This window comes from Polyodon spathula, chromosome 9, assembly GCF_017654505.1.
Source record: "Polyodon spathula isolate WHYD16114869_AA chromosome 9, ASM1765450v1, whole genome shotgun sequence".
NCBI lineage: Eukaryota > Metazoa > Chordata > Actinopteri > Acipenseriformes > Polyodontidae > Polyodon > Polyodon spathula.
In genome coordinates this window covers 36,864,487-36,936,575 of record NC_054542.1, presented here as the reverse complement: position 1 = coordinate 36,936,575, position 72,089 = coordinate 36,864,487, and the positions used below count along the sequence as shown (strand labels likewise).

General features: G+C 37.2%; 2 protein-coding genes across 10 annotated transcripts in view; both read left to right on the top strand.

Annotated features, from left to right (window-relative positions):
* Positions 1 to 16, top strand: part of LOC121320772 (cell surface glycoprotein CD200 receptor 2-like) — an 18,958-nt gene extending 18,942 nt beyond the window's left edge. For 7 of the 8 annotated variants that reach the window (XM_041259398.1, XM_041259394.1, XM_041259392.1 and 4 more), the window contains one exon: positions 1 to 16. This exon is cut by the window's left edge. The gene's annotated coding sequence lies outside the window, so the exon portion shown is untranslated. The other variant, XM_041259396.1, reaches the window with a different exon arrangement.
* Positions 17 to 31,446: 31,430 nt separating this feature from the next.
* On the top strand, positions 31,447 to 49,319 carry LOC121320771 (neural cell adhesion molecule 2-like). Of its 2 annotated transcripts, XM_041259390.1 has the most exons (12): positions 31,447 to 31,570; positions 32,093 to 32,170; positions 32,625 to 32,640; positions 32,800 to 33,111; positions 33,445 to 33,720; positions 38,957 to 39,034; positions 39,664 to 39,975; positions 40,309 to 40,584; positions 45,830 to 45,907; positions 46,784 to 47,095; positions 47,429 to 47,704; positions 48,283 to 49,319. In XM_041259390.1, exons 4-12 carry the CDS (start codon positions 32,874 to 32,876, stop codon positions 48,393 to 48,395), a joined length of 1,959 nt encoding a protein of 652 aa, XP_041115324.1. In that variant the 5' UTR covers positions 31,447 to 31,570; positions 32,093 to 32,170; positions 32,625 to 32,640; positions 32,800 to 32,873; the 3' UTR covers positions 48,396 to 49,319. The 2 variants fall into 2 exon arrangements, with proteins under 2 accessions (XP_041115324.1, XP_041115323.1); XM_041259389.1 differs by lacking the exon at positions 32,625 to 32,640.
* The last annotated feature ends 22,770 nt before the right edge of the window (positions 49,320 to 72,089 follow it).

The window sequence follows — 72,089 nt, the reverse complement described above, 5'->3', positions numbered from 1 at the left end:
AGCCCTTTAAAGCTCAATTTCCTGTAATTCAGTGTAGCCTGTGTTAGGCCTACTGTTGGAAATATATTAGAATAAATAACTATTGAAATCTGATGCACTTGTATGCTAAATGTAAATGTAAATGTTGCATGTATGTAAATACTCTATGTAAGTATAAAAAGATACAGCTTATTTTTTAAATCTCTGTTATGACAGGATCGTGGTTAAAGCCAGTTAAAGAAAGTTGAAATAGGATTGAAGGGAGTGAAACAACTGAGACACGGTTGTGGATTTGGGAGTTAAGGCAACCCCACTCACATTTATGAAGAAAAACAAATCATACAGCAAATGTGCCTATAAATGGATGGATCAAGCGCACTGTTGGGACCATGTTGTACAGAATATACCAATGTATTTGTTTTCTTTACTCTTCAAACCCCCTAGCCACAACCTTGACAAGAGGTTACACATTTTCAGACACAGAAAGACAAGCTGCATTGTGATTCTCCACTCTTGAAAAAAAATTACCGTCTTTAACACAAACAGTTTCTGTCAATTAAAATTGTATATACCTATATGAATGCAAAAATGCCAGACAGGGTGTGCGTATATGTCCAATATATAGATGCCAAAGGGCTTTGTGTGGCACAAGACGAAGGCAAGAAGTCCAGCCCCAGAGAAGTCTGGACATAGACAGACACCCTGAAGGTCCCTATTGAATTTATAATCCAGGTCAAACAGTGGATTTAAAAAAAAAAAAAAATAGGGCAAAAAAATGTTTTTATTAAATATCCTTTACTAAATACTTTTATTAAGTTGTCCCATTTATAACTTTGTTAAACTGAGCAAACTAATTTAATTGAAACATGCAAAAGTAAATCTTTATTTTTGATGTGTTGATTTATATATTACCATTGAAAAGATCCACCAGGTGGCGGATTTGAGACGACATTGAATTAATTTTATTTCAAGCTGGGTGAATGTGTATATTGACAGATTCCCTAGTTTTGTTTTCATTTAGATAACGGTTTATTCCAGCACAGAGACTAATGTAGCTTGAAATATTATATTCTTCTCTATGGGCATTTCAATGTCACTTAGTATTTTCTAAAGATTTTCTTAAGATGTGCATTTTCCACAATTGAGACAATTTGTTTTTTTGTCCTGAAAGAGCGATTTGTTTTACTTTTTGTATTTTTCTCTGTTTTGCTATCTTCCAGTTAATTTATTTGTTCTTCATCCAAATCGGCATTTCTACTTACTACTTTTGGGATTTTTCTTTTTGCTGGTAATTGATCATTCGGTTTTATAGCTTTACTGTACCTCTGTAACTGTAAACAAGATGGCTACCGGTACTTTAAATTCTGTGAAGCAGCGCAGTGATTTCATATATGTGACAAAGCTCCAACTGTCCATATATTGGTTGGATACGGGCAGCTGGAACCTTGCTCAACCAATCACATTGCTTGTTTCACATTCAGACCTGGATTATAAAACTGCAAATAGTACAAGACACTGAAAACAATACAACACAAAACCCACACAAGGCTATACAGTACAACATTATAGATTTTACTAGCCTTGCTCTCTCACTATTAATACGCAAACAGTTTTGAAAGATAGTAACTTAACATGTTGTGGGGCAATAGCAAAATCTCGTTTTAAGTGCAGTTTATCTTACTTTCACCAGAGGGCAGTAGTGATCCCAGAACTGATGTTGGTGGAGGTGGAGAGGAGAGAGGAGGTGGCGCTCAGTTTCTCTGAATGTCAGGAAACGACAGTATCTCTGTCCGGATGGAGACCAGGGAGTCCTCAAAATCCTTGGCCAGCTTCACTTGCTTCCTCCAGGGTGTCAGAGTTGTGGCGCTGGATCCAGGCTTGGGTCTCGGCGCCAACCACATGGCAGAATTGCTCCATTACCATCACCTCCCCCATTTGCAGGGGGTTTTTTTTCGTGGGTTCGCCAGTGGACCGTGTGGTCACACAACCGTTCTGTGATCACCCTGGGCCGTGTCTCCGGGGATTTTCGGTACTCCCTGAACTGTACCCGGTGAGTCTCTGCCGTAATGTTGAGACGGCAGAGAATGGCCAGCTTCACCATGTCATAATTGGTAGTATTTGCGTCACTCATTGCCTGATACACTGTCTGAGCCTCCCCGATCAAGCAGAGCCCCAAATGGCTCGCCTAGAATTCTTGGGGCCATGCTGTGGTGGTGGCCAGGTGCTCAAATGTGACTAGGTATGCTTCTGCGTCATCTACCGCCATCAGTTTTAACTTCCAAGATGACCGACTTCCTTTTAACCCGTGGAATGAATTGTCAGGCCAAAAAGTCCAAGGTACTCAGTCCTTGCTACTTAGTGCCCTCTCAGGTCGGGAGGGAGATTTACCACCAAGAATCATTGTCTTTCTGTCACAGGGACCTTTGTGTTTAATTCAACGGTCATTACAATAATAGTTTCACATTTTGAAATAATGAAAGAAAAACTTTGTAGCAGCACACTGTTTAGAATATAATCAAGTATCATGCAAATGCAAATTTTGAATGATAAACAAGTTATCATAGTCAAAAAGATTTTTGATCACCAAGTAATTCTAGTCGAAAAGAATGGGAGTGAATACAGCTCTCTGTGCACTGGCACTGCTGTTGTGGACAACACAAGCTGAAGGTAAGATAATTACAGTTCAATAGCAATGCAATTTAAAAAAAAAAAAGTTTGCTACATAAACCTGTGTCAGAACACACCCTTCAAAGTGTTACATTATTTCTAAGGAAGATTCACATTATGTGTTGAACGCTATTGGAACATAACACATGCATGAACATGACAAACAAGCACAAACACAGAAATCAATATTGTCTTTCTTTAAGTAACAAACTCTGTGTGGATCCTAAGGTTGTCTTCAACAGAAAAATAAGTTATTGTTAAAAAGCTTGAAGTAAATAACTGTGTAGGTCAACTTTATCTGCACCTAGTTTCAGTTCAAATGGTGTAAACTTGGTCTAAACTCTGACGAGTTCTCTTTTCCATGATATTAGTTTGATATTATGATGCATGAAAAGATGGGAAACTTTAAAAAAATTTCAAGCCTGCTGAATGTATTTATTAATTTTTTTTAACGACAAAATCTGAAAATAAAAAAGTAGATGAGGACAGGAGGCTGGCAGCAAAACCCTTGAAACCACAAAGAGGAGTGTAGAGTACTACAGAGCCCTTAGTTATATAAAAAAAGACAATTCTGTTGTTTCCTCTTCCTAGCACACTGTACATGTATTTGAACCTGCACAGTAAAGCAGTTAGTCTGCACTGTGTGTGTAAAACTTGTTTTAGTAGCTGCAGGTCACATAGTGAAGATCTACACCCCACAATTCACAGAATATTATGCAACGGAAAAACAATGACATCTTAAATCAGTATTATTTGTGAAAATGTCAGTGAACAGCATATCGATATTAACTGTATGTCAGTGAACAGCATATCGATATTAACTGTATGTCAGTGAACAGCATATCGATATTAACTGTACTTTTGGTGGTGGTCATTTCTGCTGAAGGTAAGGAAAAACATCCTATTTATATGGTGTGTTTCTTGTTTCAACTTAAAGTGAATCTTAAATCTAAAACAGCAGGATTCTTTAACAAAAGCTTCAATTATATACAACACTTTATTTACACAACACTTATATAACACTACAAATAACTGGTAATGCTTTAAAGTATTTTATTGTGTCAAGCTAAAAAACACTTATTGCAAATTCTTGAACACCTGCATGTGATGAAACTGAATAGCAATTATAGTCTGATATGGGTTTTCCTTTCCTTTTCCTTTTTACACAGACATTCAACTGGTAACCGCTGAGGTGGGGAAGGATGTTTCTCTGCACTGCAATAATCAAACGTGGACTGAAATCATCTTTGAAACATGGAAGATAAGGAACACAAATGGAGCTGAGTGTCAGATTGCTCTTAGGTTTGATCAGATTGATACAAACAGCACTTGTGAAGACAGGATAACAATTAAAAATACAAGTGAAAACAGACCATTTCTTCATGTATCACATTTTAATAATGCTGATGAAGGGACTTATACATGTGAGTCGACACACTATGAACCAAGCAGGTAGCATTGGAAAATCCCCAATGTTACCTGAAAAGTGATGATATTACTAAAGCAATATCTGCTCATGTACTGCAATTCTGGGAAGGTAAGATCATGCTGTCTGCAGTATACTAGGAGAGGGGCACAGAACTAAGTAATAATATAATAGGGTGGTTCATTACAGCTACGAGTTTATAGAAGGAATATTTAGTTCAATATATTACCCATACTCACTATGGGTTCATCCTTATAAAAGTATTGATGAATTCATTAGCCAAAACATTTGCCTACTACAAACTATAATTTTTCCTGTATGTCTTTTGGTGGTGTACAATTATTTATGCATATTCTAAATATGGGACATACTGTAAAACAATGTATTTATGTTTTAGGAGTGTGAAGAATTTGAACTGTATGAAATCTATGTGGAAAAGGTGAATTACAGCCGATCAGAAGATGTGTGTGAAATGGAATAGCCTAACCTGCAGCACTTAAACAAAAACTTTACCTTGGATTTTTATTCACAAGTAACAAAATAAATTCTCCTTGAACAAAAAGTGGAATTTCCCAATTTGGAATGCCCAATCGCTTTTCCCCTCACCGCAGCAATTCCCCACATGGCTAAGGAAAACCAAAGGTTCAGTGGGTGTCCTCCAATCCGACGACCGAGCAAACTTCCTTTTTCACTCGAGAGTTGATGTCAGCGAGCTATGTACCTCTGGAGGACAAAGGCCAACCATGCAGGTGTCTGCCTTTGAGCTCACTGTGTGCCTGGCAAGCAGAGTTTGCTGTAGCACAATGAGGAGAAACAGTCCCTGCCGGTTTTGCCTGCCTAACCCATGGGAGCGCCAGAGCAAATGCAATGCTCCCTTCAGAGTCTCCACCGAAGACCAGCATACTTTGAACAGCCAGGATGCAAACCTGCTCTGTATGACTCACCCCACACACCATGTGGCTGCACTTCTACCAGGTGAGCCACTCAGGGACCCATAACAAAAAGACTTGATCTTACTGTATATATGTAAAAGAAAAATGAAAAAAAAATGTGGAATAATACCATCTCAACTATTCAAGCTCCTCAACTGCAAAAAGAATGGAGACCTGTTCAATGCAGCTCCTAGAAGTGTGTATATGTGTAAAGTTTATGGGTGCAGTTTCATTATTATTGTGAATGTGTATGTATCCAATGTTGTTTTTTAATGTAGTGTTTTGAATGATATATTGGCATGTAATACATCAATGTTGTTTACACAGCAAACAGGAACTACACACACCGCAAGTGAGCATGACACAAGAAAGTCAAGCTTGTTTGCATGAGCACCACCTCAAACTTAACCTCGCTAAATCTGACCTCTACTTTCCTTCTGCTTCCTCTCTCTCTTGACCTCTCCATCTCAGTATCCTTTGATTATGAGGATCTCCATCCCCTTCTGCTAAAAACCTAGATGCTATTCTTGACCCCTCCCTCTCCTTCTCTCAACACACCTCTTCCCTGACATGCACTAGTCACTTCTTATTTAGCAACATATACTAAATCTATCCTTTACTCACTACTTATTCCACCCAAATCCTGGTCCATACTTATACTCTCCAGATTGGACTACTGAAACTCCCTCCTTGCTGGTTTCCCTGCATTGGCTATGTGCCCCCTTCAGCTAGTTCATAATTCTGTTGCTCATCTTCTATTCTCTCAACATCGCCGCTCTCATGCTACACCTCTGCTTCAAACCCTCCACTGGATCATCTATCTCTGCTCTTATTCAATTCAAGACCCTTGTTCTTGTCTACCGCTCTCTTCACCTCACTGACCCCTCCTACCTCCAATCCCTTGTGTAACCCTACACCCCGTCTCGGCCCCTCTCCTCCTCTACTGGCTGACTGGTCATGTCTTCCCTCTCCTGCCCGCTCCTTCTCTTCCCTGGCCCCTCTGTGGTAGAATCATTTACCTGAGAACTTCAGGACTGCTCCGTCTCTCATTGTCTTCCGCCGCCTCCTGTTTAGACTGCACTTGTAGATCTCTTGATCTGCCTGTTCTACTATGCACTGGACTGGCCTGACCTCAGCACCACGTTAATGGATTTCAGCTAATGCTCTATCCTTGCACTATTGCATTATTAATATGTCATTGCAGATATAACTGGTTGTAATCATAATGTGTTGCATCATAGTTCCTATTTTATTTTAGTAGTATTATTGCACTTATTGCAAACTATACTGTATTAATTATTAATCCTGCCTTGTAACACCAGTAAGTCGCCTTGGATAAAGTAATCTCTCCAATTATTATTATTAATAATAATAATTATTCATAATAAGGTACTGCAGCATTACACATCAAAGTGTCTAGTGTGTAACAGAAGAGACCTGAACACACAGGTCACAGTTTACATTAGGAGTGGGTTTTGGTATGAGACTGTTGCTTTTTTAGTTTGGTTTCCTGTTAGCTCATGCATTGTGGCCTCCTGAAGAGATATTATTTTTAGAGACATGTGAGAGACTTGCCCAAGTCTCAAGAAACACTAGATCATTATTGTAGTAATGATGTGGTCATATCAAATAAAAATAAGCTCCCTATAAAATTTGTGAGTGGATTTGGAGTTACACTGAACACATAACTATATGGGTAAGTTGGAATTCTACTTTGTAGAAGAACTAGGACCCTAATATCGATATAAATGCTTTATAATCCTTACTATAACCCGGTTTCTCAAAAATATTTTGGTCACTCTGGAATCTGTTTTTATTGTCCAAACTACATATAAAATAATAATTGATCAGTTAATGCACTAATACTTACAGGTTTAAATGTTGGCTACAAGACTAATGATGACTGGGTTCCCCACCTACAAGACACATATATTGAAGGAAAGTTTTTTTAATGGTGATGATCTGCTCTATATCTATCATAACTCAATAATAAAATTTGAGAATTAATTTAAGTCTCAAGTACATTTCAAACTGTGAAAATGAAGAAAATATAAAAATAGAAAAAAATATTTTAAGGGATTTCATAGACAGGTGTTTTTTTCAAAGAGAGAGATCGTGGATGGTAAATTTGCAATTTGCAAGCTTTATATATTATATATATATATATATATATATATATATATATATATATATATATATATATATATATATATATATCACATGTTGCAGACTCAAACAACATATTTTAGAACATTCTAAATTAAATTAAATGTATATAATAAAGTATCATTAACTTCAAAAAGACATGGCTTAGAATGATGGCAGCATTAGAATGTTTGTCAACTTGACTAAGCTTGTCTTTAATGAATTTCCTGCCCTTAACTATATACGTCCTAGTACTGCAAATGTAAATGGTCCACGTTAGAATATTCTTAACAATTCAGGTAAAAATGTTCATAATCATTAGAAGCCTAGGTGTAAAATTAAATTTATCCCACCAGATTACCAAAAGTAAATATATACCAAAATCTTTTTACAAATTTGAACCATTTTAGGTGATAAAAGCATAAATATTTTGTGGAAAGACTTTTATTAAGAGGTACTGGAAAAAGGATGACTTTATGCGAGTCTGTGCCTGCATACTCACTTTAATTTCAAAGAGACTCCACACTTTGACTTCATGTCACTTCCACATTTCTTTTCTGCTTCCTGAATTTTATGAAACATATTTAGATTCTCAGTGAAATTACAATCGCACGTGGTGGGGGGGGGTGGACGCTGGTGTAGCAGTTGAGGGCACTGGTGCAGTATTTGTGGGTGAGGACGTTGGTGTAGCAGGTGAGGGCATTATTATACTGATAACTTTATTGAAAAACTGTTTAATGTGTTAAAAGATCAATCCTATAGGATACTACACCTTTAAGAAGCAATACAAATAGTGATTACAACTGCCGGATTCATAATGATTAAATTAGGAACCATGAATAAAAACGTTAAAACAACTAAGGAAACAAAATTGAAAACTAGGAATATATTTGAAGTGATTAGTAAACACCACATTTAATTTGTTACAGTAGTGCAAATGTCATTCCTGACATGTACTTTGTAAAGTTGCATCTCCCTTTTGCAAGTCATTGTATTTATGGTGGGTAAGACAGCAAATATATTTTTGATGGAAGCCTGATAGTGGGCTCATTGCTGGCGGGTCTTTTGTACTTTACATACAAGTTACAAAGTAGACAGATCAGAGTTTATAATGATGAAAGTTATACCAAAAGGTAGAGCCTTCATAGATGGGCCCCATCACTTAGACACTATTCTTTAGTTTCCTCTTCCTGCCACATTGCACTAGTGCTCGAACCTATAGTTTGGGTGAATTGCAAACAACAACTTGTGGTTGCAGCGTTTGCACAGTTTAATACAAAGCGAGAATAATTAGATACTTGTGTTAGAAAGATGACATACACCACAAATTAATAGGGTACTTAGCAGCAGAAACATAATGACATTTTAATTGTATATTATCTGTGAAAATGTCACTGAATAGAGTATTCATACTAACTGTACTGAGCCACCACTTCTGAGAATTTACTTCCAAGGTTCCTTTTATAATCCTATAGTGTGTATGTGTGTATATATATATATATATATATAATAGTATAATATACTCTATATAGTAATAATATATATATATTCATACATATATACCTATAAGTACCTGACATATACGTTTACACACAAAGGTGAAGGCTCTTAAAACTGTAAAGTCATGAACTCTACAAGTAAAGGCTCAATTGCACTCCAAGTTTAACATGAATTCCTGATACAGAAACATTGAACACGTTCTCACTCCTGACTGAGAAATAGGAAAAGTATATATTCCTGTCCATAGAGTCCTGGCGTATCGACGTTTCACAAGTAAAACAAAAAAGGAAGCCACTTCGGAACGGGCTGCTGCAGAACCAGGTTTATAGTGTAAAATGAATGCAAAATCTTGGTGCAAGTGAAGATTCAAATCAGTTCTGTGATTCGTTTTTCACAATCCATTTCCTCACTTTGACTTCCAGGCAAACTCTTTTCTTCTTACAGTACGTGGAGTTGGTTATTCAGCCACATGGTGTCAGTATGTCTACACGTTACACAGCTCTGCTGATGAGTTGTAGATGGAGTTCACCCTTTCTACATAGCTTGCATAGGGTTCAACTTCTTCCACATCCTGCTGTTAAAAAAAACAAGAAAAGATTTACATAGAATTTGTAGAAGAATTTACAGAATTACTTTCAAATGTGTTAACCTTTGTCAGTTTGAGATCCAGATACGGCACCTTAAATTCACAGCTGCAAATGTGACCAAGTTCTGGTTTCGAAACCAAAAATATCTCAATTGCAGGTGCCATACCTGTCTTAATTTTGGGCGAGTAAGGCACCCATAAATTGCCCCACTGCACATTTCAACACATGTGATTTCCTGGTCCCTACCATTTTCAGGAGGAGATGAAACATGTTAGTAGATAAACAGGATAAATAACATGAATTCTCGAAGGAGAAAGCTTAGAGATATTAACAGTTCTAAGTATTTTTCAATATTGTTTTTTTATGCACAATTTTGGGTAGAATCTCTGTGCCAGAACTGTCCCCTAGCTAGAATATGATGGGTGAGTTGTCTTTTGTTAACGTTAGTTTGTAGTTACTAATATAGTTGTGATACTTACTTTACAGTTAGTGATATAGTAGCGATGTTTACTTTGCTGTTATTGATAGAGTAGTGATGCACTGTAATAGTGATTTTACCTATCGCCCCTGTGCAGATGAGAACAGTAAAGCTGAAGGAACACAAAGCCACTTTTTCAGGAACAGTGGCTTGAAACCTGGTTCCAGGAGACGGGGAGACCTAGTCTGAGGCAACTTTACTGTATCAAACCCCAGGTCTCCCCTGGTGTGCCATGCAGTGACCAGAAACCTAGTCTCCTGAAACCAAGTTGCAAAGTGGCTTTGTGTTCTCTTAGCTTAACAATGAGCCAGTGAGGATAGTTACAATGAGCCAGTGAGGATAGTTACAGTGAGCCAGTGAGGATAGTTACAATGAGCCAGTGAGGATAGTTACAGTGAGCCAGTGAGGATAGTTACAGTGAGCCAGTGAGGATAGTTACAATGAGCCAGTGAGGCTAGTTATAATGAGCTAGAGTAATTGCAGTCCCCTTGTAAACTGCAGAAAGGTATACATATTATTACAGTATAATGGTATAATATAGTATATTTGGGCCGTAGCGTCATATAAATGTAGGGCAGTAGTGTATAGAATATTCACAGATGGCTTTGTGACGACTACACATTATAAGTAAACAGTAAATAATTAAAGACGGACAATGTTTGACCACCCGCACATAAACACAATAATAATGATTAGGACGGACGGCCTTATAAATAAATAATAAAATATACACAAGGGGTGAGCACCCCATCACAAGAATACATAAATTAATAAATAAATAAATAAATAAAATAAAATAAAATATATGTATGTTCTCAATAACAAAGTAGACAGATCAGAGTTTATAATGATGAAAGTTATACCACAAGGTAGAGCCTTCATAGACGGGCCCTATCACTTAGACACCATCTTTAGTTTCCTCTTCCTGCCACATTGCACTAGTGCTCGAACCTATAGTTTGGGTGAATTGTGAAATGCAAACAACAACTTGTGGTTGCAGTGTTTGCACAGTTTAATACAAAGCGAGAATAATTAGATACTTGTGTTAGAAAGATGACATACACCACAAATTAATAGGGTACTTAGCAGCAGAAACATAATGACATTTTAATTGTATATTATCTGTGAAAATGTCACTGAATAGAGTATTCATACTAACTGTACTGTGGGTGGTGAGAATTTATGCTGAAGGTAAGGAAAATAATCCATTTTATTATTAATATTTTATATATATATATATATATATATATATATATATATATATGTGTGTGTGTGTGTGTGTGTGTGTGTGTATATATATATATATATTAATTGCATCTTGATATGTACAGTCGTTGTGTATTCTACTTGTTATATTGTATCATAATAGAAAAGACAAGCTGTTTTTTTTTCACTATTTATCAGTCTGCTTCTTTAGGAAATAGTTATTATCAATTTGAGTGTTCACAGAAGCTCATTGTGAACTGTATTTCCCAGTACATTTTAACAAGTGATTCATAATGTACAGCATATACTGCAGATGTGTTCTTAATAATGTTTGTTCTATATATTGTATTACATTGAAAGTTTTTTTATATATGTTGAGTCTAATGAAAAGGTGACCTGAGCATCAATTTTCAACATTATTTATAAGGTAAAGCTAAGTTAACTAGTTCTAAAACATAAACAGTTTTGTTTTTCTGTTTGTATAAATGCAGTGATAAAGTAAATATGGTCTGTATTTTGTGTTAAACAACAAAAAAATCCATCTGTTTTATTCAAACATAACCATTCAATAATTCTGAAGACACATAAAAACCCTTTCCACGTTAAACATTTTAAAGCAGGGTGTGGCCAACCGGCGTCTCCCGAGCCGTATGCGGCTCTTTTGTAGTCAGACTGTGGCTCTTCGAACTTCCCATATATTTCATTACACAATGAATAAGTTTATTTATTTATTTATTTATTTTTTTTATATGTGTATTATTTATACAATAAGTCTCCGGGTTTTGTTTTGTTTTTTCCCCCATCACAAGCCGATCCATTTCTGACCTTAGCTAATGAGCAGCGTGGCAGCAATACTTTTTTTGTTACATAGCAACTAACTAGCAAATCATATCCACCCATACTTTACTGTGCATTCGGGACTCCAGTTAGAGAAACTTGGAAACGTTATACGTAGTATACATTTTTTATAGTAATAAAAAGCCACCAGTTGAGAAAAAGTGCTGCCGCTGTATTTGAAGAACAGGGAGCAATGCGTGATTTCTTCTTGTTCGGGGTTGCTAATCTGCTTCCAGCATTATACAAATATTTAAAACACAGTATTTCGGTCAAATCAATAGTTTGTTATTAATTGCTCATCATCCATTATATCCAAAGGATTTTCTCTCTGCAAATCCTTCTGCTAAGTATGGCTCTGTCCTATTCAATTTAAAAAAAACTGTGCCATACCGTTTTTTTTTTGTTGTTTTTTTTTTTTTTTTTCGATTTAGGGGGCCTAAATAAGACATTTAAGTATTTCCACTTAATTATCCCCTACAGTCGTTTTGTGCAACGGTTAACTAACTTAAGGGAAATACTTAAATACAAATATTACTTAAGTAGAACCTTTGGGAAAATTAAGGGGGGATTTCACTTAAGGTGTTGTGCAACTTGCCTTTATGTCGCAGTTCAAATCTTCAAGTTAACGCTAGAACCGCCACGATAGTCATGCGGTATATGTGCTAATTTACTTTTAAATGTGGTGTTTCTGCTATGCAAATGTTAGATATTATGTTCATGAAAACATCTTTTCAGTTGTATCTGACAATTTGTATTTCATTTTCATATCGGAGCTGATTAAAATGTAGAAAATGCAGCATGTCAAAATGACTGCTGTCGGTAAAAAGCAAATGGATAAACAGACGCAAATGTTGATCAAATTTGACAAACAATCTGAGATGCGACTACAGTCTACTTCTAACAAGTGGCCTGGACCATTGCCTGTGCAAAAAACAAAAAAAAAAAAACAACAACAACAACAACAACAAAAAAACTCCGAAGGTGAGTTTGTGCAAACTTGCCTAGGGATGTTATTGCTATCCTATGTCCAAACAACAATCAAGTTCAAAAGCAACTTTCAGAGCTGCAGCTGTAATATCACACAGTAGAACGTATCCATCTCAGATCTAAATAGTGACATTGGACATTGAACTACAGCTGCATTCAAAACAATGTGCGTAGTAAAGAATGCCAAAAGTCACAATGAGTACAGATACTGCCATTATGTGGTATAAGAAGATAAACGACAGTTAGCTACTCACCCAAATAAGAAACCAAAACAAAACCATGCTTTTATATATAGTGAAAAATGTATTTGTTTGGCTATCAATGTTACCTATGTACTGGAAAAATAGTGATTAGCTTCATTTAATAGTGTGTTGATATTAATTGTAATTATATATATATATATATATATATATATATATATATATATATATATATATATATATATATATATATATATATATATATATAATATATAGTCTAACTTAAATTAACACTTTTAATTCGTTTGAAAATTTTGTCACACCGAGACATTTTACATTTAAAATGGTTCTAAACCAAGAAAAAGTTGGCCACCCCAATTTTAAAAGCATTAAAACCCTAATTTATGCAAATCTAAAGATTTGAGATCTAAAATTTTAACTACTGGCTCCGGATTTATCTGGGCATTTTATCTGGCCCAATATATATATATATATTTTTCATGATGGTTTTTATTTTCAGTATGTTTCTAACTGTGTATGGTAACAAAAGACAGCCCACGTCTCAAAAGAAAGGGCCAAACGAAGCCTTACACTATTTGTTACTTCTGCCATTAAACATGTATATAGCAAGTGCTAAAAGTACGGTAATCCAAACTTGGGTAACATTGAAATTAGAACGGTAATTTAACGTTATGATGAATATAAATACATACTAATGTTAAGCACAACAGCGCAGTAACTATAAGAAAAGACAAGATACTTACAGTTGGAAAGGAGTTTTTTTTTTTTTTTTTTTAACTCTGGACTGCAGTTCAATGTAAAACATCTACTGTTGACTTTCTGTGAATGGATGGAGTAACGGGAACATTTGCACTGACCATTAAAAGTACAGCCAGGGATCCTGATTTTGAATTATTGACAGGTTATTGAATAAACAAAGTAACTTGACTTCGATTCATCTCATGTCAGTATTTGTAATTAGTAATGTTAAACTAGTGTAATACTGGAATGCATTTTCTATTTTGGCCAGATTACAATATTCACACTAAGATTATTTTATAAATATTATTTGTTAGAATTAAACAGATGTAGAATAGTTAGATTGCCATATGATATGTGTTATTTTATTCTGAATACACTACAGCAAAAATTATTATTTGGTGGTTTGCGCAATATTTTGTACTGTTGCTTTAATTGGAATAGATACGCGCTGTAACGTTGCTGCTCATTGAGTGTTGTATTTTAATTCAGTAAACAAATGAAAAAAAAAAAAAAAACTTGTGCCTGAGGAAATAGGGTACAGAGTGAAGAAATCTCATCTTGGACATTGTTTGAACCCGGCTAAAATTGACCAGTTTACACCGTTATGCTGTCTGCTTGTGCACAAACATTTGCTTTTGGTAGCGTAAGGGACCAGAGTTCGGGTAATAGAATACACAAAAGGTTGCACAGTGTGTATGCAAATAGGAAACTGTTCGAAATTCCCACCCAAAATCCTAATAATAAACACTATTAAAACAATATTCATAGTACAAAATAATAGCAATCCCATATAGAGCGTTGTCGCTTGTGTAGCTTCTCCCAAGTCAGCGCCAATCTTGCTGAGTGATACCAGCGAGTCCTGGAAAGATTCTAAATGGAATTTTTGACCAGAACACATCGGATCCTGTAGTAATGTGAATGCTTATGTATATAATGCAATTCAAATTATGGCACTAGAGGTCAGTAGCGCCCTACGTACTTACCCCCTACCTAGGATACCGTGGGGGTCGGGGAGTGCTTAGGGAGAGAACACTAATGTGTAGGTTTCAACAGACATTGTTCTAATAAAGATACTGTGATTAAAGTTATACTCTTGCATCTTGGATCTCGGGTTATTACATATGGCGACGAGGAAATCGGGCAACTTGTCTTAGGTCGTTGAAAACGGAGACAACGAAAGAGAAGACACAAGTGTAGCTGCATAGCTTCGGCCAAACCTGCTAACTTTAGCGAGAGCGCTCACAGACAACGGAACATGGCTGCCACGGTAGGAACAACCGCGCCGTTTGATAGTCAACTACAGACATGGGAGGAATATTGCGAAGTGCTGTTGCATTTTTTTGAAGCAAATGAGATTGACAACGGCAATACAAAAAGGGCGATTCTCTTAAGTTCGGTAGGAAGCCAAACATATAGTCTGATGAGAAATTTGTTAAGCCCAGATAAGCCAGGGGACAAATGAACTGTTGAAAACGCACTACAACCCAAAGCCCAGCGAAATAGTTCAACGTTTTAAATTTAACTCGAGAAACAAACAGGCAAATGAGAGTTTGACTGAATATGTGGCAGTGCTACGAGAACTGGCTCAACATTGCAACTATGGAGATAGGCTAAAGGAAATGTTACGGGACAGGCTAGTCTGTGGTATAGACGATGATCGTATTCAGCGCAGGCTGTTAGCAGAAACCGAGTTAACATTTGAAAAAGCACTGAAGCTTGCTCAGGCATTGGAGACAGCGAACAAAGACGTTCAGGATTTACAAGGGCAAAGCAAAGGAAGCAATGGTGCTAACTGGAAACATGCTAGCCAGGCTACAGTGCAAAAGCTAAAAACGTGGAGGGAACCAGGAACTGGCGGAACTATGAGGGCATGTTATAGATGCGGTGGTGAGCACATGGCGAATGACTGTCGTTTTCTTAAGGAAATGTGTCACAGATGCGGAAAAAAGGGGCACATCAGGAAAGCGTGCAGGGCGAACTCACCTGTGGAGAAAACCAAACCTAGAGGGGGAGGAAAACAAAAGCAGGGAAAAGTGGAAAAAAAAAACATGGGGCTCATCACATTAGCGAAAATCCTGAAACAGATGCAAGTGACGGTGAAGACGTGTTCACTATGAATAACATAACAGAGACAAGCATTCCCAAGGTAGTGCCTATCACATTACAGTTAAAAGTGAACAAGTCGAATGTGCAATTTGAGGTTGACACGGGGTCCAGTGTTACAATTATGAATGAAACAGAGTACTCAAAACTAAGGAATGGGGCAAAAGTACCTGAGCTAAAGACATGTTCCCTGCATCTCAGAACCTATACAGGCGAAAGAGTGAAAACATTGGGTACTGCAAACTTAACTGTACAGTACAGAGAGACTGTTAAACAGCTGCCAGTAGTAGTAGTGTCTGGCAAAGGACCAAACCTACTGGGCCGCGGTTGGATTAAGGAGTTGGAATTAAACTGGGGCACTGTAAACCAGATAGGTAGAGACAAAACAACACTCCAGGATGTGTTGAAGAAACATGAGAATGTATTCAAAGAGGAATTGGGGACATTACGAGGCCCACCGGCTAAAATATATGTTGACGAAGAGGCAACACCAAGGTTCTTTAAGCCAAGACCTGTGCCTTATGCTATGAAACCGAAGGTGGAGGCTGAACTGGACCACCTCTTGAGAGACAAAATAATTGAACCAGTGAAATTCTCTGAGTGGGCAGCTCCCATAGTCCCAGTGCTAAAGCCTGATAACTCTGAGGATTTGCGGAGATTACAAACTTACTGTAAATCGGGCATCCAAACTGGAACAGTATCCCATTCCCAGAATTGAAGATCTTTTTGCAAAGCTCTCAGGAGGGGCAAAATTCAGCAAATTGGACATGAGTCATGCCTATCAACAGGTAATATTGGATGAGGAATCAAAAAAGTATGTAACTATAAACACACACAAAGGGTTATTTACTGTAAACCATCTTCCATTCGGGGTTTCATCCAGTCCAGCTATCTTTCAGAGAATTATGGAGGGTTTGCTGCAGGGAATTCCCCATGTAGCCATTTACCTGGACGACATCATGGTGACGGGCAAGAATGATCAGGAGCACCTGCAGATGCTAAGCGAGGTACTTCGGAGAGTGGAGGAGGCAGGCCTACGGCTAAAGAGAAGGAAGTGTACCTTTCTGGGAAGTGAGGCTGAGTTTCTGGGTCACAAAGTGGATGCTACAGGACTACACCCACTTAAGAACAAGGTACAAGCTATCCAAAATGCACCTGCACCTACCAACATAACAGAGCTTAAGGCTTATTTAGGACTGTTGAACTATTATAACAGGTTTTTACCTAACCTGTCAACACTGTTGGCTCCACTGCACAAATTGTTGAGAAAAGACACAAAATGGCAATGGAAAAAAGAGCAGGAGGCTGCTTTTGAGAAATCTAAAAAGCTCATGCAATCCACAGATATACTTGTGCATTACGACAGTGAGAAAGAGCTGATTCTGTCCTGTGACGCCTCCCCCTACGGGATAGGCACAGTACTTTCACACCTCATTTTGGATGGGTGGGAGAGACCCATAGGTTTTATGTCAAGAACACTCACATCAGCTGAACGAAACTACTCTCAGCTTGATAAAGAGGGACTGGCTGTGATTTTCGGGGTGCAACGGTTTCACAAGTATCTCTGGTAGAAAGTTCACCATATGCACAGATCATAAACTGCTTCTTTCACTCTTCAACGAAATGAAGGCTGTTCCACAGATGGTGTCACCGAGGATCCAGAGGTGGGCTGTGACACTGCGGGCGTATGAGTACGTGATAGTCTACAAGGCGGGTAAGGACCACGGCAACGCAGACGCCTTGAGTCGTGTGCCACTGCCGGACACTTCCCAATCCACAGGTCTGGAAGACGGTGCTGATGATGGAAGACATAGCGATAGTGACTGCAGAGGAGGTGAGAGTGTGGACAGGTAAAGATTCCATACTGTCTAGGGTGAGAGAGTACGTTTTAAGGGGGTGGCCACAGCAGGGGGAAGGAACAGATTTTACACCTTATTCTGCTAGGAAGACAGAATTGAGTGTGCAAGATGGTTTTGTCTTGTGGGGGGGCACATGTCATCATCCCACAGCGAGGACGACAGGCTGTGTTGGAACAGCTGCATCAGTGCCATCCAGGGGTTTCGCGCATGAAAGCTCTGGCCAGAAGTTATTTCTGGTGGCCCAAACTAGATGAGGAGATAGAGACATGGGTAAAGGCATGTAGCAAGTGTCAGGAACACCGGAAAGCACCAGCCAAAGCCCCGCTACATCCCTGGGAGTGGCCAGACAGACCCTGGAAGCGATTACACCTAGATTATGCAGGACCATTTATGGGGCAGATGTTTTTGATACTCACAGATGCTCATTCCAAATGGATGGATGTTTACCCGGTAACTTCAGCAACATCAGCTGTTACAATTGACTGTTTGCGAAAAAGTTTTAGCAATCAGGGATTACCAGAAATGGTAGTTTCTGATAACGGCACCTGTTTTGTCAGCTCAGAGTTCAAGGAATTCATGAACAAAAATGGCATTGTCCATGTTACATCAGCCCCATTTCATGCGTCTTCCAACGGTCTCGCAGAACGAGCCGTTCAAATATTCAAGACGATGATGAAGAAAGCGAGAGAAGGAAGTATGTCAACTAAAGTGTCAAGGGTACTATTCAACTATAGGTTAACACCTCAAACTACCACAGGACTCTCCAGCAGAGATGTTACTAGGGAGGAAACTTCGGTCTACGCTTGATTTACTGCATCCCGATTTAAAGAAAAAAGTGAAACTTAAGCCGAATAAGCAAAAGGAACACCACGACAGGCACACAAAGGGGAGGAGTTTTGGTGACGGAGACTCTGTGATGACAAGAAACTTCAGTTACGGTCCCAAGTGGATACCAGGAGTCATTGCAACAGTGACTGGTCCTGTATCTTTCAAGGTAATCCTGGGAGATGGCAGAATAGTATGCAGACACATAGATCAGATCCTGTCTAGACAACAGGACAACACCATTGGGTCAGAGGATATTGTGCAGGACACACCTGCAGAGGTTCTACAACCACCAGCTAGAGTAACCATGCTAGATGAACTTGTTCCAAACAATGCGGACACTGTCTCAGAGTGGCTTGCTTTGAAACCAGAGGAACAAACTGGGAGTTCCCCAGAGGTGGGCAGGGACAATCAAAGCATGGCACAAGCTGTGCGTCATTCCCAAAGAACTGTCAAAAAGCCTGGTTACCTGAAGGACTTTGATGTGTAAATAAAAAAAAAAAAATAAAAAGTTTGAAATTAAATGTTTATGTACAGTTAAGGATGGACTATTTTGTGTAGTTGTTGTTACAGCAGTAGTTCAGAGACATCTAGTGTATTAGTGTTACATTTTGTTTATAACTGTGTTTAAACTGTTTCCAAATTTTAGAGAAGCTGAAATCTTAAGGGGGGGAGAATGTAGTAATGTGAATGCTTATGTATATAATGCAATTCAAGTTATGCCACTAGAGGTCAGTAGCGCCCTATGTACTTACCCTCTACCTAGGATACCGTGGGGGTCGAGGAAGTGCTTAGGGAGAGAACACTAATGTGTAGGTTTTAACAGACATTGTTGTAATAAAGACACTGTGATTAAAGTTATACTCTTGCATCTTGGATCTCGGGTTATTACAGATCCCAAATCAAAAAGTTAGACAATTCGATGCGTATCTGGGTATACGTTGAATTCACAACAAGTGAAGTTGCTGTTTTATCTGCAAGTCTGGGAAACTGATGCCAAACAAGGCAGAACGTTACTTTTTTTTTCTCTCTCATAATGAAGCCTCCACTCTAAATGTTTGTCTTCATTTTTTTCATAATTGGATTCTTTATGATTTATTGATTCCAGCTCTTTCCTTTTGGCTTATTGGTTGCTTAGTTGTAGAAAATCCGATTTATAAAAGATTTGCCGCGGGAACGAGTACCAACACAGCACTTCGGTATGCAGTCTCAGATTCTGACTGTACAACAAATAGGACGCGCGGTGGGAAAGTTAGGATTAGTTCGTAATTGTTCAGCTTTTTGACACTCCCGTTTTTCTGAATTCATGCAACGGAAGCCATGTGCACTATATATATATATATATATATATATATATATATATATATATATATATATATATATATATATATATATATATATCTAGTTAAATGTAACCGGCCCAGTTGGACATGTGGTGCTTCATAACTACAGGCCAAACTGTGCTCTCTACCGGCCCCGGGCGACCGGGCCATGGTTAATGTCGAACCCTGTAATTGGTTTTGCAATGTCTTTAGCTAAAATAAAAACAACAAACATATTAAACGTGTTAATATGTTACATACTGTAAAAATGTGTCTTATAATTAGCCTACTATAACATAGTACATTAGTTATCCCCCAGGTACATACTTGTTCCTCAGTATCTTTCATGAAACATGTTTGTATGCAGGTAGATTCAATCTAAACCTAAGGCGCTGTGTGTGTTATGAGAATCTGTGGGAATTGTGCAGCTTTGTAGCTTCTTTTACACAGCATCAAATCAAACAATTTCTGCAATTTAAGCATTTGCAAAATAGGAGAGATTTAAAGCAGATATATTTTGCCTTTTGGGAGAGAACTGAAGTGGGTCCATTTCCCCGACGCAGATCCACATCGATTGTAATAAAAGAAGGGTGTGGAACCTGCTCCAGACATCTGCTCTAAGAACAGCAACAACAGAAAGAAAGTAGGCTGTAGGCTAGCTTTTACATTGCATGATAATAATCGGTAGTCTCAAGAACGCAAACAAAGATCAACCAGTTCGGCTGTTCGGAAATACAAGGTTTTGTGTCTGAAAAAAATATGACAGGAGATACCTGATCGGGTTAATGCGGTTTGTTCTGTAAAAAGGGAGATCATAGACTGACAGATGTGCTGGCAAGATGAATGCCAAATAGTGAAAAAAAAACAACAAAAAAAAAACTGCCGTCTCTTCTCGTTCTTCTGGGAGGATCATCATCCAAGGTATCGTCGTCCTCTTGATATAAGACCACATAAGCACATCAAAGTCTGCCATTTTCTCCTTAGAGCAATGACTAGGCCACAAACCTGATTTATATGTTTTCCAACCAGTAAGTAGCTTATCCTGTTTTGACGGTAACAATGCAATTTAATGTCTGTGTTACAAATAACACAATTCTTACATTTCCTAGTTATTAGATAATTATAGACATTTTTATTATTATAGCGTATGCGCATCTTCCTAAATACAGAAATTATGCTATTAAATTAGACCATCAAGACACACCTTATTCTGCACCTGGTCTGAGGCACATGGTAATTATAATGCCAGCAAGGGTCAGTTAACGGCACCATACAACTTTATGAATCAGACGGATAATATGTTAGAGAAAATGGGTTTCCAAGGGTGTTATATATTACTGCAGGTGCAGAGACTGTTCACGTGCACTGCACGCACAAAATAGTTACAATGTGTATTAACACGTGTAAGGCCGCATGATAGCTAACATGTGTAAAGCCTCGTGGTAGCTGCACTATAAAAAGGAAGGCTTGTGTGCACTTCAGGCGTTCTTGGGGTTCTGTGTTCTTGGGTGTTCTGTATGTAACTGCATGAATAAACAACATTTGATTTTGTACGGTTCTTCTTGTCTGGGCTCAGTTATTTCCGGACCTTAAAATACATAACAAAGGCCACGTTATTCTAACGTTGTGATGAGTGATGTTTTTTGACGGTAAATGGCTTTTATGAATCACCCTATGAAATACTGTCATGTTTAACGCTATTACTGGCACGATAAAGGAGACAGTAAGTTTTATGCATATGGGCCTATGAGTGTGATATATATTTGTATGCATTTTTTATTCTGAGCAGTACAAAAATTAACAAAGGCATGCATCACAGGTAGCACATCTACATTATTTAGTGTTTAGTTTAAAAATAAACATTAAAATAAACAATAAACAACAATTTACTAAAAATGAAAAATAGAAATTATTAGATTAAAAAAGTATTCATACCCTTTGTAATTGCAAGCCTAAATTTGCTCAGGTGCAATACATTAATCAAAAAGTCACACAATTTGTTGATGGACTCCACCTGTGTAAGAAATTAGTGGATCACCTGCTTTAAATTAATCTGTGAGAATAAATAGCACTCTCTCTGTATGGTCCCACAGTATGGTAGAGATTTTCAAAAGAAAGAATCACAACGAAGATGAAAGAGCATTCTAATCAAGTCAGGGATGTAATTATAGAGAAGCACAAATCTGGGGAAGAGTACAAAACCATTCAAAGGCATTGAACATCTCTTGAAGTTCAGTATAGTCCATCGTACAGAAGTGGGAAAAATACGAAACTGTCACCACACTGCCTAAACCAGGCCGCCCCTCTAAACTTAGTTGCCGGACAAGAAGGGTACTTCTTAGGGAAGCTAGCTACTGTGAGGCCAACTGTGACTGAATCAGTTACAAAAGTCAGTTCATGTATCAACAATCTCCAAGGCATTCCACAAAAAGGGCCTTTATGGGAGAGTGGCAAGGAAGAAGCTCTGGCTGAAAAAAAACCCATATCCTTGCCTGCAAAGAGTTTGCAAAACATCACCTAGAAGATACTGCAGTTATGTGGCAGAACGTCTTGTGGTCTGATGAGACTAAAGTAGAACTTTTTGGCCTGAATGTTAAGCAGTGTGTGTGGCACAAATCAAACACTGCACACTAGCCAGGTAACACCATCCCCACCATAAAGTATGGCAGTGGTAGCATCATGTTCCCTTTCAATTTGAATGACAACCATTACCGAATGGGAAGAGCCTCTCTGAACGTCAATCGCTGGGCATATATACAAAAGCTGCCCTGCTGTGAGGGGGAAATCCCTCCCAGCTCCTGTTGAAGAGGGACGTCCTCACAGTAGCACATCGCCATTTTCTCTCTCATCTCACTGAGACAGGTCATGGATAGCTTTTTGGATATTCTCGCGTCAGTATTCTGCCTAGAGCTAGTTTCGACCCCTCTTAAGGGATTAGCGGCCATTGCTCTTTTCACTACATGAGGCCTTGTGTAGTTGATACACCATGTGGAGAGCTGTTGTGGTGCTGTAAGGAGACTCCGCGGGCTCGCGGCGTCGTCCTCTACGTCGATTTAATCGGTCACATCGACCAAAAAAAAAAAAAACTGCTCAGGCATAGCGCCCATCTCAATCCTCGGGCTTTCCTAGTGCGGCTGTGCTTGCCCTTGGCGACCACGCTGATTGAATCGGCTGCATACCCCAGCAGCGACCACTGTTTTTCCCGCCGATCGCGAGGTTGAGTAAACAGCGTCTACCCGGTCCCGATTGACTCGGCACCGGTGTAAACATCTTCGGCGCCGCCTACAGCCTGGCCCCGACCGTGCCTACCATCGGCACCGACCTTGGATCAGGTCCACTCGGCACCGACTGTCTCGGCATCGACATCGCTTTTCTCTGCGCCGTTTCCGGCACCGATTGATTCGGCATCGGTGAACCTCTTCGAGGCCGTCTACAGCCCAGCACCGACCAACTGATTCGGCACTGGTGAATCGTTTTAAAAGCGTCTGTAGGCTGCTCATCGAGCGCAGCTTAAAACACCTGCAAAGCATGTCGGTCCAGTCGACTGGGTCCTCCGCTGGTTTTCACCAGTGTGACCGGTGTGCGGCAAAATTGCCCAGGCAAGACGAGCGCCGATCCTTCGTCAGGTGCCTAGGGCCAGAGCACGCGGCCAAAGCACTGGCAGGTGACCTGGACTGCTCTCCATGTTGGAAGTTCTCAAAGAGGACTAAGTTAGCAACATAGAGCAACCCTATCCTCAGTAGAGTCTCTCTCCTCAAGCCATGGGAGAATGAGATCTGTGGTCCTTGAGCCTCCCCAGAGTTTGTCCAGGACTCCCCCTGCTACAGTAACCAGGGAACTCTCCTGCACAACTGGGTCACCCTCCCCTTCCCCACCACCGGTACAGAGGTGCAGACACCTCTCAGGGGAGGCGAGATGGTCACCGCTGAGGCGGTACAACTGAAGGGGACGCTCACCAGGGGACAGACGGTCACTGCACAGGCACCGCTCCCCTTCCCCAGGGGACAGGAGGTTGCCACGCAGGCACCGCTCCCCCTCCCCACGCAGACGCAGACGATCACCATCTCAGTCGCCTCGAAGGCAACCAAGCTTGGCCGAGCGGCGCTTCGCGAAGCTGTCAGAGACTGTAAGGGCCAGGCAGACCATGCTGGAGACCCTACTGAAATCTCATAAGGACAACCTGCCCATCAAAGCCTTGCAGGACAAAGGACGAGACGCTGAAGAAGGCATATGTGTCGGCAGCGCTTTCTGTGCGAGCAGCGAACACCATAGCCATACTGGTACTTTACCAGAAACAGTTGACGGAGAGGCTGCAGGACAGAGCCACAGAGGCAGACACAGAGGAGCTCTAGGCGGTGGCTAAGGCGATGATTGACCTAATAGGGGAGTTAGGTCAGGCATCAGGGAGGTCACTGGTGGCGATGGTGGCCGCTTGCCAGCATTTGTAGCTGGCACAAGCCAAGGTCGTGGAGACTGAGAAAGTGCCGCCCCTGGATGTCCCCATTACACAGGGGGAAACTTTTGGGGCGACAATTGATTTAAGCCTTGAGAGGTCCCACAAAGCTACAGAGGTCAACTCAAAGTTTTCGCGCCTTCCGGGTTACAGTCAGCGCCCAAGGTGGCATGCGCAGCCTGCTGGGGTGAAAGGGTCTGAACACCGCCCTCAACCCCAGAGTAGGCAAGCAGGCAGCAGGCCAGCGGCAAGGGACCACCGCAGGCCAGGGGTAACCGATTCTTCGGCTGGAGACAGAGGCCGGGGCCTAAGAAAGATCCTTTTCCTTGCGCTGGAGCGCCGTACATTTTCAAAGTGCATGGATGAAGCACTGGCTCCACAGGCTGCAAGGTATTCAGATCCTAAACTATCTGGATGATTGGTTGGTTTGCGTGCAGTCAAAAGCATGCGCAGAGGTGCACACAAAACAGGTCATAGACCATGTGGCAAAGATAGGGCTCTCAATACATCAACAGAAAAGCAACTTCATACCGTCTCAGTCCACAGTGTTTATGGGGATCAAACTGAACTCTGTGAGCATGCTTGCCTCACTGTCGGAAGACAAGATTCGGTCATTGGCGACCACGCTCTCCCTATTCAGAGAGGACGCTCTCCTACAGGTCAGAATATATCAAATGTTGTTGGGGCTGATGGCAGCTGCCTCAAGAATCCTTCCACTAGGGCTGCTGAGAATGCGCCCGCTTCAAGCCTGGGTGAATACGCTCAAGGTGCACCCAGTCCGAGAGCGGTACTGGCTGGTGCGAGCGTCCAGACAATGCCGGAAGACACTGGAGTGGTGGCTCCGTCCCGGAAATCTGCGCCTCGGATCTCCCCTCGGATCCCCTCACAGAAGGGAAGTGATCACTACAGACGCCTTCAGCCTGGGCTGGGGTGCGGTCTGGAACAGGCGAGGAATAAGAAGTCAGTGGAAGGGACAGTGGCAGCAAGTGCACATAAATGCGCAAGAGCTGCAAGCAGTGAGCCTGACGTTATCCCATTTTCACCAGCAATTAGCTCACAAACATGTGTTGGTTCGGACGGACAATACCACAGTTGTAGCCTACATAAATCACTAAGACAGCCTGCGCTCACCGGGCCTTCACCACGCAGCGCACAGACTCCTGTCCTGGATGCACAGAAACTTGCGTTCCATCAGGGCAGTTCACCTCCCCGATGTGGACAACAAGACAGCAGACCTCCTGTCCAGAAGAGCTCCAGACAGCTCGGAGTGGAGGCTGCATCCTCAAGTGGTGAAACAGATTTGGGAGAGGTTTCGACCTGCACGGGTTGACCTCTTTGCCACAGCCGAGTCCACTCATTGCCCCCTATGGTTCTCCATGGAGAGAGACGGCGGCCCCCTGGGAGTAGACGCTCTAGCTCACCCCTGGCCACAGGGGCTATTGTATGCATTCCCTCCGCTACCATTATTACCCCTGACACTAGAGAGGATCAGGATGGAGAGAGCACAGGTTTTTCTGGTTGCACCCAGATGGTCGAGATGCCCCTGTTTGCTCTCCTCTCTGGCATGTTATCGGATCAGCCGTGGCAGCTCCCGCTGCGCAAGGACCTCCTGAGCCAAGCAGAGGGGCTATTCTGACACCCGAACCCAGCCCAGCTCCAGCTCTGGGTCTTTTAATTTTTAATTTTTTTTATTTTTATTATTTTATTGTTTACCATTTTCTTTCTTTTTTTTGGGGGGGGGGGGCTCTGTGAAGAAGAATGCGTGGCTCACAAATAAAAATTCCCAAGCATCAAAATTCCAGGCTGTGAGACTCTTAAATGTGAAAAAAAGGGATGGGGACTGAATAATTTTTTTCAAGGCACTGTATATATATATATATATATATATATATATATATATATATATATATATATATATATATATATATATATATATATATATAAAACATCAAATATTGTTTGGAAAAAGCGTGTTCTCTTTCTCTCGCACTCTTCTTTTACTTCACCACAAAGGGATCAGCTAAGCCTCTGTTTCAAATAAACCTCCCTTACCTACTTAGTTTGAGACACAGCCGCCCCCCCCTTGTGCTTTCATCTAAATAGCTCAAAGCTAACATATAAATAAGGCCACATCCACACAGTTATGCTGACCACTAGCACTAACCAAAGTCGCATTACTGGGTAAAGGTAGTTTGCTCCTTGTTGTTTCTGAATCAGGGACAAGCGTTTTTTGTCCAGCCTTTAGAGGTTTGCTCTATCATTAAAACTGGGCCCTAAATATGTTTGAAATCTTGGTCGTGGTCCTGTTGATTCAAGTTCAATGAGACTGAATTAGGTCTGCTCTAGATTAATCACAATCAAATCAAGGCTGTCAATCTGATGTCTACTCATATGTTAGTTTCACAACTAAAATGAGCTGTCATTTTTTATTTGAAAGATTATGAAAGTAAAATCATTTCAACATTGACCTAGTAAAAACATTTGTCTGTGAATTTACAAAGTTTCTTTTAGCTAAATTCTTTTCTACATGTGTAGCATAACCAGAGTGAAAAAAAAAAGAATTTAAGAAATGTACTCTGGGTATTGAGAAATAACATATATTGCACACACAAGGTGACTGAATAGTTATTAAGTCGTACAACAAATATCATTTGTTAGTTTTCAAAACAGTTTACAAATAACGGTTATGCTCACAGAAAACTCCTTTCCTGTATGTCACAAAAAAATTAATTGCATGTGATGAAACTGAATAGCAATTATTGTCTGATATGGGTTTTCCTTTCTCTTACACAGACATTCAACTGGTAACCGTTGAGGTGGGGAAGGAAGTTTCTCTGCACTGCAATAATCAAACGTGGACTGAAATCATCTTTGAAACATGGAAGATAAGGAACACAAATGGAGCTGAGTGTCAGATTGCTCTTAGGTTTGATCAGATTGATGCAAACAGCACTTGTGAAGACAGAATAACAATTAAGAATGCAGGTGAAAACAGACACTTTCTTCATGTATCATATTTTAATAATATTGATGAAGGGAATTATACATGTGAGTCGACACACAAAGGTGGCAAGGACAAAGTGCAGTTTAATGTATCCATTACCAATAATGGAATTGAGCATCCTGCAGAGTTGGGTAAGTGCTAAAAATGTATTGACAAGATGTATGTACAGTACATTATATTAAAACACATTTTGTTAATTTTAAATAAATAGCCTATTACTGACACATTTCCATCTGTGCCATAAGGATATCTAACCTTCTGAATATTTATGGATTTATCTGTATACTTTGACCTTTTTCTACTCCAAGCTTTAAAATTAATGATGCTAGCAAAAAAATGACCACCAGGGATATGCATCAGTAACGTCCTCCCACTAGAAACTGTTTGAAAATGATACATTTGCAATATGTATTGTAGACACACTCAGCCTTCAACTGAAACAATATAATTTCCTTAGTTTTAAAACCTAGAGGCTTGAAATCTTAAGAAAGGCCTTTTAATTGAAGGGAACCCCCATAACTTACAGCTGCCTAACCATATTCGGAATAAAAGATACCAATGAAGTGAGCCAATCAGGGGAACAGTGATTAGGTCTGGTGCATTGTAACTATAGTGTAGTAAAACGCCCTTTAATCAAGGGCTAAAATTTGTTTTTATACAAGATTCATGTTTTTTTTTAGGGCATGCAAACTTCGATTGGATTGATCTTCTTGTCCGCTCATCATGTTACCTCGTTTGTATTGTTGTTGTCTTGCTTATTTGGAAACAGAAACACATACCTGACCTCGGTATGTTTCAGATTTAATCATTTTTGGTTTTGTAAAGCTTTGAATTATCTCTAATGCGAAAGACGCTTCAAAATACTTCCAATGTTAACGTTTATCTATTGTGACATCTGACCTAACCATTGAAATATAGTATCATCTGGAAAAGCAGTTGTTATATACAAATTGCCATGCCATGCATCTAGCCTGGCTGTCATATCTCACATTCACAAATTGATTTACTATTTCATTTATTCAATAATAAACAGATTAAAAATTGCACTCAGAGGCTATAAAAGTATGAGATTTTTTTGACACTCATCAAATAACGTGTTCTTTAAAGTACCCTCGTGTTCCTTGATCTCCACAGCATGGTGCAGAAGATCACAGAGGACAGGAGTGCATAACTAACCCAACTCACCACTGACGTCAAAAGAATACTTGTCTCGGCTTAAACTAACACACCTAAACACAGTGACTATGCCAGTTTGCTTGACTTGTTTTCACAGAGCTACTAAGTTTATAACGAGTGCTACGCTAGTATAAGTGTCATTACTGTATTGAATGCTGAAGTGCTGTTGATGAATTAATTTGACAGTGTGGAGAGGGTCTTAATAACTCAGTGCAGGGCACAGCTAGATCTGAAGGAGTTAAACAGAGTTTCAGCTGTGCTGTCCTATCTTACTTTTCTAACTTGATGAATCAATGCTTACGTAATCGTTTAGATGATCATGTAATGAATATTCTTTTTGAAACTTTAGTGAACTACATATTGTTTCCGGACCACTGTCCTTATTTGAAAGTTGTATTGATTTGCATGGTCACATCTTCAACGAGTGCTTTTGTTACATTGATAATTAGCTGCTTTTATAAATTTTAATATGTTGCTTAATGCTTTAACTACTGTCTCTACTTATTCTGTCTTAATAAAACTTGCATATTGGAAAGATTCATGTGTGGTCCCTGACTCATATTATGGTAAACCAGTTGTCATCTACAACTTGGAATGAACAAGAGCTAAACATTCTCTTATTATTGCCACACACAACTGAATGTTCCATGGTGTCAATTTTCAGATTTTACAGTGAATTGTAAATCTGTCTCCTTTGAGGAGTTAAATTGTTTAACTTCACTGTTTAAAATGATGTAACATATCATTGGATTTCTGGTTTGCTGGACAGGTCTAATCTTGTAAGGCTCAGCTCCTAACCCTGTCTTTCTACTGTTTAAATCTCCCGTTGAATCGATCATGTAAATGAGCTTCACTCTTGTGTAGAGTGATAAAGAGGATCACTTGAGGACTGTGGTGCAGTCTTTGGTTCACATCCTGCCTTTGCTTGTTAAATAAGTGTTGTGACCCAAATTCCAGTTTTTAAATTGACTGGAAAATCTAAAATAAATAAATACTACACATACAGAAAGAAATACTTATGAATAATTTAGGAATACTTTTGGAGACCTAAACTCAGTAGCTAAAGATATCTGCAAAGAGGTTGTGCTCTGTAAGTGTGTGATGCTGCCATCTAATGGACACTAATGATAACATAATGCCTAATAAGGCTGGTAACGAAGATAATTAATCACTTACGGTTTAAGTGTTTTACTTTTAGTGTTTTGAAAAGTATTGTAAGTTTTATTTGGACTAAAAAAAAAACATTTACTAATAAAAACCTTAGTATATACAGTATGTACAGTACAGCAGTTAGAAACACATTCAGTAAAATGTACATCCAGGCACAACAATAGATGAGCAATTTAAAGACCTTCCCTCTAAAAGTTGACCATGGTATTTTTGCAGTTGTACCATACTTTTCCCATGCTTATAGTATACTTCCCTTGTCTATACAATGCTTGCCTGTGCTTTACAGTGCTTTATTGCACTCTGCTATGCTTTCACTCTGGTAAACTTTTAGAAGGGCTGTGTAATTGCCTTGAAAAGATTCACTTCAGAACCATTGTGTGTTGTCTCAACAATACTTTTCTGAAACATGTTGTTGCAATTGCACAGGACAGCACTGCAGTGTTTAATGCATCATTGTATTTGTGATTTTGATTTCAATTACATGAGAGTAGATGTTTAAACTTCATGCTGATTTGAACTCGACAACGTCTGGTCGAAGGTTAGTGGTGGCAATCTCGGGTGGAAAAATAAGCCATTGCCCAACATCTGCCCGCATGTTCCAGTCTCTAGCAGCTTCCATTTGTCCTGGGAGAGGCTTGGTTTTACTTGATGGTTGCTCTCCTGAATGGAGGAATATTGTCTTTTGTGTGTAATTCTTTGACGGAACTGGTGGCAACTTATTGGTCAGGTTACGCTTGTCTTCCAATGATATGGCTAAACATTGCAGCACCTGGTCATGGCGCCAAGTAAACCATCCTTGGATAAGACCCACCTTATATCCTGTCAAAACGTGTCTTAATGTTGCAGGTGATGAACACAAAGAACATAAGGGATTCTCACCCACCCAGAGTTTTAGGTTTTGTGGTGATATATGTTGATCTGATGAGGAAACTGATCGTGCTCTGTTCCATTGTCAATAGGTCTTGCCAGCCAATCTTGCATTTTTCCACACTCTCCCATCTGATCTATTCTCCCTGCTTGGCCTGGGAAATGGCCTTTACACACCTCATCCTCTCCTCCTGCTTTTGCACCTCATTGACTGAGGCTGCCTTGTGCAATGTAGGAGCTGAACTGAGACCAAGACACCCTCTTGAATTTCTATTGAGTATTGCATTGTAGTGTTGCCTGCTGCGTTCAGTATGCAGTACCTTCTTATCACAGTCATAGTAGAATTTCAAGGCACTGATATGTGTTCCATTTATTCAAATGTAAATAGATAGTGAGTCAAATTTGATTCAGAGTTAATGTAAGTGAATTATAAAATTGACATGTTTGCATTTTAGCACTGAACCTAGCATGAAATAACGATATTACAGACAAGGGTTGATAATATGAGTAGATGCTGAATATGTTTAATTGATTGTATCACTAAATTCAATATGTATTCAAATGGAAATTACAGTAGTTCAGTAATTACATTCAAATAAAGCATTTCAATCTGTAATACACAGATGTCTCAAATGTATATCTTATGACACAATAAAATAATAAAAACTCATGTTATAAACCATGTTCAATGAAGGCTTAATATCATGGCTATTTTTTTTTTCTCAATGCAATGTCAATATTCAACTTCAACCTGTTTGCGTCAAATGGAAAGCTTAAGACAGGGTTCTTAGAATTCACATTCAGCACCCTGACTATTGTTATTGTTTTAGTTTAAAATCTATGCCAGGAAAAGGCAATAAGGTCTTTGCTTCCTGTGCTTAAAAAAGGTAAGCTAGTTGTGCAGAGCGTGATGAAATTAAAAACCACAGCCTTACAGCGGATGTTAGAACGTTTCACAATAGATTCCTACCTTCACTGTCTACAGTACAATCTAAAATTCATTAAGCAGGGTTAGTGTGATAAAATGTACGTGAATAAAGCTGTCAGTACAACATTTGTGTTGATGTGGATAATGCAGGGTCAAGGTAAGAGAAATTAACATATTCAGTTGAAAAACTTAACATAGCAAATAATGTTGAGTGAAGAATCATACCATGCTCTGTTCATTTCAGTTTAGGAATTTTCTAGTGCTTGTGAGGTAGATTTTTGTTTTTTTACATTTGCTCCACATGTAGGCCCTACTGTATTTGAAAAAATACATAATTTAGTTTACTGAAAACTAAGATCAGTCAAATGAAATATACAGTGAACCATTACAACCGACTAACATCTGTGACAGGCACTACTGTTTTTTAAAAGGAGTAAAAGTGTTTTTCTTATAAAAACTAACCTAAAATATATAACCAATACTGAATAAAAGCACCCAAGGGGAGACTCTTAATGCAACTGATGTTAATGGCTTGATCACTAACCAAACTAACCGTATTTATATCAAACTGAACCAACCAATGATTTTCTGTGAATTTGCTTCCAAAAATGCATTTTCTAACATGGTACTAATGTTTCTTGTTAGAAATTAACCCATATATCCTTGATTTCTTCTTTAGAAACCCAATCAAGTCCTTCAGCCACCTTCAGTGTGACACCAAGCGCTTCAGCTTCAACAAAATCACTGGATTATTTTGGTAATTGTTCATTAAACTAAAAAGAGATTTTCATATATTTGCATATTGTATAAAAAGTCATAAAATAATTACTGAATAAAGCGTCAGTCCTGAGCAGACAGATATTATAATTATACTTGCCATTATTGATGCTACTAAGAGGAAATATGACTTAAGTTCAAACTGAAAAAATGAAACCTAATACTATCGCTAATATTACTAATGACAGAATCACTTTGTTTCTTACATCCTTACTCCTGTTTATTAATTTTTCCTGAGAGTTTTAAAGTAGTCTTTCATTTTGCGAATGTGGTATACTGGTTAACTCATATAATTTCTCCTCTGGTATTTTTATGTAAACTATTTGTGTTTAATACTAAAACAGAAAATGTATGATTTGGATCCTGCATTACATTAAACATGACCTTCACTTTGTGTTGGTTATCATATGTCCTGTGTATTTCACTCCCATTAGGATCTGTGGCACACACGTGAGTGTTTATTTTTTACCAAGAATTTGAATAGTTGTCATTATCAATTCCACAGATCTCTGTAAATATGCATTATCACACTTCTGATCATTGACAGAGCACTTAAATACACTAAATGGTTTTATAATGTTATTAGTAATTTCCTTTTAATTTCCCTAGATGAAGAGAAGTTCGTCAGCATTAAGCTGGGTGAGGAGATTAATCTAAGCTGCACAAATCGAACATGGAGCACAATGCTGTTTGATACCTGGGAGTTAAAGCACACGGACGAAATGAAGTGCAGAATTGCAAACAGCAATAGTGATCCTGCTGTCAATACTTGTAATGATGGAAGAATACTTATCAGTACAACTGAAGGAAGATCACAGCTGCACATACCCTCGTTTAAATATACATATGAAGGGATTTACAAATGTCAGACAGCTTTCCAACATGGGAGCCACAAAATATTGTTTAATGTATCTGTCATAGGTAAGAATAAGATTTCAAAGATCTCTAACAGTACAACTCTGAGGACACCTGGATAGATAAAGCAAATGACAATTGAACAAAGGCTATTCAATACACTGGAACTGCGGTGGATTTAGACACTGGGGAGGCCAGGTGGTTGCACATGTTATTGTTCAAGTCATGTAAGGGCTGTTTCTGTTAAATTTTAAAATAGAAATTTCCCAAAAACAAATGTACTTCTCAAAGTAGAAATAAGGAAACTCAAGTTGTTGCTATCAATGCCATGATATAATATGTGAAACAAAATATTAACCTAAAATCATGTTTTAATGGTTACATGTATTCTTTTTCAAGTTCAACCAGAGATAAGTGGAAGAATTGAATATTCACCCAATGACAATCACAGCGTGGCTGTGTGTGAAGCTTCCAGTGGGAAACCAAAAGCAAGCATATCATGGACATCAGATGGAAATGTAACAGACAAGATAACTTACAATCAAAATCGTACCTTTACAGTGGAAAGCAGGCTTATCATACCTTACAATGCATCGATGGGAAATGTCACCTGCATAGTCAGTCATCCATATTGGAATGAATCACAAACTTACACTATTTCACTCAGAGGCACAGGTATGTTTATTACTGTTTATTAAATATGATTTACATTTCAAAATAAATTACTTATTATAGTCACCAGCCTAATTTTTTGTTTTAATTTTTATTTTTTTTTGTATACCTGATAAAAGGTGGAATTACCCTAATGAAAAGACAATATCAAATCGATAATATGCATTATAGAGATACTCAGACTTCACTTACTAAAACAATCACAATTACAATGTTCCTTTTAGGTTTAATTAAATCCCCATGAAATTTAACATAATTTAATAACTTTTCAAAATACATGGCTGTATGTACAGTACCTAACGTAGTTACACTTTACCGCTGAGCTGGGGAAAAATGTTTCTCTGCACTGCACTAATCGAACGTGTTGTGAAATCATCTTTGAAACATGGAGGATAAGGAACACAAATGGAGCTGAGTGTCAGATTGCTATTAGGTTTGATCAGATTGATGCAAACAGCACTTGTGAAGACAGGATAACAATTAATAATGTGTGAAAACAGATCATTTCTTCATGTATCGCATTTTAATAATGTTGATGAAGGGATTTATATATGTGAGTCGACATACAATGGTGGCAAGGACAAAGTGCAGTTTAATGTATCCATTATCGATAATGGAACTGAGCGTCATGCAGAGTCGGGTAAGTGATAAAACACCTACTAAAAATGTATTGACAAGATGTCTGTACAGTACACTATATTAAAACACATTTTGTTAATTTTAAATAAGTAGCCTATTACTGTTACATTTCCATTTGTGCCATAAGGATATCTAACCTTCTGAATATTTATGGATTTATCTGTATACTTTGACCTTTTTTTACTCCAAGCTTTAAAATTATTGATGCTAGCAAAAAAATGACCACCAGGGATATGCATCAGTAACGTCCTCCCACTAGAAACTGTTTGAAAATGATACATTTGCAATATGTATTGTAGACACACTCAGCCTTCAACTGAAACAATATAATTTCCTTAGTTTTAAAACCTAGAGGCTTGAAATCTTAAGAAAGGCCTTTTAATTGAAGGGAACCCCCATAACTTACAGCTGCCTAACCATATTCGGAATAAAAAGATACCAGTGAAGTGAGCCAGTCAGGGGAACAGTGATTAGGTCTGGCGCATTGTAACTATAGTGTAGTAAATCGCCCTTTAATCAAGGGCTAAAATGTGTTTTTATACAAGATTCATGTTTTTTTTTAGGGCATGCAAACTTCGATTGGATTGATCTTCTTGTCCGCTCATCATGCTACCTCGTTTTTATTGTTGTTGTCTTGCTTATTTGGAAACTGAAACACATACTTGACCATCGATTTAATCATTTTTGGTTTTTTAAAGCTTTGAATTTAAAGCAGTTGTTATATACGAATTGCCATGCCATGCATCTAGCCTGGCTCTCATATCTCACATTCACAAATTGATTTACTATTTCATTTATTCAATAATAAACAGATTAAAAATTGCACTCAGAGGCTATAAAAGTATGAGATTTTTTTGACACTCATCAAATAACGTGTTCTTTAAAGTACCCTCGTGTTCCTTGATCTCCACAGCATGGTGCAGAAGATCACAGAGGACAGGAGTGCATAACTAACCCAACTCACCACTGACGTCAAAAGAATACTTGTCTCGGCTTAAACTAACACACCTAAACACAGTGACTATGCCAGTTTGCTTGACTTGTTTTCACAGAGCTACTAAGTTTATAATGAGTGCTACACTAGTATAAGTGTCATTACTGTATTGAATGCTGAAGTGCTGTTGATGAATTAATTTGACAGTGTGGAGAGGGTCTTAATAACTCAGTGCAGGGCACAGCTAGATCTGAAGGAGTTAAACAGAGTTTCAGCTGTGCTGTCCTATCTTGCTTTTCTAACTTGATGAATCAATGCTTATGTGATCGTTTAGATGATCATGTAATGAATATTCTTTTTGAAACTTTAGTGAACTACATATTGTTTCCGGACCACTGTCCTTATTTGAAAGTTGTATTGATTTGCATGGTCACATCTTCAACGAGTGCTTTTGTTACATTGATAATTAGCTGCTTTTATAAATTTTAATATGTTGCTTAATGCTTTAACTACTGTCTCTACTTATTCTGTCTTAATAAAACTTGCATATTGGAAAGATTCATGTGTGGTCCTTGACTCATATTATGGTAAACCAGTTGTCATCTACAACTTGGAATGAACAAGAGCTAAACATTCTCTTATTATTGCCACACACAACTGAATGTTCCATGGTGTCAATTTTCAGATTTTACAGTGAATTGTAAATCTGTCTCCTTTGAGGAGTTAAATTGTTTAACTTCACTGTTTAAAATGATGTAACATATCATTGGATTTCTGGTTTGCTGGACAGGTCTAATCTTGTAAGGCTCAGCTCCTAACCCTGTCTTTCTACTGTTTAAATCTCCCGTTGAATCGATCATGTAAATGAGCTTCACTCTTGTGTAGAGTGATAAAGAGGATCACTTGAGGACTGTGGTGCAGTCTTTGGTTCACATCCTGCCTTTGCTTGTTAAATAAGTGTTGTGACCCAAATTCCAGTTTTTAAATTGACTGGAAAATCTAAAATAAATAAATACTACACATACAGAAAGAAATACTTATGAATAATTTAGGAATACTTTTGGAGACCTAAACTCAGTAGCTAAAGATATCTGCAAAGAGGTTGTGCTCTGTAAGTGTGTGATGCTGCCATCTAATGGACACTAATGATAACATAATGCCTAATAAGGCTGGTAACGAAGATAATTAATCACTTACGGTTTAAGTGTTTTACTTTTAGTGTTTTGAAAAGTATTGTAAGTTTTATTTGGACTAAAAAAAAAACATTTACTAATAAAAACCTTAGTATATACAGTATGTACAGTACAGCAGTTAGAAACACATTCAGTAAAATGTACATCCAGGCACAACAATAGATGAAAAATTTAAAGACCTTCCCTTCTAAAAGTTGACCATGGTATTTTTGCAGTTGTACCATACTTTTCCCATGCTTATAGTATACTTCCCTTGTCTATACAATGCTTGCCTATGCTTTACAGTGCTTTATTGCACTCTGCTATGCTTTCACTCTGGTAAACTTTTAGAAGGGCTGTGTAATTGCCTTGAAAAGATTCACTTCAGAACCATTGTGTGTTGTCTCAACAATACTTTTCTGAAACATGTTGTTGCAATTGCACAGGACAGCACTGCAGTGTTTAATGCATCATTGTATTTGTGATTTTGATTTCAATTACATGAGAGTAGATGTTTAAACTTCATGCTGATTTGAACTCGACAATGTCTGGTCGAAGGTTAGTGGTGGCAATCTCGGGTGGAAAAATAAGCTGTTGACCAACATCTGCCAGCATCTTCCAGTCTCTAGCAGCTTCCATTTGTCCTGGGAGAGGCTTGGTTTTACTTGATGGTTGCTCTCCTGAATGGAGGAATATTGTCTTTTGTGTGTAATGCTTTGATGGAACTGGTGGCAACTTATTGGTCAGGTTACGCTTGTCTTCCAATGATATGGCTAAACATTGCAGCACCTGGTCATGGCGCCAAGTAAACCATCCTTGGATAAGACCCACCTTATATCCTGTCAAAACGTGTCTTAATGTTGCAGGTGATGAACACAAAGAACATAAGGGATTCTCACCCACCCAGAGTTTTAGGTTTTGTGGTGATATATGTTGATCTGATGAGGAAACTGATCGTGCTCTGTTCCATTGTCAATAGGTCTTGCCAGCCAATCTTGCATTTTTCCACACTCTCCCATCTGATCCATTCTCCCTGCTTGGCCTGGGAAATGGCCTTTACACACCTGATCCTCTTCTCCTGCTTTTGCACCTCATTGACTGAGGCTGCCTTGTGCAATGTAGGAGCTGAACTGAGACCAAGACACCCTCTTGAATTTCTATTGAGTATTGCATTGTAGTGTTGCCTGCTGCGTTCAGTATGCAGTACCTTCTTATCACAGTCATAGTAGAATTTCAAGGCACTGATATGTGTTCCATTTATTCAAATGTAAATAGATAGTGAGTCAAATTTGATTCAGAGTTAATGTAAGTGAATTATAAAATTGACATGTTTGCATTTTAGCACTGAACCTAGCATGAAATAACGATATTACAGACAAGGGTTGATAATATGAGTAGATGCTGAATATGTTTAATTGATTGTATCACTAAATTCAATATGTATTCAAATGGAAATTACAGTAGTTCAGTAATTACATTCAAATAAAGCATTTCAATCTGTAATACACAGATGTCTCAAATGTATATCTTATGACACAATAAAATAATAAAAACTCATGTTATAAACCATGTTCAATGAAGGCTTAATATCATGGCTATTTTTTTTTTCTCAATGCAATGTCAATATTCAACTTCAACCTGTTTGCGTCAAATGGAAAGCTTAAGACAGGGTTCTTAGAATTCACATTCAGCACCCTGACTATTGTTATTGTTTTAGTTTAAAATCTATGCCAGGAAAAGGCAATAAGGTCTTTGCTTCCTGTGCTTAAAAAAGGTAAGCTAGTTGTGCAGAGCGTGATGAAATTAAAAACCACAGCCTTACAGCGGATGTTAGAACGTTTCACAATAGATTCCTACCTTCACTGTCTACAGTACAATCTAAAATTCATTAAGCAGGGTTAGTGTGATAAAATGTACGTGAATAAAGCTGTCAGTACAACATTTGTGTTGATGTGGATAATGCAGGGTCAAGGTAAGAGAAATTAACATATTCAGTTGAAAAACTTAACATAGCAAATAATGTTGAGTGAAGAATCATACCATGCTCTGTTCATTTCAGTTTAGGAATTTTCTAGTGCTTGTGAGGTAGATTTTTGTTTTTTTACATTTGCTCCACATGTAGGCCCTACTGTATTTGAAAAAATACATAATTTAGTTTACTGAAAACTAAGATCAGTCAAATGAAATATACAGTGAACCATTACAACCGACTAACATCTGTGACAGGCACTACTGTTTTTTAAAAGGAGTAAAAGTGTTTTTCTTATAAAAACTAACCTAAAATATATAACCAATACTGAATAAAAGCACCCAAGGGGAGACTCTTAATGCAACTGATGTTAATGGCTTGATCACTAACCAAACTAACCGTATTTATATCAAACTGAACCAACCAATGATTTTCTGTGAATTTGCTTCCAAAAATGCATTTTCTAACATGGTACTAATGTTTCTTGTTAGAAATTAACCCATATATCCTTGATTTCTTCTTTAGAAACCCAATCAAGTCCTTCAGCCACCTTCAGTGTGACACCAAGCGCTTCAGCTTCAACAAAATCACTGGATTATTTTGGTAATTGTTCATTAAACTAAAAAGAGATTTTCATATATTTGCATATTGTATAAAAAGTCATAAAATAATTACTGAATAAAGCGTCAGTCCTGAGCAGACAGATATTATAATTATACTTGCCATTATTGATGCTACTAAGAGGAAATATGACTTAAGTTCAAACTGAAAAAATGAAACCTAATACTATCGCTAATATTACTAATGACAGAATCACTTTGTTTCTTACATCCTTACTCCTGTTTATTAATTTTTCCTGAGAGTTTTAAAGTAGTCTTTCATTTTGCGAATGTGGTATACTGGTTAACTCATATAATTTCTCCTCTGGTATTTTTATGTAAACTATTTGTGTTTAATACTAAAACAGAAAATGTATGATTTGGATCCTGCATTACATTAAACATGACCTTCACTTTGTGTTGGTTATCATATGTCCTGTGTATTTCACTCCCATTAGGATCTGTGGCACACACGTGAGTGTTTATTTTTTACCAAGAATTTGAATAGTTGTCATTATCAATTCCACAGATCTCTGTAAATATGCATTATCACACTTCTGATCATTGACAGAGCACTTAAATACACTAAATGGTTTTATAATGTTATTAGTAATTTCCTTTTAATTTCCCTAGATGAAGAGAAGTTCGTCAGCATTAAGCTGGGTGAGGAGATTAATCTAAGCTGCACAAATCGAACATGGAGCACAATGCTGTTTGATACCTGGGAGTTAAAGCACACGGACGAAATGAAGTGCAGAATTGCAAACAGCAATAGTGATCCTGCTGTCAATACTTGTAATGATGGAAGAATACTTATCAGTACAACTGAAGGAAGATCACAGCTGCACATACCCTCGTTTAAATATACATATGAAGGGATTTACAAATGTCAGACAGCTTTCCAACATGGGAGCCACAAAATATTGTTTAATGTATCTGTCATAGGTAAGAATAAGATTTCAAAGATCTCTAACAGTACAACTCTGAGGACACCTGGATAGATAAAGCAAATGACAATTGAACAAAGGCTATTCAATACACTGGAACTGCGGTGGATTTAGACACTGGGGAGGCCAGGTGGTTGCACATGTTATTGTTCAAGTCATGTAAGGGCTGTTTCTGTTAAATTTTAAAATAGAAATTTCCCAAAAACAAATGTACTTCTCAAAGTAGAAATAAGGAAACTCAAGTTGTTGCTATCAATGCCATGATATAATATGTGAAACAAAATATTAACCTAAAATCATGTTTTAATGGTTACATGTATTCTTTTTCAAGTTCAACCAGAGATAAGTGGAAGAATTGAATATTCACCCAATGACAATCACAGCGTGGCTGTGTGTGAAGCTTCCAGTGGGAAACCAAAAGCAAGCATATCATGGACATCAGATGGAAATGTAACAGACAAGATAACTTACAATCAAAATCGTACCTTTACAGTGGAAAGCAGGCTTATCATACCTTACAATGCATCGATGGGAAATGTCACCTGCGTAGTCAGTCATCCATATTGGAATGAATCACAAACTTACACTATTTCACTCAGAGGCACAGGTATGTTTATTACTGTTTATTAAATATGATTTACATTTCAAAATAAATTACTTATTATAGTCACCAGCCTAATTTTTTGTTTTAATTTTTATTTTTTTTTGTATACCTGATAAAAGGTGGAATTACCCTAATGAAAAGACAATATCAAATCGATAATATGCATTATAGAGATACTCAGACTTCACTTACTAAAACAATCACAATTACAATGTTCCTTTTAGGTTTAATTAAATCCCCATGAAATTTAACATAATTTAATAACTTTTCAAAATACATGGCTGTATGTACAGTACCTAACGTAGTTACACTTTACCGCTGAGCTGGGGAAAAATGTTTCTCTGCACTGCACTAATCGAACGTGTTGTGAAATCATCTTTGAAACATGGAGGATAAGGAACACAAATGGAGCTGAGTGTCAGATTGCTATTAGGTTTGATCAGATTGATGCAAACAGCACTTGTGAAGACAGGATAACAATTAATAATGTGTGAAAACAGATCATTTCTTCATGTATCGCATTTTAATAATGTTGATGAAGGGATTTATATATGTGAGTCGACATACAATGGTGGCAAGGACAAAGTGCAGTTTAATGTATCCATTATCGATAATGGAACTGAGCGTCATGCAGAGTCGGGTAAGTGATAAAACACCTACTAAAAATGTATTGACAAGATGTCTGTACAGTACATTATATTAAAACACATTTTGTTAATTTTAAATAAATAGCCTATTACTGACACATTTCCATCTGTGCCATAAGGATATCTAACCTTCTGAATATTTATGGATTTATCTGTATACTTTGACCTTTTTTTACTCCAAGCTTTAAAATTATTGATGCTAGCAAAAAAATGACCACCAGGGATATGCATCAGTAACGTCCTCCCACTAGAAACTGTTTGAAAATGATACATTTGCAATATGTATTGTAGACACACTCAGCCTTCAACTGAAACAATATAATTTCCTTAGTTTTAAAACCTAGAGGCTTGAAATCTTAAGAAAGGCCTTTTAATTGAAGGGAACCCCCATAACTTACAGCTGCCTAACCATATTCGGAATAAAAGACACCAGTGAAGTGAGCCAGTCAGGGGAACAGTGATTAGGTCTGGCGCATTGTAACTATAGTGTAGTAAATCGCCCTTTAATCAAGGGCTAAAATGTGTTTTTATACAAGATTCATGTTTTTTTTTAGGGCATGCAAACTTCGATTGGATTGATCTTCTTGTCCGCTCATCATGCTACCTCGTTTTTACTGTTGTTGTCTTGCTTATTTGGAAACTGAAACACATACTTGACCATCGATTTAATCATTTTTGGTTTTTTAAAGCTTTGAATTTAAAGCAGTTGTTATATACAAATTGCCATGCCATGCATCTAGCCTGGCTGTCATATCTCACATTCACAAATTGATTTACTATTTCATTCATTCAATAATAAACAGATTAAAAATTGCACTCAGAGGCTATAAAAGTATGAGATTTTTTTGACACTCATCAAATAACGTGTTCTTTAAAGTACCCTCGTGTTCCTTGATCTCCACAGCATGGTGCAGAAGATCACAGAGGACAGGAGTGCATAACTAACCCAACTCACCACTGACGTCAAAAGAATACTTGTCTCGGCTTAAACTAACACACCTAAACACAGTGACTATGCCAGTTTGCTTGACTTGTTTTCACAGAGCTACTAAGTTTATCACGAGTGCTACACTAGTATAAGTGTCATTACTGTATTGAATGCTGAAGTGCTGTTGATGAATTAATTTGACAGTGTGGAGAGGGTCTTAATAACTCAGTGCAGGGCACAGCTAGATCTGAAGGAGTTAAACAGAGTTTCAGCTGTGCTGTCCTATCTTACTTTTCTAACTTGATGAATCAATGCTTACGTAATCGTTTAGATGATCATGTAATGAATATTCTTTTTGAAACTTTAGTGAACTACATATTGTTTCCGGACCACTGTCCTTATTTGAAAGTTGTATTGATTTGCATGGTCACATCTTCAACGAGTGCTTTTGTTACATTGATAATTAGCTGCTTTTATAAATTTTAATATGTTGCTTAATGCTTTAACTACTGTCTCTACTTATTCTGTCTTAATAAAACTTGCATATTGGAAAGATTCATGTGTGGTCCCTGACTCATATTATGGTAAACCAGTTGTCATCTACAACTTGGAATGAACAAGAGCTAAACATTCTCTTATTATTGCCACACACAACTGAATGTTCCATGGTGTCAATTTTCAGATTTTACAGTGAATTGTAAATCTGTCTCCTTTGAGGAGTTAAATTGTTTAACTTCACTGTTTAAAATGATGTAACATATCATTGGATTTCTGGTTTGCTGGACAGGTCTAATCTTGTAAGGCTCAGCTCCTAACCCTGTCTTTCTACTGTTTAAATCTCCCGTTGAATCGATCATGTAAATGAGCTTCACTCTTGTGTAGAGTGATAAAGAGGATCACTTGAGGACTGTGGTGCAGTCTTTGGTTCACATCCTGCCTTTGCTTGTTAAATAAGTGTTGTGACCCAAATTCCAGTTTTTAAATTGACTGGAAAATCTAAAATAAATAAATACTACACATACAGAAAGAAATACTTATGAATAATTTAGGAATACTTTTGGAGACCTAAACTCAGTAGCTAAAGATATCTGCAAAGAGGTTGTGCTCTGTAAGTGTGTGATGCTGCCATCTAATGGACACTAATGATAACATAATGCCTAATAAGGCTGGTAACGAAGATAATTAATCACTTACGGTTTAAGTGTTTTACTTTTAGTGTTTTGAAAAGCATTGTAAGTTTTATTTGGGCTAAAAAAACACTTACTAATAAAAACCTTAGTATATACAGTATGTACAGTACAGCAGTTAGAAACACATTCAGTAAAATGAACATCCAGGCACAACAATAGATGAAAAATTTAAAGACCTTCCCTCTAAAAGTTGACCATGGTATTTTTGCAGTTGTACCATACTTTTCCCATGCTTATAGTATACTTCCCTTGTCTATACAATGCTTGCCTATGCTTTACAGTGCTTTCTTACACTCTGCTATGCTTTCACTCTGGTAAACTTTTAGAAGGGCTGTGTAATTGCCTTGAAAAGATTCACTTCAGAACCATTGTGTGTTGTCTCAACAATACTTTTCTGAAACATGTTTTTGCAATTGCACAGGACAGCACTGCAGTGTTTAATGCATTATTGTATTTGTGATTTTGATTTCAATTACATGAGAGTAGATGTTAAAACTTCATGCTGATTTGAACTCGACAATGTCTGGTCGAAGGTTAGTGGTGGCAATCTCGGGTGGAAAAATAAGCCATTGCCCAACATCTGCCCGCATGTTCCAGTCTCTAGCAGCTTCCATTTGTCCTGGGAGAGGCTTGGTTTTACTTGATGGTTGCTCTCCTGAATGGAGGAATATTGTCTTTTGTGTGTAATTCTTTGACGGAACTGGTGGCAACTTATTGGTCAGGTTACGCTTGTCTTCCAATGATACGGCTAAACATTGCAGCACCTGGTCATGGCGCCAAGTAAACCATCCTTGGATAAGACCCACCTTATATCCTGTCAAAACGTGTCTTAATGTTGCAGGTGATGAACACAAAGAACATAAGGGATTCTCACCCACCCAGAGTTTTAGGTTTTGTGGTGATATATGTTGATCTGATGAGGAAACTGATCGTGCTCTGTTCCATTGTCAATAGGTCTTGCCAGCCAATCTTGCATTTTTCCACACTCTCCCATCTGATCCATTCTCCCTGCTTGGCCTGGGAAATGGCCTTTACACACCTCATCCTCTCCTCCTGCTTTTGCACCTCATTGACTGAGGCTGCCTTGTGCCATGTAGGAGCTGAACTGAGACCAAGACACCCTCTTGAATTTCTATTGAGTATTGCATTGTAGCGTTGCCTGCTGCTTTCAATATGCAGTACCTTCTTATCACAGTCATAGTAGAATTTCAAGGCACTGATATGTGTTCCATTTATTCAAATGTAAATAGATAGTGAGTCAAATTTGATTCAGAGTTAATGTAAGTGAATTATAAAATTGACACGTTTGCATTTTAGCACTGAACCTAGCATGAAATAACGATATTACAGACAAGGGTTGATAATATGAGTAGATGCTGAATATGTTTAATTGATTGTATCACTAAATTCAATATGTATTCAAATGGAAATTACAGTAGTTCAGTAATTACATTCAAATAAAGCATTTCAATCTGTAATACACAGATGTCTCAAATGTCTTGTAAATAATGTATATCTTATGACACAATAAAGTAATAAAAACTCATGTTATAAACCATGTTCAATGAAGGCTTAATATCATGGCTATTTTTTTTTCTCAATTCAATGTCAATATTCAACTTCAACCTGTTTGCGTCAAATGGAAAGCTTAAGACAGAGTTCTTAGAATTCACATTCAGCACCCTGACTATTGTCATTGTTTTAGTTTAAAACCTATGCCAGGAAAAGGCAATAAGGTCTTTGCTTCCTATGCTTTAAAAAAGGTAAGCTAGTTGTGCAGAGGGTGATGAAATTAAAAACCACAGCCTTACAGCGGATGTTAGAACGTTTCACAATAGATTCCTACCTTCACTGTCTACAGTACAATCTAAAATTCATTAAACAGGGTTAGTGTGATAAAATGTACGTGAATAAAGCTGTCAGTACAACATTTGTGTTGATGTGGATAATGCAGGGTCAAGGTAAGAGAAATTAACATATTCAGTTGAAAAACTTAACATAGCAAATAATGTTGAGTGAAGAATCATACCATGCTCTGTTCATTTCAGTTTAGGAATTTTCTAGTGCTTGTGAGGTAGATTTTTGTTTTTTTACATTTGCTCCACATGTAGGCCCTACTGTATTTGAAAAAATACATAATTTAGTTTACTGAAAACTAAGATCAGTCAAATGAAATATACAGTGAACCATTACAACCGACTAACATCTGTGACAGGCACTACTGTTTTTTAAAAGGAGTAAAAGTGTTTTTCTTATAAAAACTAACCTAAAATATATAACCAATACTGAATAAAAGCACCCAAGGGGAGACTCTTAATGCAACTGATGTTAATGGCTTGATCACTAACCAAACTAACCGTATTTATATCAAACTGAACCAACCAATGATTTTCTGTGAATTTGCTTCCAAAAATGCATTTTCTAACATGGTACTAATGTTTCTTGTTAGAAATTAACCCATATATCCTTGATTTCTTCTTTAGAAACCCAATCAAGTCCTTCAGCCACCTTCAGTGTGACACCAAGCGCTTCAGCTTCAACAAAATCACTGGATTATTTTGGTAATTGTTCATTAAACTAAAAAGAGATTTTCATATATTTGCATATTGTATAAAAAGTCATAAAATAATTACTGAATAAAGCGTCAGTCCTGAGCAGACAGATATTATAATTATACTTGCCATTATTGATGCTACTAAGAGGAAATATGACTTAAGTTCAAACTGAAAAAATTAAACCTAATACTATCGCTAAAATTACTAATGACAGAATCACTTTGTTTCTTACATCCTTCCGTTTATTAATTTTTCCTGAGAGTTTTAAAGTAGTCTTTCATTTTGCGAATGTGGTATACTGGTTAACTCATATAATTTCTCCTCTGGTATTTTTACGTAAACTATTTGTGTTTAATACTAAAACAGAAAATGTATGATTTGGATCCTGCATTACATTAAACATGACCTTCACTTTGTGTTGGTTATCATATGTCCTGTGTATTTCACTCCCATTAGGATCTGTGGCACAAAAGCTCATGAGTGTTTTTCTTTTTACTAATAATCAGAGTTCTTGTTATTATTCATTCCAAATTCTCTGTAGATAGGCAGTATCACACTTGTGATAATTGATACAGCACAGGTTCTTACTGAGACTTAAATACACTACCCTCCAGCACAGTGTGCTGCATGAAACCAAGCTGAAGGTAACTATAGTATTTCATTTAATAAAATATAATTGCACTGTGCAATTCTGATATAGATTTTGTGTAAAACGTTCAATTTGATCAATGTGTAACAGTGGCTTGATCAGTCTTTAAATGCAGGTTTTACTGTTACAGTATACTGCTGGTAAGAGAATGGAGTGAGACAACTTCCATCAGCATTATTTGACCATTGTTTGATTTTATAATGTTATTAGTAATTTCCTTTTAATTTCCCTAGATGAAGAGAAGTTCGTCAGCATTAAGCTGGGTGAGGAGATTAATCTAAGCTGCACAAATCGAACATGGAGCACAATGCTGTTTGATACCTGGGAGTTAAAGCACACGGACGAAATGAAGTGCAGAATTGCAAACAGCAATAGCGATCCTGCTGTCAATACTTGTAATGATGGAAGAATACTTATCAATACAACTGAAGGAAGATCACAGCTGCACATACCCTCGTTTAAATATACATATGAAGGGATTTACAAATGTCAGACAGCTTTCCACCATGGGAGCCACAAAATATTGTTTAATGTATCTGTCATAGGTAAGAATAAGATTTCAAAGAGCTCTAACAGTACAACTCTGAGGACACCTGGATAGATAAAGCAAATGATAATTGAACAAAGGCTATTCAATACACTGGAACTGCGGTGGATTTAGACACTGGGGAGGCCAGGTGGTTGCACATATTATTGTTCAAGTCATGTAAGGGCTGTTTCTGTTAAATTTTAAAATAGAAATTTCCCAAAAACAAATGTACTTCTCAAAGTAGAAATAAGGAAACTCAAGTTGTTGCTATCAATGCCATGATATAATATGTGAAACAAAATATTAACCTAAAATCATGTTTTAATGGTTACATGTATTCTTTTTCAAGTTCAACCAGAGATAAGTGGAAGAATTGAATATTCACCCAATGACAATCACAGCGTGGCTGTGTGTGAAGCTTCCAGTGGGAAACCAAAAGCAAGCATATCATGGACATCAGATGGAAATGTAACTGACAAAATATCTTACAATCAAAATCGTACCTTTACAGTGGAAAGCAGGCTTATCATACCTTATAATGCATCGATGGGAAATGTCACCTGCATAGTCAGTCATCCATATTGGAATGAATCACAAACTTACACTATTTCACTCAGAGGCACAGGTATGTTTATTACTGTTTATTAAATATGATTTACATTTCAAAATAAATTACTTATTACAATCACCAGCCTAATTTTTTGTTTTCATTTTAATTTTTTTTGTATACCTGATAAAAGGTGGAATTTCCCTAATGAAAAGACAATATCAAATCGATAATATGCATTATAGAGATACTCAGACTTCACTTACTAAAACAATCACAATTACAATGTTCCTTTTAGGTTTAATTAAATCCCCATGAAGTTTAACATAATTTAATAACTTTTCAAAACACATGGCTGTATGTACAGTACCTAATGTAATTACACTTTACCTACACTTTGTTTATAAAAAGTAGAATTTAATATTAGTGGGATTGGGGGGGTTGGAGGGTGTCCAGGTAACCAGAGTACTAGAGTAATGCAAGAGTAATCCCTGCAGAAACGCTTCAATATGAACTCAGATTTCCATTATTGTGCCTGTAATTACATCATCATTTGTTTCTTTCTATAATACTGTTTCATTTGTCACATAAAATATTCAGAATATTAGGATTTTTCAGTTTAGCTTGTATTAATGGATTTCAATCTGTTCTTTCAGTGCTAGGTTCATCAAAGGAGTCGCAATGGATTGTACTTTTTGCCCTCATAGGGTTTTTCCCGATATATATTGTTTGCATCATCGTATTTCTCCTAAAATATGAATCAAGTTGACCCCAAGTAGGTATCTATATTAAATTATTGTGTGTGCATTAATAAAGAAATGGTAATAAAGAAATAACACAATGTAAAGCAACAAGATTGGTAATCACATTTTGCCCTGCAGACTGTAAAAGTAGCCATCAGTAACTACGGATCACAGAGAAAATCATATGCATACAAAACACCTCAACACTGGATTGAAGTTCCAGTATGATTTGCAAAGTAAGTTATTGATGTTAATTTAGAAATTTAGATTGCAAATACAAAAGATCTAAGTTTGTGGTAAGCTACCATTAGATTTAAAATTTTGCATGAAAAGATAGCGTGAGTGATTTTCTGAAATAAGGTGGGGAAGCATATTAGTGTTGCACTTTGTACTGAAACCCACAGGTAATGCATTGTGCAGTAAAACATTGTTCACATAATAAGGAGAATAAGGAGAAGTCGAAAAGAAAAAGGAAAACAAAAAGACTTTAAGGAAAAACTACAAAATAAAGGGTGCAGGTCTGTGTGTCTCACGTTGGAGTCTCATCGACTCGCTGCTCCAGAGTTTCTAGTTTCCTCTTTTTAGGTAAGGATTTTGCCGTGAAGTCACGCTCCACCGTACTTCCTGCATGAGCCAGAGAGGATACAAAACAGTGACTTTTTATTCAGTCATACATCCGTATAGTTCCTCCCTCCCCCCCCAGCCAATGACACAACATCAGCCAAGTTTCTCACAGCTGATTCCTGTCAACCAGACATTGCCTGACATCGTGGGAACAAACAGGGTATCTGAACCCCCCACAAACTCACGCATACGCCCAACGGCGAGTCCAGATCCCTCCCCTCTCACACCCCAGTTTAGAAAGCCCAGCACATCATACACTCAGCTTCCTTTGTGACTGGGAATCTGCTTGAAACCAGCTTTGCTGCTCAACATGTTTCAAATTCAACCCCCAAAAAAGTCTAAACATAAGAGATATTATTACTAGTTCCTCTGTTGTTTACTTTTCTATGTATTTACAGTATAATTGTAATTCTCAAAAAACTACTCACTTCTAAATCTTTTGTAGTCATTTTTGTATTACTTTAGTATAAATACATGTTAATTTGGATTCATATGTTGTTTTTTTCTGACTTTATGTGAACGAAAAGACACAGATTTGCCCATTTTCCCATTGGAAATAGTGATATTTTGAAATATCACTGTCCTGGTCACAAAAGCAAAGTTTGTGGGGAATAATAACCATTTTCTATACTTTTGAGGCATAAGCAATTAGGAAATAACACTTACTACCCAGGAACAAAAAAAAAGAAAAAAAAAAAAATTGTTACATGGTGTAATTGATACAGCATGTGTGTAACAGACAGTGCTGTGTGATGCAGTTGTGTTACAGATTCTAACCCCTGTCAGTCACATACATTTGAAAGCTCTATAACCACGATTGCAAAAAAAGCTTATTTTGCGTAGTGGTTAAGGATCTTGGTTGCAGCTCTGTTCATTTCCCTTTGGCAACCTGAAAGAGACACATAGTGTAACAATGAACATCTACAGTTCTAAGTGGTGCTAAAATGTACACATCCCAAACTAAAGATAGAGAAAAACTGAAAGGGTAATGCTGCTTTTTATATGTTTGGTGATTCTTTCGGTAGGAAAATTCTTATTCAGTTAATCATAATTTTGTATTCCCACAGAATAATAGTTCTGTATGGTCTGTGTATTTATTGTTGATAGATACTAAGTGGTTCAAAACACTAAGAGAGTTTCTAGAGTAAAACGGGTAGTGCCGCCGTTTACTCTCTCGTTCTCACTTCCTGGATCACTTACATAAATGTCAACTCCAGTCCATATACAAGAACCCCAATCATTCCAATGCAAATTTATAATTTTAAAGATGTAGACACACATTTCAAATTTTGTGTAACTGTTACAAATTACTTATTTTCTGTCCTGCAGTTCAAAGAAGACTTGTACCTGGACATAACTAATTTATTTAGTATCAGGTGCAGGATATGTGGATTTCCCCTTGCAAACAGGGGTACTGTATTGTACTTTACAGCCACCTATAGAAAGGAGAAATCAAGAGCAGCCTCCAAGCACTTGAAATGACGAGTTTATAACAGCTGCACACAAACTACACTCTCACACAGTGGAAACCTGCCGGGACTGGTTTTGCACTCTTCTGTTTCTAAGAGATGACCTCAAAAACACTGAGATATACTCTTCTTTAGAGCTGCGAATCTCCCTGCTCACCCTCTCGGTGTTCACTTCACTGGAAACCTCTCTCCACTCCCCTTAAAATACATTAAAATGAAGTATTACCAGGATTCTTCAGGAAATGTCTTCTCTAATTCAAACTGTATGAAGGGGATTTCCAGTGCTCGTGTGCACTTCTCTGACCACAGGGTGCTAACTTCCCTCAATTTTATGTTATCATGCTTTATTATATAATTAAAACTGTTATATAAAGTTGCCAAGCACAGTTAAAAAAAAATATTAATTGTAAATGTTGAACAAGTAGTTGCCAATAACACTGCTGACTTTGGCAGAGAAATGACTGATTATTTCAATACTGTCTGGTTGGTTCCTTAGAGATTTTCCTCTTCGATGTTTAAAATGCAAATGTAGGGGCAAGCTGGATCTCAGTGCAAATTACCCATTTATAACTGTATACATGCATGGAATAACCTACCAGATGAAGTTGTATGATCAAAAAGTCTGGGAACATGTACAAAAAAGACTAGATTCTGTGCTTTTACATTAGTTCCCCCTAGTGGTGTGTTAAGAAGGACAGGCTTTGATGGACCAATGGCCTTTTCTCATTCTCAGACTTTATAAAGAATAACTTGACACTAAAATTGTTTTATTATTATTATTATGATATACTAAACATCACCACCATGTTCCCATAGAGGTAATAGAAATTGTGACATCTTCTTTTTGAGGCTTGGTGGTCCAGTGGTTAAAGAAAGGGGCTTGTTACCAGGAGATTCCCAGCCCTATCCCTGAGCAAGTCACGTGACTGAGGTCCTATTGTAAGTGACGTTGCAGCCGTAGCTGCGATGCATAGTTCATCCCCTAGTCTCTGCAAGTCGCTTTGGTTAAAAGTGACTCATTAATAATAATTTGTATTATCTGAGTAAAGCAGGTTTTGTTCTCTACTTTGGACAGATTTAACTCATGGGTTATTTAAGCTCTTGAGAGTCAATTTTTGTACACATAATACAGTTTTGGCTTCTTCAAAAACAGTGTACTAAATACCAAATTGTAAAGTGCTTATAACAACTTAGTTTTGTAAATTGGGCCCAATATACACAATTACATTGCTAGCATGTAGAGATGGTGAAGAAAAAAAGGTTAGCATGTTTTAAACCTGATTCAGAAATGCATAAGTACAGTTTGATGCGAGTGGTCATATTTGGATCATTACAAAATAACCCTTTGTCCCTTTGACGTGGTTGATGATAAGGAAAAGTGTAACCAACCCTTTGATTAATACAACTAAAATGACTGTTTGGGAGCTGTGGCAGAAAAAGTAATATCCAAATGAGTTGATCTTAATCAAAGGTCAAACCCCCCCGCCCCACCCCTAATTTGCACATTGTAGTATCTCCTGCCCAATCTACTTTTTACATATTCAAAACTTCAACATTTAGAGCACAGCACAACTGCACTAGTGGACACACAGCTACTGAGTAATATTGATTTTCTAGGGAAATGGAGCAGTAGCAAGATTGTAAGAAACAGTTGGCTGCAACAAACGCATTTTCTGTTTTTCTAAAAAGATGTAGCACTGCTTGTACTGCATTCGTCTGTATCTTCGAGGAACCAATGCAGCTAACTAGTCATAATGAGGTTGTTTGACTAAATGTAGATAAGCAGCCAATCTTCTCTGACTGCTGACTTTCAATTTTCATCAGTATGGCTGCTACATTCTTGAAGCTAGTTAGTCCAAAATCTCATAAGCAGTCCCGTCTCCCCCCCCCCCCAGATAGCTAAAATGCCCCTAATTATGTTACCAACTTAGAAAAGTCTTAGTTTTGTGGCTTGTGAGTAGTATTTCTCATTTGTTTTAGATTTATAAACGGTGCTGTTTCTCTTTAGACAAAGAAAACACTAATGGCAATTTGGATATCTAGCCCATTCTGCTTTTAAAAACAGTTTTAGCTGTTCAACGACAAACTTTAACTCAGTAGGTGGAAGATTACAAACTCACAAAGGTCATAAAATACCATTATTCTAATGTTCGTGTGGCACATTAAAAAATAATACTGTATATGTAAATAAGCATGTGTATATAAAGGAAGAGCTTCTATTCTCTTTCCCCCATACACTACCTAATATGCTATAATGTGTCATGAATTCTTTCAATTAAAAGCACTGTAACTTTAAGATGGGTAATCTTGCCTAACGGGCAGAGCCTGTGCTCCCCTCGGTGCTTAGACCAGGACCAATTGAAGATGGAGAGGGGCAGTGTAGGCTGTATACAGAGCTCATAGGGACTAGAGAGATAACCATTAGCTAAAAGCTGTATGCCAATCCACCGTACCTGTATGTATGAAGGGAGCAAATATTTGGGGAACCACAACATGTGTAATAAAACCAGTAAGCATATCTATTGTAAGTGCTTGTCTGTGTCTTCATTGCCTTTGGACTTACCCTGTACCTTTAATAACAGTACAGCAACATTAGCAGCCATATTTAAGCATAATGTAGCTAAGACTTGTATGTACATATCCAAAGACATACCCCAATGTAAAATATACTGAACACACTTCTAAAACATCAATGAGTGCAGATATAACACATCACAGGATAATAAACATCTTTTTAAAAAAAGCTAGTGAACATTATATATAGTTTGTATGTACATACTGAAAAAAATCCAAGGCACAAGGTGGTGTAAAAAACCAGAACGTATTTTTTAAATGCATGAAGGTATGACATCTAAGAGAATGAGAGATCTAAGTATCATTCATATATATATATATATACATCAGATATATATATAGATATATATATATATAGGTACCAGTAGTGTTAGGTACAATAAACTGCTTTGGCTGTATAAAACATCAGTATACAGTATCAGGTTTATTTACAAATCTATTGCATTCAAGTGTTGAATATTATGGTATATTAGTCATCTTTTCATCATAGTAAAATACTTTACAAGCTTGCAATATTAGAAGTCTAGATTTACTCCATTTGAACATAATCTTCATTACATTCTTCATTAATGTTGAATATTTTTTTGACAGACTGTAGACTGACCACTGCATAGTCACAGTTATCCCTCATCTCCACTGTCTTTGTAGAATTAGCTGGGTCCCCGTGATCAATGGTAGCGTACAAAACATCCTCGTTCACAGGTATCTTCCCCTTTCAGTTTAACGAGGAAAAACAAAAAATGAATGCATGTCTTCATTTACACATAACAATATTGCTCAAAGGTTAGAGTTCCTGTGTTCACTTTGCTGTTGATTTGTATTGTTAAACCAAAAAGCCTGCTGCACTTGTCAGTGTTTCCTTTGACACTACGTTAACCACAGTTTCATCCGGTGACCAACATAGTCTATAAGAGATCCTTGTGTTGCACCGGATGAAAGGCATTTCTCCTCCATTTCACACTCAGACATTCAATTGGCAATATCTTGGTTTACTTGCAAAAATAAAATAGTCTCACCTTTTTGGCATGGTATTTTGGTAGTACCTTTTTGGGTTTACTTGTATTCTTTTAGGGAGAGAAATTCTCCTCCAAAATTCAAGAAACCAGATTCATATTAAATCATAGGAGGGTATATTTAAATGTTTCTGTATTATGTTCCAATTTGGCCTTGCATGACGATCGATATCCTTCAGCGTTCTTAACCCGTTTTACAAGAAGTTTTTAGGTTGTGTTGAAGAACCAACAGCCTGCCTTGTTTGTCCACCAAAAAATGAAATAGAAAAGCAAAGGAAACAAAAGCTCCACACATTACACATACCAAAAAAAAAAAAAAAAAAAAAAAAGAAAATGTAAATACCAAGATTCCATAAGAGTGCTTTGCACTATCCATGCGTTATTTACTAAACACTTTGAGTGCATACAGTGCCTATAGAGAGTCTACACCCCATTTCAAAATGTTTACTTCTTGTTACCTTGTAGCTTGGAATTAAAATGCATTAATTTATTTTATTTTTTTCCATTTATCTACACATCCTTGCAGAATTAATTTATAGAAAATTACAAATAAAAACTGAAATAGCTTGGTAATCCACACCACATGCAATAGCAATCCTAAACTAGCTCAGGTGTAACCAATCAACTTCAAAATCACACACCAAGTTAAGTGGCCTCCACCTGTGTTAAATGGTAGTGATTCATCATGAATTCAGGATAAATTCAGCAGGTTCCCTCTCCTGGGTAGTGCATTTCAAAGCAAAGACTCAACCATGAGCACCAGTGCACTTTCAAAAGAACTCTGGGACAAAGTTGTTGAAAGGCACAGTAGTTAAATTCTAAGTAGGCGCATGGTCAAGATGATTAAGAAGTGGAAGGTGTATGGCACCACCAAGACCCTGCCTAGATCAGGCCTTCCCTCCAAACTGATGTCCGAGCAAGGAGACTGATCAACGAGGCTACCAAGAGGCCAATGGTAACTTTGCAAGAGCTACTGGCTTTTATGGCCAAAATTGGTCAAAGTGTGCATGTGACAACAATATCCCAAGCACTCCACAAATTTTGTATTTTAATATGTAATTTTTTTCTCAATAAAAACTTTTTTCACCCTTAATGGTGTGGAGTATGGTTTGTAGATAAGTGGAAAAAAAAATCTTCATTTAAATGCATGAAACTCTGAGGCACTGACACAACAAAATGTGAAAAAAGTTCAAGGGGGTGTAGACTTTCTATAGGCACTGTATATATTTATATACATAAGAGGACCTTGTGTTATTAGTATTATTAAGAATATTGTGTATTCAGAAATATGGGTGAATAAAGTAGCCTACTGTAGATTTACTACCAGTATTTTGAAAATGTACTGTACATTAACTGGATTATCAATAACTTAAAGTGCTGGATTTATCTCCATTTGTAGACCGCTATAAGGCTCAGAATTGCAGAAGCTATGCTTCTGTAGGAAAACGTGTCATCTGTATATTATATATGTACTTGTATATTAGGTTTAATATATATGTTACATAAGATAGCAGGGAGGGGGTTAAAATTTCTCCCTGCTAAAAACATGTGACTGCACTGTTGGGTGAATGGGCTAAGGGTTTGAATTGTTATTGTTTAGATAATCCCCTGCACCTGGTGCTAACTGTAAATTGGTGCAGGGTATTTAAGAGAGGCAGCCAGTCTTTTTTGAAATTGTCTAATGCCATGTTTGGATTTGTTTCGTTTCCTTCGATTGATTTATTTTTTTGGTGGCCAAATGAGGCAGGCTGCACTTGAGGTTTTTCAACACAACCTAAAAACTTTGCTGAAACCCAGTTTAAGAAAGCTGTACTATACCACTAATTATACAAGACCAAACTGGAACTCTGATAGAAACATACCCTCCTGTATTTGAATATTAATGAGGTCATTTCATTCAGACGGAGGATTTCTCTCTCAAAAGAATACTACATGGAAACAAATTGCCTAAAGGGGAATCCCTGCCAATGATAATGTGCTTGGTTGTGAATGAGTACTGTTGGAATTTTTATCCATTTCAAATGGATTTTATGTGTGTGTGTGTATATATATATATATATATATATATATATATATATATATATATATATATTCACATTCAGTAAAACTGCCCAAACAGTTTCCATCTATTTACTTAAGTGTTTCAAGTACACCTACTTAAATAGTGTTGTTTTGTCTTAAAGAGGGAACACAAAGCCACCTTTTCAGGAACAGTGGCTTGGAACGTGGTTCCAGGAGGTGAAGAGACATCATTCGACCAGATCCCCCTGGTGTGTGCCATGCAGTGGCCCGAAACCTAGTCTCCAAGTTACAAGCCCCAAAGTGGCTTTGTGTTCCCTCAGCTTAAGGTTGCAATTCATTTTCAGTTACAATGCACTAGATTCATAACTTTAAAAAAAAAATGTAAATCTGTGCTGTACAAGTATTTTATTGCCAGTTTTAATGATAATATTCAGCGAAAAAAAACAGCTTGTTTTATAAATCTAATACTTTTATATTACTTTGTTCTTGTTAGTATGCTGCTTATAAGTACGCTATGTTTTTAATAGGCATGTATTAGCATGGTTCCCAGTCACCGTTCTGTCAAATTATTTTGTTTCTAATTCATGCTTGACTTCCAAGCTTTAGATCGAGAGACCATCCTTTAGCAGTTAAAGAACACATCCGCACACAAACACAATACAGAAGAACTTTCACAAGAACTAATCTAATGCACTTTCCATGTGGGGTTCTTTATTAGTGTCCTGATCTTACTGGTCTTTTGGGAAAATATTTTGTATTGTAACAATTCTTTAGAAAAAGAAAATGTTTTGTTATAGTATTTTATTTATTATTATTTTGTAAGTAGCTCACAAACCTAAACCAGTTCAGCAGTATATCAGTATCTACAGCAAAAAATGAAAGATTGTACTGATTAATTCTTTGTTCATTCTGCACTTTGCCATTGAAAAAAGTGTGCAGAACAGGTGGAGGGGGGTTACACTGCAGAGGCCTTGATAGTTTTTTTTTTTTTTGTATAAATACATTGAATAAATAGCAACATACAATGAGACATTTCCCAAGCAACTGACCCTACATTAAATAACTCAAATCCATATTTGCATAGTTTCCCCACTTGTTTGTCAAAAAATGGCTACCACAAGAGAAAGGTCATTTACACTTACAACAGCCATGTTTGCATACAAGGTTTCATCTTGACCTAAAATGACAGAAATAGAATCCTCGTCAAAAAAAAAAAAAAAAAAAAGATACTCTGATCCATTGTGAGGCTTAAAAACCACAGGCTTTCCTGTCATGCAAGCAATGCATTTCAGTAAATGCTCATTTCAGAAAGGAAGTTTCTGTTGCTGTAATAACCATTTTTTTTTTTTTTTTTTGAGTCAACAACAGTTATACAATGTATTGATACTATAATTAGGTCATTGATGCAGGTTTTGATGAATTGAAGCAAATGAAGGCAAGCAAAGACATCATGCTGTAAATCAACTTTCAAAACAATCAAGTTAGATTTAAGGCTGCAAACTGTGTGAATCTGCAAAAATGTATTTTGACAAGCTGTCTCTCAAGGGGATTCCTTAAATAAGACAGTCAAAACATAAGGGTTTTTATATCGTGTGGCCTGTTTAAAATAGAGATTTTTTTTTTTTTTTTTTTTTTTTTTTTTTTACTAGTATGTGGTTCATTGCTTGCTTTGCTTATTGAGATTTTGAAAAAAAAAAATTCATATTTGAGTTTCATGAAACTTCAAGGCATTATCAATACTTTTTAGTCACACATTGAAAAGAAAAGTACATCTGTGCAATCCAGTCAATATAAAAGAATTAGTGTGGTCGCACTAGGGTACTTTTTAAAAAAAAAAAAAAAAAAAAAAAAAAAAAAAAAAAAGGTATATCTACTGTGAAAGACTCATGGTAAATGCTACACAGGCGAAAGGAACACCCCTTGCTCGGATTAGTGTTTCAAGTTATTCAGATAATAGAAAATATAGCAAGGCAATAAAAAGCAGGTTACCCAGAAAATGGGAAGTGTTCATAGGCAGAGGGGAACTATAGGTTAGATGTGTAATGGGAGACACTTTATAGAACTGGGAAAGAGAAGGAAACATTTTCTAGCGTTGCAGAAGTGCAGGATGCCCAGGTAATGTTAAACGTAATACAAAAAGTATATATAGAGAAGAGAGATGCTGATTTGTTGTCACACAGACAAATATATACTATATTATTAATTTAGAGCCTAGAAAATGCAATTCAGTGTCTTACTAGAAAGTAAGCACTGGATGAACTGAGAAGGGATGTATTGAAATTGTGTATTAATAAAATTTCCTTGGCTCTTCAATGAGGAGCACCTTGACAAAGAAAATCCTGCTTCAGTGGATTCAAAAGCCTGTTTTAATAGAACGTTATTTAATGAAAAAAAAAAGTTACCTTGTGCATCTTGCTTTCTATCCCTAAACAAACAATAAAAAGAGAGAAAGGATTAACATCAATCTTCTGACCAAGTGCTTACAGGCACTACCGTAATGCAGTGTTCCTCTATTTATACTTATTTCAATGCAATGAACTGTTGTTTTGGGCATTTACTGCAATGTTAATTTTCCATCAATATGGTGGTAATAGCTTCCTATCAACATCATGTTACCACTGAAACTGGTTTGAATCGGAATCTAGGCTGCCTTTTATACCCAAGTCAAGCAGCATTTTAGCTACTGCCTTCATTGGTGTATATGTAGCATCTCAGCTGTAACTTCTGTTTCATTCTAATAAAGCATTTTGAAGTTATGGATGATTGCCTAATATGCCCCTTGTCTTTGCTTATTTTCTCTTATTTTGTCATTATTTGCCACAACTTCTGCTGTTAATTCAAAGTTCTATAGTATTAAATGTGGGTTTTCTGATCCTTTCTCTGTCTTTTGGTTAAAAAATGTATGTAACACAGACTAGATCTGCAAAACTATAATAAGAGGCAGCCCAGTTTACCATACAGCTGCTCTGAATCAAGGTTGCTTTAACTCCCTGCTATATGTGATAGTATTTGACATTCCAATACTAATGAAATGGGGCAGAATTCAGAAGGGTGGCAAAGTTGCTTCTTGTAAATTATTAGGCATGCAACTGAAAGGCTAGGAATTTAAAAGCTACGCCATCAGTGTAAACGATCAGTGGCCCAGCAAACAAGGCAGACGTTTGAATCTCCAATTAGGCGGTTTAAATTCTCAGACATGACAATCAATTAAAACTTTAAACTTTGACCACACCTCAATCATTTTGCTTGGTTTAGAGTATCTTTTTATTCTGGTGTTTATTCTACCCTCTACTTTGATTACTTTAATAAAATTAGCCTTTAATCTAATTTGTTTAGATGTGTGATAATTTGTTTAGTTCTCAGCCGATTTGTGCACTAGCAACATCGGCAGTAGAATGTCTATTTTTACATATATGCTTGTAATATTGCTATTGTATGTATGTATGTGCTGTGGTGTTGTGAATCAAAAATGTGCTTATGCATCATGTGCATGCAAATTCAAAAGCAAACAATAACGTAATCTATATTATGGTATAAGTCAGGGGTCTCCAGCCCCGGTCCTGGAGGGCTACAGGGTCTGCTGGTTTTTATTTCAACCGAGCTCTCAGTTACTTAATTGCATCAATTATTGGCTTAGTGAAGATTAACATGTGTTTCAGGTCTGTAGCTATTGATGACAGACACCTATAAAACCTGAGGATTTGGGGCTCAGCCGGACCAGGGTTGGAGACCCCTGCTATAAACATACAGTATGACACATGAGCTAATATAGTAATAGAAAGGGGCTACACCTACTTAAAAAGGGTACTTTCCTATGATACACTGAAAATCTCTAAATAACTATTTCTAATACCATTTTACGCTCAATCCAAAACAAGTCTTTATAGCGACATGTTCGACAATTACCTATACTGTACTTGGAAAGTAGTAGATAGTAATTATCCTGTCAATGTTATCTTTTTTGCATATGATGTCTTCCCTGTTCACTAGTTACTATATATAAATGTAACCAATTATTTTGCAGAATGTTTTTGATTAGATGTGTGTTCAAAATGTTGTCAGCTTTGTACACAAACCAACAGCAGAGTTTGAAATGTACTACCATTACATACAGATTCCTTATACAAATTTAATGTACAACACATATTAATTTATCAAGAATGTACATTTATGATTGAGGAAACAAATGATTTTGTTTCGACCTCATGTTAAATGTGTTTAGATACTAAACGGTTATGTTGTGCGATTAACTTGCTGGCAATAAAACAGACACAAATGCTTTAATACATAGAAATGTTTCATGTGGTTTAAATTTTTGTTCTGTACACTACATTTTAAATGTTTTTCTTTGTGGAGAATAAGAAAAACTTCAGTAAAGGCTGGTTTCATGGACCCCAAGCAGCACAAATCTTGAACTACTTCATGTAAAGAAAAAGTAATTCTGAAAATATACATAATATCCATATTTACTTTGTATGGAATTAGAATATACATTGTTTGGTTTACAGATGGCAGTACGTGCCACTAATATTTAGATACCTAGTAATGTAAGGAATCTGCAAAACCATCTGTATGAGTTAAGCAAGATACCGTAAATAACCAAAATAATGTAACTGTAAAATACCGTAAATAACCAAACAGCGTAAGACTGGGGAAAAGTATAATGCACTAAGAATCTCTCGATTATACACCACAGGTGAGTAACATTCCATTCAACTAAAAGCATTACATATAATAAAATGAAACAGTCCAGTAATATTAATGATAGATTTGCTAAATTAATGTTTCACATTATCAAAAGAAAGCCTCTAGAGCAGGGGTGTCAAACTCAGTTCCCTGAGGACCGGACTGTCTTCTGGCTTCCATTCCACCCGAGCTCTCAATTACTTCATTAGTCAAATTATTTGATTAATTGCACAAATGTAACACTCCTCTCCAGGCCTCAGAATGTTTTATAGGTAGCATGCCTTGAATCAAGTGCATTTTTTTTTTTTTTTTAAAACAGTAAAAGACCTTGAAAAATATTAAATGTCTAATTGAACAAATTTTATCTACTAGGCTATGTTAATTGATCAGTTACATTGGAATGAAAGCCAGAAGACCCTGTGGCCCTCGAGGACTGGAGTCTGACACTGTTGCTCTAGAGGTTCTGTTATAATAAATGAAACAGTCCAATTATCCTAAAAACAAACAATGTCAGACAAAATAGGAAGGAAAAAGAACAGTACAAACACTCATGTTGACAGACAGTACATTCACACAGTGGAATCCAAAGCCTGGCCACAGACAACACACATTGTAATTCAAATTCTACACCAAACCTTTAAAGATATATCAGCATATATGGAATACTCAATGTGAGCTGCAGCATTATACAAAATAGGTCACTAACCTGTTTTTGTGACAGCAGTTTCCCATCATTCATATATCTGCAGTGCAGTAATGTACATGAATTATGTCTTTACAAAGCAACACCAGGTGTAACCTGAGATTACTACACTGCTGATTGATGGGAGATAACAATGAGAGGACTTGTGAGCTGCACAGATGCGGCAGCTGCACAAAGTGGTATTTCTAAAGCGCTGTCACTTCCTGCACTCTAGTCTTCAGTTGATTTTGCAATTCAAACTTGTATTAGTTACAGTCCTGTTAGCTTCTCTAGCACATATCGCATGCATTTTCTCCTTTGCAACTGGAAAGTTTTGTATTCAATTACGACTTCGTAGTAGGCCAACTCTCCCAGTTTCATTTTGCTGCCTTGTCGATTTTACCAGTCACGTTTACATTTGTTTAAGTTGTCAATTTTGTAACGTAAAGCTATATCAAAAAATGTGCAAAAAACAAAAAAGCCAACAGTAACTACATTACTCCATCTTTTTGCTATTTTCAAAGCTGCTGTACTAAACAAACAAAAATATACAATATGTAATTCTTTGTACTTTGTAAAGCTCATCGTGAGAGTGTTTATTGTCAGAATATTCAGGGTGCCAGCTATCAAAGGGTAAAAATCACCTTTATTAACCAGGTGGTACTTTTTGATAACAGACGACCATCTTCCCAGTAGAAGATCTAGTCACAAAACCAAACTGCAGATATTACTATGCACTTGTCTTCTGTCAGCTCTTTGTAAAAGGGAAGCAATGTAGTTTTTATAGCAACACAGTGAACGTTAAAGGAACTTAAGGCAATGTCTCCCATTGTAATTTCAAAATGTATCATCACAATGTTCTATTTTGGTACAATGGCCAACAGTCACAAATAAAAGATACTGGGAAGATGAACGTTAGCCAGTCAAGAGTCCTTAACATTTTCCAACACTTTTTACCAGTAACAGAACAATGTCTGAATAAACTGTTTATTGTGTGAGTTTATTTTCTTCAGCAAAGGGAAGCAATACAGTATTTATAACAATACGGTGTCATCAGGTTCTAGTGTAAGCCCTGTTTTCCAGAAACATCTGCTGCAATTTGTTGTCATAGTTACAAGGTGCTGGCCATTGCTCTACTAATACATAAACACTAGGGAAAAGGAAATGGTTAAACAATAAGGAGTCACTAACATTCCCTTTAAGAATCATGGGCCTGCAGCAGTGTTCAAAATGATTTTTTCATACAATGGTTCCTATTGCCATGTTAGCAGTAGGTGTCATCTGTAGAATGACCAGGGTGTTACATTGTTCATTTAAAAACTATAAAACCACACACTGAATGGCAACCAGAGGGCATTGTTTCCCGTTCTGTTGACTATTAAGGATCAGCCGTCAAAGCTTTGTTTCCTGTATATATTTAATTTGTTTAAATTTTTTTTGTTTTTATTGATTCACATGTGGCTCTAATCTGGTAGATGTACACTGAAATCTTCTAAATAAATTAGGAACCAGAATTCACATTGTTTAAAACAGCAAAAAGTGAAAGCAAAACCCCTTAATTATTAAATACTGCAGCTTAAACTCAGTTCGTCCTATAATATCTAGAGAGGGTATTCCTCTGCTGAAGGCAGATGTACTGGATCACACCTTTTTGTTACACTTCAGTTTCATGAATGTATATCTTGTCCAACCTTGATTTTACTTGGAATCACCATGCCTGCCAGTGGGTCCCCACCATGACCTGGGCTGCACTAGTATTCAGTATATTCAAGCCATTATTAACCACTGATGGGCAGAATACCATCCCAGACCCATCTGCCATCTACATGCTCAGCCCTGACAGCAAAACTACCCAGCACCAGATCATTACACACAGGGCGTGATGGAGCGGCCCTCACGGTCAGGGTGGCAGTCCACGATATCACTGCTGCAACATCTAGCAGTCTTCCCTGCTAGACAAACTCAGACAAGACAAGCACATGTATAAGCTTGTTGAGAGAATCAAAAATAATTGGCAGGGCTTATTTAATTGTTTTAACCCTGCCAATCTAGTAGTCTGCCCTCAACTCTGTCCACAGTGAAGGTAAAATGCATCCCACAACTCCGTGGAACTATGGGCAACAACCTCTCTCAGGAAGCCCATGGTCTAATTTAGAAATACATAAACACTTAATCATAGTGGGATTAACATAGAACTGTAAAAAGACAGGGGTGCACAATTCCGGTCCCTGATATCCGGAGCCCTCCTGATCTTTATTTCACCTGTAAACCCAACCTACCTCCTTCCAGGTCTTAATTACTTCCACGTTATAATATAAACCTGGAGGGCGCTGGACCCCCAGGGCAGATTGGTGCTTCCCGTCTCAGGGCAACTCCTCTGACCGAGGGTAATATGAAGGGTTAAGGTATATGGACACCAGTGGATAACATGTTGATGTATTTGAGCCCAATGGTGTGACAGTTTTGAAGATCTCTATTTTTATTTTGATATTCCAGTTGCTGTCTGCATTCTGTTACACCACGGACACATTATCGGTTTGCTTTTGCTTGTTTGTTTAAACAAAAACATCCAGAAAAAAAAAAAAAGCAGCAACAGCTTAGTTTCTTAATACAAATAAGTTTGAATAATTCTTGTGAAAAAACAAAACTGTAAGTCTATAATCTAAGACAGCAATGAAAATTGCCCTGTAAGAGGCTTGAAAACACTGCTTGAAAGGCGTGAACGTGAAGACTGAGGTCTGGTTATGATCAATTTTCTTTGGAATCAAAATTGAGCAGTTCTGGTAATGCAGCTCGCAGTCAAGGCAGACGACAGGAACAACACAGAGACAGACTTTCAGTTAAACGCTTTTTTGCATTTTTATTCACACAGATAAGCATGAGGTTTAAACTAATGACAGGACTGAAGCCTCAGCTGATGACCCCACATGAACCAATTGAAGCAAACAGTGTTACTAAGCAAAAGTTAATGTGGTTCACTTGAACCACTAGGTCATTTTTTAACTCAATACATATTCTTTTTGTCAGCAGTGCTCTCAGTGTGGTGTTTCAGTCAGGCTGAAAGGATTTTTTTTTATTTTTAAATCAAGATGGAGCTTTTAGTTTTATATTTCATAAACATTTACATATTTTCTTAAAATTAAACGAACAAAAAAGCATTACGTATGTACAATCAGAGCTCTTTATGAACACTTTGTAAAAAAAAAAAAAAAATCCTCTGATCTGGTATAAGTGTTTAAAGAATACAAAGTACACAACTTCTTTAAAAATGGGAAGGGCAGAGATTTGAACCTACTATTATCAACCTCACACCTAGAGCTATACTACATGCACCACCAAAGAATCTGCTTGTAAGCATGAGTCTAAATATCCTGCTTACCACACCATCTTCCACAGTATGGTTGCTCATCAAATTACACATTTCAAGCATAAATAGCTTGTTTTTGACTGGACAACTACTCCTAGTATGATTATTTAAAAAGGTTTTATTGGTTAATCACATGTGTGATTGATATGTAAAATAAATACTCCAGGCAATTTGAAAAAAAAAAAGCAGCGGCCGATGGCTCTCCATGCGCTTCAGCTCAGTGAATCTCTTTCTGAACCAAATGATTCAGAGGGTTCAGTGGTTCAGGAAGCTTCACTTTTCCCATCATTAGTTTAAACAAAACAGTGTAATAAAACAAATAAACAAACAAAAACCAAACTCTCGTTGGAGTACTAACTATAAAACAAAAGCCAAACTCCCATTAGAGTACTAACTATAAAACAAAAACCAAACTCCCATTAGAGTACTAACTAAGCTTTTCACCATGCCCTAAACTATCAGCCAGGTAGCCAAGCCGTTTCCCACTTCAACAAAACACTTTTTACACACAGTACCTTTTGGTTTTTCAGGGGGACCAACACAGGGAGACTCAAGGAGGTCTCATCAGAAGTCTCTTCCCAGGCCTTCACACAGTCAATCTTGCCCAAACATTCATTGTTCTTTTTATAGGGTATGACCAGGGGTAATTGACAATCAATCTTACACAATCCCCACACCAATTAAATAATTATATTCACCTGTGGCTGTGCACAGACAGCCACAAAACACGCATTTCATTAGAGCCACATTTCATTTCCCGTCTTGGCCAATTCCAACCCCATGGCATTCTGGGGGATGTAGTCCTGCATTAACCCCTGAACTACATCTTCCCTCCCACACAATGTATTAGTTTTTTTGCTCAGGCCATTTATACTAATAACCAGGGGTTCATTTGCGCTGGATACCAGATCAAGAACCTTTTTTTGTATGAGTCAAGAATTAAACAGTTTTCAAATGATGAACCAATTTAAAAAAAAAAAAATACATAAAAAGTGTTTTTTTTTTTGTTGCAAAACGCTTTCCTGTTCCATTAATTGAATGCAAAAGCACTGTGTTGATATATTTTAGGATGTTATGTCTAAAAGTATGAAAATTACAATTTTTTTAAAACAGCAAACCACCAAAAAAACTAGCACTCTTAACATCACCAGTGCTGTTGATCCCAGTGTTGTTTCCAGACCTAGGGGTTTTACATGTCTGCTCAGGGCAATCTGGAGGAAAGAAATAGACAGAGGATTTTTTAAAGGTACATTTTTTATTTTGGCATTTTTTCTAGGTTTTTTTCCCTAAGATTTACTCATAATGTCCTTCGTTTACTAAGATGGCAGATGCTCTGTGACATCATGCCTGTTGACAGCCACGATCTCCGATCTCTATAGAATTTAAACAGGCTTTAGATTTACTTTGACTGCCAGCCACAGTACAGTAATTTTTTCAAAAAGAAAGTTTGGCCAAACACATGAACCAATCCCACCTGCTCAGTTCATATTCACTTCTTTGATGATTTCGTTTTTTGGATTCCTCCACATCTATAGCAAACTCCCAACCTGATAATCTAATAAGTTATTGTTCATTTCAATAACGCTAACAGATTCCCCTTGTATAATCAAAATGTATTCATGATAGTAATTGTAACCATATTGACCTGATGTCTGGGATAAGTTTGCAAGTTTTTTTTAAGCAGTGTTTTCAAGATCCACAAATAGTAGATCTTTAGAGTAGACCTAATGTTTCACTGCATTGCTAATCTTCTAAAATAATATACACAGTAATATCTTGTAACAACTAAAGGTATGTAACCAAATTCAAGCTAAATCATAAATTATATTCACCATGAGCTAGAATGTCATCATAACTTAAAGGACATTGTTTATTGACATCAGCTACATTCTGTGGGTATATAATATGAATATTAAATACACTTATGAGCGTTCTCATTCACTTACAGATATTTACAGTATTTATATCAATGCTTACTAACTATTCTAGAGGGGAAAAAAAGCTGAATTTCTGATGAGATGGTTTTTAAAACTGACCAATAGGGGTATGCAGCTATAATTTCTGTCCCTTCTGAAAACGCGATTTCGTATGTCTTATTAACTCTTAAAGTTTTTCACAGTTGCAGAGGGGCCTCTTTTCAAAATGACCGCTCTAGCACTGAGTGTGTGAGGATTATTGCCCACATTTGCAAACAGGTAACACAGCGATAACGATCCATGATGTAGTACGGAACAGAAAAGACAGAGCATGTTGCTTATTTAAAAAAAAAAAATGTAATCGCTGTTCCTGCAGTGATTTAGAGGACAGATCTCAAACCCAGTGCACTAGAGCAGCCATTTTGAAAAGAGTTTTGAAACTGACTTTAAAGTTCTAAGTGTAAAAAGTTGTCAATGTTAACAATGAAAAGAAAGTTATTTAAACAGTTGTAGCAACACGTGGAGACTATAGCGCTATAACTCACTCCTGTTTAAAGGAGTTCCAGCTAATTAGATTAAAAGCAATTCCCTAACCTTATTTTAGCAAACACTGATCATTTTTGTACCATAATTGTTTCTTTTATGTTTATTTTTTTAGGTACGTTTTGGAATGATTCACAAATTGAAATAATTACAGTAGCACTGGCTGTAGTGTTGATTATTTCAGCTGCAATTATAATTAAAGTGAAATACTGGAAGAACAATGGGGAACTCAAAGGTTTGTAGAAATAGGTACATTCTTGGTAAGTGTTGATAGTGCAGTATATTTATTTTACTGACTTCATTCCACTTTGATCAATAGCATACACTTTAATTCTAGATAGCAGCACCAGAATTACATCTTAATCCTATGTTGTCCTTTTTTCAAAAGACACCAGTGGGTGCCAAATATCACTGTTCACCTCAAATACCGTCTGAAATAATGTAATGTGCCGCCTTCCTTATCTTGTAGAGTAGAATGTTCATGTGGCCAGTTATGTGCATATTTTCGACTTCAGAGCAGAATAAGTGGTTTTATCAGTACTCTTCCAGTGTGTGCATTTTAAACAGTGTTACCAGAGACTGTTAAAGTTGAGTTTAAAAGTGACATTAAGTACCATATATAATATGTTACTGTTAAACGTTTCCCCATGATGAAAATGTGTCTACATAATATACAAACATTTACATTAATTTTACTGTCACGTGTTTAACCATTCAATCATGTCGTGACCAATTGTTCTTTTACAGAGGAAAACATGCACATACATCTTAGAAGAAGACGTTTGGCTAAGAACAATCCAGAAGATCTCATTTATGAGAATACGGACGAGTTGCTAGAAAAGCTTCATAATGAAGATTTTTGAAAACTTAATTAAAGGGTTCAGTTCAGAGTTACCAATAACTGAGGAAAAATGAACCCTACGATATCTATGTGATGGGTTCTGGAACTTGTGGAGTAATGATGAACTCTTGAAAATCCATGGATTTTTAAATTTATTTATTTTTTACCACAGAACCTTAAAGAACAATCCTGTCAACTTTGTGCAGAACAAGTGCATTCAAAAGAAAAACATTGTGGATTACTTTCTATTAGAGACATTGTTGTGTTTCTACATACTAAAGTAAAACATATTACAAATTAAAGTCTGGCTTAGTGTCTTCACTGGAGCAGTTACTGTACATTGCTGTAAAATACTGTCACAGACCTTGACTGGTCCAGTAACACAGCTGTTTTAAGCATGATCATTTGAGGACTCGTGTTTGTATTTCGAGTGAGATGGTCAGAATTGAAAGAAAAGAGTTTACAGAGCATTAGTGACTAATAGAAAAATGCATGCAATTTATTCAACATTTCATCATCTCTGAACGCCACGTCGCTAGCTTTACTAAGTGCATTAGATTAATCTGAACCAATTTACCACAGAGTATACTATAGAGTCCTCTCACTGACTTGTATGCAGGTGAGATGTCAGCCAGTCTGGTTGCTATCAGCCCACTGCATGGAACATGAAGGTTTATATGAGTCCTTTGATCACAGACTGCTCTAAGCACACACATACTCCCCCACAGAATAACACAATCCTTGATAATGTTTCATGAAGTAAATTGATACAAATCAGATTGTATGGATTTGGAAGCCATATGAAAATGATCTATAATGATGGTAGCTCTGTGAATTGTAACCAGATTTCATGACTGAAATTAAGTCATTAGTTTTCCTTTGTGTTAGTATTTAAAACATTTATAAGATACAAAGTCCCTGGTTTACCAGAGGATTTAAACCACAGATAGTAAAGGACTGCTTTATTGCCACAAGAGTATGGGACATAAACAAGCGTCTGCATTGATAGAGTGATGTCAATTACAATCATATTACTTTGTTTTGAGACGATACTATGATTGACTGAATTTCTTCATTGTAAAACTTGTAAGCATAGTATCAGCTAGGATGAAGCGTGCATGTAACCTGTCCAATGGCCGCTTATGCACTTAGTCATAGTTGTTCAGTGTACTTTATTTCCTACCACAGGTTTTTTAAGTGTGGTGGGGAGATGTGTCATGGAATGAATAAAAACCTGTAATTACAAGTTCACTTCAGGAACATCTTAATACCAACATAGAATATGCAATTAGATTGTACTATTATTACTATGAGCTCTACCCTGTAAACCAGTCCCTTCAAGGCAGGTATTTTCCATGCTGCTCATGTACAATCTCCCACCCACCTTTTACAAAATATGAAGCATTTACGTGAGTTTAGCAAAGCAAACAAATAATGCAGTCTATTGAAATGAGCAATTTCTAAGTGGCTTTAAAAAGAATTATGTACAAGATGTGGTCAAATAAGAACTAAATCCATTCAGACTGATAGTCATACATTTAAAAGTGTTGGGCATGTTGTATAAATAGTTCGAGGCCAGCAGTCAAAATCTGTTGGTGGGAATGTAAAATACTACAATGCCCTTTGTATTACACCGAACTGCAGTTTGTGAGCTTTGCGCTGGAGAAGGAGGGTTCTCCAAACTGCACCAATCTATCATGGGGTGAAATCATTGCTAAAATCTGGAAAATAAGGAACAAACGAGTGTTGGGTTGCTTTACGGTACAATCACACTGAAGCAAACAACATGTGATGGCAGGAGAATAGCAATTCGAAACTCCGTTGAAAGTAAAATGTGACATGTGAAGAAACGTTCAAGTTAGTGACGAAGGGAACTACACCTGCAAGTCTGTTTACCATGGTGGATTGGATAGAGTGCACTTCAGTGTGTCCGTTACAGGACTAGGTAAGTAACATTAGATTTACTACAATTACAACGCAAGATAAGCGGATGGTCACTTAAACATTTTGACTAAATGTGCAAACAGCATCACAATATAATCACACGAAAAGTTGATTCTTCTTTAACTTGATAACATATTAGAACAAATCTAAACAGCAACGGAAATGCAAAATGTAGCTCTATTAAGAGGAAAGTGAACTCCTGACCTAACTCAAAAGCAGAAGTACACAACTGAAAGCAGCAGTGTAGCTATATTTAGAAGTGAGGGTTTGATATATCTACCCCTCCCCCTCATCTACCACACCTACCATCCCCATACACTCAGCAGAACCGCAGTTCACTCTACAGTAGTCACCGTACTTAAAGGCCCAGCAAGTGTAGCAATCCATAACAAATTCAGACAATCCAGGATTATTGGGCCTGGGTGTAGTTGCATCCCTTGCACAACCTTGAGGCCGGCCCTCCTATCAGCAATGGTGACCTGGGTTTGACTGGAACTCTGCAAAAGAGGGGAGAGGAGTCCAGGGCCAACACTTATACATGTGTTACACTCACACTAGAAAAATCCTGCCATTTTTTGCAGATATCTTTTCCTTCTCTTGGAGGGCCAGTATTTGTGGCATTCATTTTCAGAGCAATATCTGCCCACTTGTTGATTTATAATACTTTGTTTGTCAAATAGTCACCTTGCTTGTATTTCTTTTGTAAATTTTATATATAAATTTTAGATTATGTAGCACCCTGACCATGGATGATAAGTGATAATATAGTTGACTATGCCACCCTTACTAGATGTTATTATAGAAGGGAAATTGTATTTCAAAACACAAGTAAATCTTAAACCCCAGCAATGATTCCCTTCAATTAAATGAGACACAGATGCAGTTCAAAGATGCCAAGACTGTTTATTAGAATACAAAGGAAAGAAATAGTTGGTCCTTCCTTTATGACACCGACAGTTCAGCTATAACTGAAGTGCAGAAGGGCAATCGCTTAGTTAATACTCAAAGATCCAAACCTAGTAGGAGTACATTATGTACATTATAAATATCATATGGGAGATATTGAAATTGGAGAAGGAATCTATGAAAAAGACCTAAGAGTTTTTGTTGACTCAGAAATGTCTTCGTCTAGACAATGTGGGGAAGCTATAAAAAAGGCTAACAAGATGCTCAGATACATTGTGAAAAGTGTTGAATTTAAATCAAGGGAAGTAATGTTAAAACTGTACAATGCACTAGTAAGACCTCATCTTGAATATTGTGTGCAGTTCTGGTCACCTCGCTATAAAAAAGATATTGCTGCTCTAGAAAGAGTGCAAAGAAGAGCGACCAGAATTATTCCGGGCTTAAAAGGCATGTCATATGCAGACAGGCTAAAAGAATTGAATCTGTTCAGTCTTGAACAAAGAAGACTACGTGGCGACCTAATTCAAGCATTCAAAATTCTAAAAGGTATTGACAGTGTCGACCCAAGGGACTTTTTCAGCCTGAAAAAAGAAACAAGGACCAGGGGTCACAAATGGAGTTTAGAAAAAGGGGCATTCAGAACAGAAAATAGGAGACACTTTTTTACACAGAGAATTGTGAGGGTCTAGAATCAACTCCCCAGTAATGTTGTTGAAGCTGACACCCTGGGATCCTTCAAGAAGCTGCTTGATGAGATTTTGGGATCAATAAGCTACTAACAACCAAACGAGCAAGATGGGCCGAATGGCCTCCTCTCGTTTGTAAACTTTCTTATGTTCTTATGAGAAAGCAACTATGTGCAAAATAACAAACTGCAATAATCGTACATAGATCACGTACAGCGGCAAAGTCATGTGCAAAATTGCAAAATGCAAAATCTATACACTAATCAATAGTCATTTAAATATGTACAGCAGCACAGTCAGTGCATAATAGTATTAGCTGCCTAATAAGCAGATTAGATATTCAAATGCACATTTACCCTAATGCAACGACGCCCCAAAGTCCAAATCAGTGGTTAATGATATTGATCAGTTAATGCAAACACCCAACAGTCGGTGTAGTAAAGCAAT

Excerpts from the sequence above, each read along its gene's own strand:
- LOC121320771 (XM_041259389.1), top strand. The coding sequence starts at position 31,510 with ATGTACGTGAATAAAGCTGTCAGTACAACATTTGTGTTGATGTGGATA. Across the intron at positions 32,171-32,799 it reads AAAATCACTGGATTATTTTG|ATGAAGAGAAGTTCGTCAGC; the intron begins GTAATTGTTCAT and ends TAATTTCCCTAG. Across the intron at positions 33,721-38,956 it reads TATTTCACTCAGAGGCACAG|AAACCCAATCAAGTCCTTCA; the intron begins GTATGTTTATTA and ends TTTCTTCTTTAG.